This window comes from Barbatula barbatula, assembly GCF_947034865.1.
Source record: "Barbatula barbatula genome assembly, chromosome: 25".
In the NCBI taxonomy this organism is placed as follows: domain Eukaryota; kingdom Metazoa; phylum Chordata; class Actinopteri; order Cypriniformes; family Nemacheilidae; genus Barbatula; species Barbatula barbatula.
In genome coordinates, this window is record NC_136788.1 from 17,181,069 (window position 1) to 17,253,157 (window position 72,089).

Here is a 72,089-nt window from a genome sequence, read left to right on the forward strand (position 1 = left end):
TCCATTTTTCCTTTAGTTAAGTTTTCCCCATAATCTTTAGGTCAGTATTTGATTTGATTTCAATAGACAGAGACGTTTTAAAGTTTGCATTTGAGTAAAATACTAAAATAAGCTTGATGTGGATATGTTCGTCAGCCGCCACCGAAGACTGATCTTTATGTGTCCAAATGCATTTTCTAGGATCAAAATTATTTCACAGATTTCCATTTGAATAATCCTAAACCTCATGAGAATAAGAGCATAACTAATGGAAGAAATGTCATCTGCAGCTGTGTTTCATGTAAACAGCACTGACTCCATCTACTGGCTCTGTTGTGTTTTACATCATGTACGCCACATTAACATCCAAAAACGTACACTATATCAGTATATCATCCGAAGTACAGTAGTGTGTGATGTGTCTAAAACTACACAGATCATACACAGATAGCTACTGAATTATATTTTCCATCTTCTGAAGTCTCTGTGATTTCTGTGTAATAGCATCGATTATAATGAACGTAATTGAAGTTTACTGCTTTGCATTGAGGAATTCAGTAGCTCACAGAAGCCTACAGAGATTTATGATGGGATCCGAAGATATTCCCGTAAGCACGACGTCTGAATTGTATTTTGATGACGGGAAAGCGCTGGAGAGTCGGGCCGCTGCGGCCGTCTGGTCAACAGAACCGTCTCAGCCACAACCAGCTGAAAGATTCATATTGACCAGATGCAAATGATAAAATGGCCAAAATGTGAAATAAATGAACACAAGAGACGTGAACCGAATGATATCTGCATAACGTTCTGCTGAATGATGTTGATACAAATTCTTTGAGGTCTACTATTAAAGTTAGATTTGATCACATTACACTGAAAAACAACATTATTTTCAAGCCCGAGTGTTTAAATCCTTTTAATTGAGATTTATGCTTAAAATAATGAAAAAACACTATATGTAATATCTGATTTAACAGTGTAAGTTTGAAGCGTTTGACATTAAATCCATATAAGACACAATATCAAATATGAAATGGATTTCTGATTCAGACTACATAATGTAGTGATTCAGTGGGTCATCACGTCGTGGCTTAACACGTCGGTAGAAAGTTTTAATAATCGTGTATTTCTGCTTTTCCAGAAGGTCTTGAAGGCCAGAAAACCTCATCCGTCATTCATCGCTCTGAAAAGCATGTCTTCAGCAGCTGAATGTGGAATAATGCTTTATAATTCCTGCTTGACTTTAATTTGAGACTTGAGCTCATTGTGCGAATTTAAAAACCAACCTAACGTGGAAAATAAAACGCTAGCGTTTGAACAACAACACTTTATGAACAGGTCTGAGAATGTCATTGACAGTGACGATGAGGTCATGTTTACAGAGCGTCTGTCTGAAGATGAGCCCCAGAAGAACACACACACACACAGGTTTCTCTACATTGCGGGGACTTTCCATCGGTGTAATGATTTTTATATTTGTGTATTCTTACCCAACCTCAACACCAAACCATCACAGAAAACTTTCAGCATTTTTACATTTTTAAATAATCAAATAAAGAACTGCCGGCCACACGACTACACTTACAGTGTCAAACTTTAAAATCTAGTAGTGTATAAACCATAATAATCATGAAGAGAAAATCAACATCTGAAGGTCGACACCTGAGTAAACGTGTTCTACATTATGATACATTTCTAGGTTTGGTCCGGGAGTATATATACAACACTGCTCGTAATACTATAACACATTATAACCTCGTATCTCCATATTTGATGATTTCTCTGTTTTGTGTCACTGGGTTTTGCAAAGACCGAACTGATGAAAAGTCTTATTACACAGCTCGTTGGAATGCTTGATTCTGATTGGCCAGTCGCAACATTTGCAAGTTCGTTATTCCCAGATAACAACCTCTCAAAACTAATAACACACGGTAACCCGGACGCAGTAAAATCATTTTGACATCAAAATCAAATAAACATACGTCCCAAAGCTGATAACATACTCTACAACCGTCAACCCTGTTACCTTTCCAAATGCAATCATAACTACAAATCACATTTACATAATTTTTTATAAAGTTCTAAGTTAAACAGAGAGTCGTATACATACAAGCTGTAATTTAACATGCTGATTTCCACAGTTAAACACGTCTCTGGCTTTGCTTTTCAATGACAAACGGTTAGATAAACTGGTGTGAATAACACACTACACAGATGAAGAATTACGAGAGAGGTGATCAATCATTATTCTTTTCCACCAGCATCAGCTCTAATCTAAACTCGCCGTCAGATTTCATCCAGGTCTTTATTTCAAACCACGTCCCTGTAACGCCTGATTCAGTTTGCTAGTATTTGGCAGTCGCGTTGAGTTTGTGTGAATGTTGCATGTAAGAGTTTGTGTTTCATGTGCACAGAGAGGCGAATCATTCACATCATGAGAAGTGCGTGCGGTCCGTCCGTCAACAGAGCGAGTCTTATCAAGTCCAGTGTCTGAAACCCAACACGAGCACAGCTCTTATCTCCACTCTCTCCAGAACACGTCTGTTCGGACATTTTGGCTCCGATACAGCGCAGCGTTCCTGCAAAACCAACACATATCAGCACGGCGGTTCTGTCACCACCGTCGACCCAAAGGGTCTGCTCACCACACCCCCGTCTCCAGAGAAAAAACGACAATGTAGAGTTTAGGGTTGGGTCTCTTTTCCCTCACCCACCACAGAATTGTTTTTATCGAAACATCTGAGTGAGTTTTGGCGAGACGTTCGCTGTTCTGTCAGAGAGCTGTAAATTTGCACCGACAGGCCGAGGTCGACCCATCACAGAACGGTACAGTTGGCTTTGGCGAAGGGCCTTGATGCAAATTGAACCTTGTGTGGAAAAAACACAGCGAATTAGTTTCTCAAGCTTTTTACGCGAAGCTTTCGTTGACTTTTATCGAACCCTCATCCAGCCACTCAAAATGTGGCCTTGGCGAGCGCTAACCTCAAAACTCTGCTTTCCATTGAGAAGACATGTCCCTGCATTCTGAGTCGCAGTAATCGCACCGCAAACAGAAGCCGGACGGCAGATTCGGCTCTGTGGATCTACATACGTTCTGCCCCTCAAGTCCCAGATTAAAATCGGACATGAGGCGGCATTCATTATCCCGCTACCCACTTGTGTCCGACTGGAGGAAAGTTCTGAATTTATGTCCGTCCAGGGCCGTCGCCATTTATATGTTGTTTAAATCAGTGATTGTAGGGCCAAAGTTTGTCTAGATATTTCAATCGGAGGCCGTTTCCATTACACAACGCAACGAACTAACGTCAGCACCTTTTTTGGCAAAAAGAAAATGTCATGAAAAGATTCTTACATTTCCCAAAATGAGGCGAAAGTAAAACATGCTACGTTAAATTAAATCGACTGGATGTTTCTTTACTTGTTTATTCATTGTTTGAAGAACATTTATGTGCACCACAGTAATGAAGAATAGTTATTTTTCATATTGTTTCAAGTTTAAATCTCTCTACAAAAGCATAGGCTGCGAGCAACACCCTTTCTACGATTTACCCCGACCAATCAATTTCCTAAATGAAACAACACAATGTCACAAAGCTGTTTCATGGTTGTATTTCTATAACACACAAACATTCCTCGGGTTTGGCACGCTGGATAAATCCATATCCCGGCCCGGAAAGATGCTTCCAGCTGAACCCGCTCCCACACAAACACAAGCATGGCCACTGGCTTCCTTTATTCAGCCATCTCTCAAGAGCACTTCATAATATTTAAAGAGACAGGAAAACACTACGCCGCCAGATCCAGAAAACTTGGTTGTGTTTTGCAGCACAGTAGAAAATGATTGAAATGAAATTTAATATGAGAATAAACAATATTCATCTTTCTTTCAGAATTGAACCAATCGATGCAAGTGGTTTGGGAAGAAGAGACGCACACAAAGAAGATATTCGTATCAGTGGTTTTGTGTTCGTAATGAAAGTCAATGGGGTTCAGTGTTGTTTGGACATCAACATGCTTCAAAATATCTTCTTCTGTGTTGTGCAGAAGAAAGAAACTTATACAGGTTTGACAAGAGGGGGAATAAACAAGATAGAATTCTTATTTTTGGATGAACTGTCCCTTTACGCAACTGTTTAGCAACCAAATAGGAACGCCCTGGCAACCAAACATGCTAGCGTTGCGGCAGTGGGTTTAGCATGTACACACGTCACTGAAGATGTCTGATGTGCATAATATGATCCTAGAAATGTTGAAGATAAGGCTGTCATGATATCAGATGTTCACCGCACAGTTATCGTTGCCAAACAAATGCCTTGAGCATCCTCTTTTCTTGATCCTCTAATGAGAACTGTTGCTTAGAGCTTTCAGTTATAGTTTGAGATCACTCAAATGAACAAAAATAACTTTTATCAACTCAAATTATTGCCCCAGATGAACCTTGGCAAACGTAACATCTATTATTTTCAGTTATTTATGTTAGGCCTATCGTTTCATACAGTCATGTGACCACCGTTATATTGAGACATTTTGCTATGGAGATAACACGATATCGATTATATTGTGACACCCCTGGTTGAAAATATGGTTTATAATATGAATAAATGGTTCAATAAACCAGGGCATTGTGTTTCCATCAGCTGGGAGACAATCGACCTGCACGTCTCTTCGTCTTCACATGACATAAAGCTTTTCTCAAGTCCCTGGAAATGCATTTGACTGTCGTAAAGCACAAAAGCTGTCTGCGCACACACGTCACACGTGTTTAATGTGGCCTGAGGACACCAAAAGCACCGCTGTCCTGACAATTGGACTCCATAAACCAGTCGACTGCTACTTCTTTACCATTTCAATAAAGCCAAATTAAAAAATTACAGTCACGGTGACAAACAAAGACCGTCTTTTATGGGGACACTTCAAACACGGCCGTGCCGCCAGCGTCACCCGATGGACGTCTCTATATTGAGCTTCAATCCATCAAGCGGCCGTCTGGTGTAATAGTGAACTTGTTTTGAAATGAGCTCTTAAAATCTGATGTCTGGGAACAAAGCATTTCTGTGGTTTTGATGGTTTCTCTCTGTCAACAAAAATGAACCATCTGTACAGATGAGTGACACTGTGCTATTAACAGGAGGAATCATTACTTCATTTCAAGTGTGTGTGCCACGTCTACATTTGTGAAGGCCTCTGTTTATATCCCACACTGAAAATATCATCTCTGTAATTTCTCCTTTGTGTCTCATAGGCCCAACAATCTAAATTCTTTCATCATTTATTCCCCCTCATGTGTTTGAACACAAAAGAAGATATCTAGAGAAATGTCTCAGTGGTTTTGTGTTAACACAAGGGAAGTCAATAGGGTTCAGTGTTGTTTCATTTTCAACGTTCTTCAAAATATCTTCTGCTGTGTTTTACAGAAAAAACACTTGATAATGATGAAACCATTTTCATTGTCCCTTTAAGATCTATTTCCTAGAAATGATGACACACAGCAAACATCTTAAACAAGCTCACGTAGTGTAGAATATAGTATAGAAAAGTGGTGACAAATAAAGCGAGTATTCATTTTAATAACGTGGTATCACATATGCGTATAAAATCAATTTCACCACAAGGGGGTGTTTGCCACCATTGTACACATGCAAATGTCCCAAACTGAACCTGTTGACACAAATTGGACAAATGAAATGCAATTGCATCACGTTCTGCATTATGTGCATGTCATTTCACTCTGAACACAGTTGGAAACAGTGTTGAGAAACATGTCATATGTCTGTTTTGTGTTTTCAGAGAAACAATGTTGTACACAGATTTGATCTGCTCTCCCTGTGCTCTGAATGAGACCTTATTTCAGATGAGAGAGAACATCGTAATACCTGATGTGCAGCCTGAAAAGTTGCACCAATTTATTTGCAATGACATGCGATGAGACATCAGTTGCTGGTGAAAGCAGAAAGACTCTGTAAGAGTCTCTGTAAGAAATGGTGTCTCTCACGGCCCTCCCCCTGCAGCCAAACTGATGAAATATCAAGCATCAGTCGCACACATACAGAACCGTCACTTGGTTGGAGGATTATGCAATGGATCTAAAGCCATTTTCACCATGAAAAGGAAAGGGTTGGTCCCGCATGCCTCGCATTTGCAGTCGCTGCGACGAAAGCACGTGTTTCACGCCTGTAAAATGCTCTCATGTGCGAGTGTAAAGCCGAAGGGGCGTGGATAAGGGCTTGTGTTACCTGCCCTAGACTTTCACCTGCGGAGAAATGGAAAGAATTTAACACACCAGCAACAGCAGTCCATGAGCCCTGGAACATAAAACCGTCGGCATTCCAGCGGAGACGGAGAAGGAGAAGGAGGAGGAGGAGGAACTAGACGCTCACGACAGGTTCACCTCAAAACATTCCACTTGCTCCTCCTTCAAAAACAAAGAGCTTGCGACCCGCAATCTTCAAAGACTTTCGCCCTCGATCATCCTTCGGCGTGTACCTGAACCTCGACTATGGCTCTCAGGTTTCCGACTCCGCAGGGAATCAAAAAGACACGTCGGAGAAACAAAAGCAGCGTGTTTACCTGCGCAGGTGGAGCAGGGTGGCCCATGTGAGCTGGATTTCTGCACTGAATGGACACCATGATCGGACCCCCGCGACTGTGGATCTTTAATGTGCTCCTCTGTTTCGGCATCATTTATTCCAGACTCGGGTGAGTTCTTTCACGCCGCTGCTTCAGCAATCTGTTTGAGTTTTGATGTCCCATGGCCATTTTAAACAGCATTATTTCTACAAGCGTTCGCATGCATTATCTTTGATCCGCTCTTATTTAATAACGGAAAACATGTAAATATTATTCCAAATTCATGTCACGCTTTGAACGGGTGATGGAAGATGATGACGAACAGGTCACCGGTAACAGAAAACAAAGCACACACTTCATATTCACTCCAATCTAAAAGCCAAACGAGAAACGTTGTGCGTCTGTGTTTTTAAACAAAATGTGCAGTAATGTGCGAACATGCAGATGGTTTGCAGGTGCATTGTGTTCTGCACCTGTATCCAACCAACAACATGCATCATTTTACAACATTTACATGCACGCATTAACTCATCCTCGATCTGAACAACGGATAACAAAACGACAGCTTTTCTTTCATCCATCAACTTTTGATGGTTTCATGTGAGTCTGTTTGCTCTCACGCAGCGTGTGCTCAGTGTTTGCTCTTTGTAAACTAGTTTAAAGGGTGATCCACGCCGCCGTTTTCTCTCACCTCTCGGTAATAACAGCACAAGTTGTATTTCCACATTCCTTCACCCTGCAGTTTTGCAAGACCTCACCTGAATTCTTCAGGGATTTGTTTGTATTCCCAGAGAGGGTCACCTGTCATCTATCATGATTTATGCATAATGTTTAACTCGCTTCTTATGTTTTATATTTGACGTACTTTTGAGAAACATTGCTCTTCGTAACGCAACGACAGCACAGAATGTCAGGATGTGTACATACATGCATGAACCCTTCACAATTTAACGTGGAAATCTATTCATGTCTACACAAAAGAGGCGATTATTTACAGTTTGAAACCAGCACATAAATCCCGTTTTGGACTCTTGCGAGCGCATTCGTCATTATGTCAAAGCCCCGAGATCAATCACGCAATCTTCGGAGACACAAGATGGCTCACAAGACCTCGTATGACGGAAAGCATGCTGGCAGATCTTCAGATAATGTGGGGTCTCGTCAGGTCAAACCTGTTTTTTTCACCCCTGAGGCTTGATGTCTGTCACTATACCCCCTTTACACTCTTAACTATGATGAACTTACAGCACATGCAGGTACAAGCACCGCGCTTCACTCCGCACGCTCGGTCCAACTTAACGTTTATAAAAAAAAACATTGTCAACACGTACACTTTATGCTCAATAATGTCATTTTGTTAATAGTTGCTTTTAGAAGTGTTCATTTTAAACCAAGTGTCAGTTTCAATACACAGCAGGTGTAACATGCTCATGCTTGGTTTCCTTTATAGATCTAGGTAAAAACTGTGTGGTATTTCTCTTAGAAATGTAGGCATTTAAAAGGGTTTGAAAAAGTGGAGATGTGTACAGTTGCTATGGTAACCTCATCCGTCGAGCGAAAATACTCTTTGCCATCGAAGTGAAAATATGTGCTCTAAATTACTTTTAATCAGACTTTTGTTGTTAGTAAAACATCTAACAATGTTACAAAACCTTTTAGAAAAGAATAAATATAGCCGCATGTATTTTCATGGAAATGTAGGTCGCCTGAGGCGATAACCATAGCAACCGTACAGTCAGATCATTACCGGAACGAAATATGAATAACGTACTTTATTAAAGGTTAACCCATTAATACACCCATTAGTGTTTCCAAGTCATTTAGAGCTTTGACCTTTGACCCCTTCGGAAAATGAGTGAAAGTGTAGTATGTCTGTGATGCATTACAGATCATAACCAGTTTTACTAAAAACACTTCGGTTAAACTATTGCTGCTGAAACCGTGTTTAATGATCGTAAAAGAATAACCAAAAGACACGTGCGCGAGAGGAACCATTGCACTCCAACAATCTGATTAAAAACAGCGTATCCCTTCTTTCAAAGTCTCCGAATAACATTTAAACGTTCTTCGAATAGCAGCTCAAAATACTTCAACGTGATGACAATGGCGCATATGAAGCGAAACGGGTCCCCAGTCACCTCTCGTGCGGGCACTGGCGCGCGCGCTGTCTCCGTGGCCCCTAGCGGCCCCTTTATCCCAGCGCGCAGCAAAAGTGGGCGGATGGTGCCGTCCTCTGCCCAATGGCAGCCCGGAGTCTCCGGAGAGGAGAGAGCCACTTCTGTTTCCATCTCCAAAAAGCATCAACCCGCTCCGAGCGCCGAAACGACTGCGCGATGATACAGCGCGTCTCAAGCGTCCGGGAGTTACGCGCCGCGTAAGAACAAGGAGAAAGGAGCTCCGTTTGGGAACTAAACGCGTTTATTTGTGTCGGTGAGGTCCACATGTGTCACCATGATCCTGTTCTCCTCGCGCAGTGTGCTGCTGTCTGTGTATTACCCGCAGATCTTCCTCATCCTCACCAGCGGCAGTTACCTGTAAGTCTCCAAACGTACATCTGGACGCACGCGCATGTCTGTTTCTCTTTAAACGCACGAGTTTTGTAGGCGAACATGAATTCTTCCTTTACGCAAAAACAGATGTAAAGTCAGTGTTCTGTGTGCACTCCTTCAGTGCTGTTAAAAAGACATGATGTTGGGTCCATCTAGTAGAATTGATCAGAAATCGGAATTCTACCCAAACCTACTGAAACACCATTGTAATCAAATCCATCTGTATTGGATAAATCATTTTATTGTGCTAACGTAATGATGTTACTGAACAGAAATCTATAGACATTTCTTCCTGATGTTGTATCCCATTAGGAATCATGTAAGTAGATTTTGTAGCTCCAAACTATGATAGAAGGCTTTAGTGTTTTTGACTGTGTTCCTCATGGAAGCTGTAGTCTGGTCAACGGGTGGCCGCTTCAAAAGAGAGCTAAAAAACTGTCTAATACTTCCGTTATTGGATGACCTCATTGTTATTCCGGAATGTGAAAAGTCACAATAATAATGAATAAGTAGGTGTGTCTAAATGACTGCTCGTGTACACGCGTGAGTGGATGAAACAGTGTTATCAAAGCAAAGCCACGCATCTCTCCTCCAAATAATGAATGTGTTTACAAGAGTGATTTTCTGAATGAACTGTGACACGCGCTTGAATATTTGATTTAGATAAGATTAATGAACGATGCCATGCTGATGGTGTTCATGGGAAACATTCACTTGTTCCCACGCGTCCCGTTGTGTGGCTCTTGCCTGCATCCTCGATCTCACGTTAAATGGCATTATTTTCTATCCTAAAGATTGTTTTTGGTAGGAGCATACATCTAAAGTGTATCTATGATTTTATACGACTGCATCAAGCTCACTGTGTAAGGTTCCAGTAACAGAATTCATTTCGGGGGTCAGGAGCACATTGGTTTGCTGTAGATTAGTTTTTTTGTGGTAAATGTTCGGTGTTGGAGAGCTTCAGTTGGCCACTGAGTGGCAGAGAAGTTCAGACGATTGAATCTGAAAGTGTTTGTCGTGTTCCTCTGGTCTTAAACACGGACGATACTTCCGTCAGCTTTCACCTGTTCTCATGTCAGCTATTCGTTCGTGTTTGTGCACCTTACGTTACAATGATCCTGTCACACATCAAGCAAATCCATTACAATAGAATAATAACAACAAACTACACTTAGAAAATATGCTTTTTTCACATACGCTCTTATTTTACTTTTACACCATAAATAAGAAAGTATACGCGTAGTCTATTTCAAGTACTTCTCAGAGAAAAGCAGTTGTAAACTAGTTGTGTACTCAGAAGTGAACTAGTGTTAAACTTAATGTAATAAATAAACTTAAAAGTATTCCAGTACTAGTAATTTCTACATAAAATGCACACTTGTACTTTGTTTATGCGTTTTTAATCAAATGACTTGAAATACTTATTAACCGTGGATAGGTGAAACTGGGTTTAGATGTTACACGTTTTATTTGAATGACTTTTTTTCAAGTTCATAGGCCCATATGACATACACACAAATGTTAAATAATAAAGTGTATTGAACAAACACTGACCCCCGCGCAGTGAACGACTTTCTTTGTGTGACAACTAGCCCCGCTCCTCCTCTACACGCTTCACGGACATTAACGTTACTTCCATTATCTCCAAAGACGTCTGTAAGATTAAATATATTTTTTCTTTCTTTGTGTCTCTTTGCTGAAGGACCTCCAGACCGAGGTCTTCATTTTGGCAGCTTGATGTTTTAAATAGTCGTGGCTCGGTTTAAGCGTCCGGGTCTATGTATAGAGCCGGTTTGCCCATTGCAAACGACACCTTTGTTTGTTTTTGACGTTTGAAAGCGTCTTTATACGGCAGTCGAGCAAACTCGAGACATTCTGTGGAATTAGAGGCGTTTAATTTCAGCGCAGAAAGGAAGTTTGTGGTCTGTTCTTCAGTCCTGGCTAATATTTAAAGGCATGTTTCATGAAGTAATGAAGGTCGTGGTGGGTGTCGAGGCTTGAGGGATTCTCTCTCACACACTGAATCCACTTGCTTTTGAATCTAAATGTGTAGTAACAGTGAAATACACTTGCAAAAAAAGGTACATATCTAGAAGATTAGAGAGATTAAGAGGGACGTCATATTTACCAATATTTTAATTAATGTTCGAGTCATATGATTACATTTACATTATTATATCCTTAAATGTATTGCAAAACCAAGCTTTAAAGGAGTAGTTCTCTTCAAAATTTTGCCTCATTCACTTAGTAATGTTGAAGTGAACTACTCCTTTAAGGTCCCAAAAATTGGCCAAACTATATTAATATCCTCAAACCAGCCGCCATCATAGCTGAACAAAATAAATACCATATTATAAAATAGTACAAAATACACATTACAATGAAAGACGTTCTGTTAAGATCTAGTCAAAATAAATGAAGTTTAAAAATGTGTCTATTAAAATCATGGCTGTTCTTCTTCTGAAGGTTTGGATGCGTACAGACTGAGGTTTGTAGGTTTTCTTTAAGCACATGGTGCCAGTGTTGGTAGTTCTGAGTTTGTTTTAGCTGGATTTGTTTTAAGTAGAACGGACAGCGTGATGGCCGGAGCCAAGCGCCTCGAGAACATTTATTTTCTTGTGTTTAAAAGTAGAGTGCATTTACTCATCCTGCGGATTATTTGTTCGTCATTTCCCAGGAAATCCTGCTCGTGTTTGAAATCTTCCTCGCGGGACGGTGCTGATTTATTTTGTCATATTTTATACGGGCCACAATTAAACCTACATTCGGGGCTATTTAAGTGTTGCTTGGTGAAACTGTGGTATTTTTTACGTTGGAAAATGTTTTGAATTAGTTACGTGACGGAGGAAGGAACGTTCTGTTTTTACCTGCACAGACAGAAACCCCTCAGAGGACTAGTTAAGTAAGACACAGTTGGATTTATCATATGAGAACATGTTTAAGAGAATTGTAATTTGCTCAGCACCATTTTGTCTCATTATTGTCTGAGAGAAACAGCTGAAATACTCTTAACATGCACTTCACATCACTTGCTTTGAAAAATACACTCTATATATATTCAACATGTTTTAGACTTCACTTATAATTAAATCACAGATAAATCATGCATGTAGAAATAATCCAAACTTGCGCCAAGACAAGAGAAAGATGGCGTTGTCATGTAATCTCATCTGTAGCCATATTTTTATCACCGCTACATAAATCCAAATGTGTGCCACAGAACATGATCCGCTCTAGAAACAAATGAGACGTTCCACCCTTTCATATTTATTTGTCCTTCGTTTAAAACCTCTTATTATGGCTGTCCTGCTCATCCATAAAGTCATAAAGTACCAACTGACGCGGTTAAACAAGTGATGTCTCGGGTTAAACACGTTGAATGTAGACTGCATTATGATGTAAAGTGCACGTTAAATGTTTCTCATAAACAGAAACGAGACTCAAGCATTAGTTCAGTCATCCTTTATTCTCCCTCATGTCATTTCAAACCTGTTTGACTTTCTTTCTTCTGCAGAACACAGAAGAAGATATTAATATCAAACATCACTGAACTCCATTGACTTCCACTGTATGAACACAAAACCACAGAGACATTTCTCAAAATATCTTCTGCTGTGTTTCACTCAAGAAAGATTCTCATGCAGATTTTTAACATGATGAAGGTGAATGTTTCTGGATGGTTGCTAGGGTCGATTATTTGATATCGATGTCACAATATCATCTCAATAGCAAAATGTCTCAATATAACGGTGGTCACATGACTGTATGAAACGATAGGCCTAACATAAATAACTGAAAATAATAGATGTTACGTTTGCCAAGGTTCATCTGGGGCAATAATTTGAGTTGATAAAAGTTATTTTTGTTCTTTGGCGCGATCTCAAACTATAACTGAAAGCTCTAAGCAACAGTTCTCATTAGAGGAAGAAGACGCTTCTTTGGGGCAGTCATCCCATATGGCGGTGCAATAAAATACCGCACCGTGAGGTTTTGATACCGAAGTTTTACCGCGAGACAGCAAGATTTTGATATTGTTTCTGCCCCACAAGATACCGATATTGCGAAAAAACGTGATATTAAAACAAAAATTATTATAATTGTCTTGGCACGTTCCCAGGTCATCATTGGTCATTTTAAACAGAGCAATAAATAACCCACTGTGCATTTCATACCGAGGTATTACCGTACAGTGAGATTGTAACATCTCTAGAATACGTATGTTTATATATATATTCATACATTTTGAAAATGTGTAAGAAGAATGAGTTATCTCATCTTGGAACCAAACTCTTCATACGCTTTTGTACAATAATTCATAGGCCTATATGAACTTTGAAACACAAGCAAACATGTCCCACCAATCTCTTCTCACGCGGAAGCTATAAGTTGCAGTTATTCTCCCGTCCCGTCAACCCCTGCGTGCTGTTTCTGCTGACACACACATCGCTTGTTGCAACTCGCCCGGCTTGCGGTAAAGTCCTCTGCGGTCAGCGACGTCATTCTTCAAAGCTGGCATCCGTCTCCCCGCGAGTTTACGGCCCCTGTCTCTGACATGTTTGAAAGGCACACATCTGAACGGCTTCGGCGCTCGTAAACACAGAAGCCCACTTGTTTAGTAGTGCGGGTTTAAACAAACACAGCGTGTTGAAAACACTCAAGAGACTCATATCAACACGCAACGTCACATGATGAGAGAGATGTGTGCTCCTGAAATATGACAGCGTGTGTGGTCACATTTCCAAACCGATTCAGATGTTTATAATCACCAACACATTATTCTAGTCAAGTCTACGGTTATATGTTGATCTTTGCTGTTTTATTTTAGTCATAAGCAGCCAGTCGCAATAAAACCACTTATTATATTCATATCTAAAGATAAATACTCTTACAAATGAATAAACGGTTTAATCGAGACAATAAAGAGATGTGTGTCTTTACTGGTGTTTGTCTCTGTTCTGTCTCACAGGGCTCTCTCCTCTGTGGTGGCGCTCGGCGCGAACATCATCTGCAATAAGATCCCCGGTCTCGCCCCTCGCCAGCGTGCCATCTGCCAGAGCCGGCCCGACGCCATCATCGTGATCGGAGAGGGGGCGCAGCTGGGCATCAACGAATGCCAGTATCAGTTCAGATACGGCCGCTGGAACTGCTCGGCGCTGGGCGAACGGACCGTCTTCGGTCAAGAGCTGCGAGTAGGTCAGTGGCCGTCAACGGTCTCTGTCATTAGTCATTGACATTAGATCTGAGTTTGTATCATTTGTCGGTTCGTATGATCTGCTTTAACGCCACTGATGTCAGGTTTAGGAGCTTTTTCACGTTAAGATTTTTGTACCATTTGCTTCATGTGAATTTATACAAATCATTCACTTCGTAAAACAGTTCTGAATTCACCTGTGACAAGGATGGAGAGTCACATTTACAAACTGAGTTGTGCTGGAGGAGAGAAATGTTAGTTTTGACAAATGGACTGAACTGTGACGGAGTACATGTGGTGATATGAGAGACGGTTCTCTCTGTGTTGTGGACAAACGCAAATTAGACCCTGGTTACACACAACACGCCGCACGCATCTCACAGACGCATGCTTCACCCTAAACTGCATGTTTGCACCGCTGCAGATATGATTGATGCACTGTAATTCATATTGCAGGGATTTCTTTAACATATTTTTTACATTCACATTTACATTTATGCATTTGGCAGATGCTTTTATCTAAAGCGACTTACATTGCATTATAATACACATTTGTATGTGAGTATGTGCAATCCCCTGGGATCAAACCCATGACCTTGGTGTTGCTAGCGCCGCTCTAACCACTGAGACACATGAAAGCCTGTTGCCTCTTTTAATGGAAAGCAGCTTATGGTTTCATAATGGGAACACATTACTTACTGTGCAACGTACTTGCAAGGTAACATCAAAAATATTGATAATTCCCTAACGTATAGTTATAGTTTTGCTTTTATTTCAAAGTGCGGTCGTAGCGAGACTCTTTAAATCCCTCTCCTAAAAACACATTACAGCCTGTTTGAAATCAGACAACAAAATCAGAATTTTCCACATTAAAAACTGACATCTATTGGATTTTACGCTGCATCTAATGGTGTCATTTAGTTATGCGTGTAAGGACATGTTAAATGATACTCACAGAGACCACAGACATTTCTTGCTTTTGAAATGAACAGATTTTTGCTCGGCAAGCTCTGAAAAGGTCAAAAACAAAGTGTTATGAAAGTATTTCATGGGACTTTAGCAGGTCTACTGAACACATGAAAGAGCCACTATTGACTTCTGAACGTCTGGACACTTTCATGGTTCTTGGGTGTATTTCTGGTGTCCATAAGGAACAGAACGGAACTGGATTCACAGAAACAACAGCGCACACGTTCTAAGCGTCATGAGCTTCGTTTTCATTTCTACGCTGAATCTTTGTGTTTGTGATATTTTTCTGATAATAAGTATTAAATTGTTTATTTTGTGCGGTCTGTTGGCAAATCCCATTGAAACTGAAGATTAAGTCTGAGGATAAAGTCTCTTCCAGGAATACCCCGATCCATTCATAATAGACTGTATGAAACGCTTTCTGCCCCTCTCATGCCTGGAGACTCCAGGATTTTTTTCTAAATGTAAATCCTCCAAATTGCGACCACTAAATTGTTCCTGCTCGTAAGGAGCCGGTCTACAAGCGTCGAAGCGGCCAGTAGATTCCATTGTTTTCAAAGAGATGATGATCAACAGACCACAGAGTTATTTCTCTCTCTCTCTCTCTCTCTCTCTCTCTCTCTCTCTGTGTCTCTCTCTCTCTCTCTCTGTCTCTCTGTCCTTGTCTCTCTCTCTCTCTCTGTCTCTCTCTCTCTGTGTCTCTGTCCTTGTCTCTCTCTCTCTCTCTGTCTCTCTCTCTCTCTCTCTCTCTCTGTGTCTCTCTCTCTCTCTTTATCTCTCTCTCTGTCTCTCTGTCCTTGTCTCTCTCTCTCTCTCTGTCTCTCTCTGTCTCTCTCTCTGTGTCTCTCTCTCTCTCTCTGTGTCTCTCTCTCTCTCTCTCTCTCTCTCTCTCTCTCTCTCTCTGTGTCTCTCTCTCTCTCTCTCTCTGTCTCTCTCTCTCTCTGTGTCACTCTCTCTCTCTCTCTGTGTCTCTCTCTCTCTCTCTCTCTGTGTCACTCTCTCTCTCTCTCTGTGTCACTCTCTCTCTCTCTCTGTCTCTCTCTCTCTCTCTCTCTCTCTCTCTCTCTCTGTCTCTCTCTCTCTGTGTCTCTCTCTCTCTCTTTATCTCTCTCTCTGTCTCTCTGTCCTTGTCTCTCTCTCTCTCTCTGTCTCTCTCTGTCTCTCTCTCTGTGTCTCTCTCTCTCTCTCTGTGTCTCTCTCTCTCTCTCTCTCTCTCTCTCTCTCTCTCTGTGTCTCTCTCTCTCTCTCTCTCTGTCTCTCTCTCTCTCTGTGTCACTCTCTCTCTCTCTCTGTGTCTCTCTCTCTCTCTCTCTCTGTGTCACTCTCTCTCTCTCTCTGTGTCACTCTCTCTCTCTCTCTGTCTCTCTCTCTCATCTCTCTCTCTCTCTCTCTCTGTCTCTCTCTCTGTGTCACTCTCTCTCTCTCTCTCTCTCTCTCTCTCTCTCTCTCTCTCTCTCTCTCTGTCTCTCTGTCTCTCTGTCTCTCTGTCTCTCTGTCTCTCTGTCTCTCTGTCTCTCTCTCTCGTCTCTCTCTCTCTGTGTCTCTCTCGCTCTCTCTCTCTCTCTGTCATAGGACTTTGGCTGTTCTCTGCGGTGCACATTAATAGCCGGGTTATTGAGTATTTCTGAGCCCCTGAAGAATGGAGTCGAGGAAGGATTTTGTTTCAGTCTAAAAAATGGGTCTGTCAATAAATACCCACAGAAAGGGTTTTGCCTCAAATGTAGGCAGAGATGACAGAAATGAGCTCTGTTTCAACATCTAGTGAGCTTCACATCAATACAACATTCTGAGGCACTGCCCAGTGCAGTAACGGTACGGCCTATTTAAGGTTTGTCATCTGTCTGTCTCCTGGTTGCAATGACTGGCTGGTGTGAAAACCTTAAAGGCATTCTTCTCAGTTTCAGTGTTTGTGTAGTGACTGCACTTTGCCTTTGTAGGGAAGTATATAACATTAGATGTCAACTTCTTGTTCTCAATGAGAATGTTGTACTCATTGAATACACTCAAAAGGTGCTTCACAATGCCACATCAGAACCGTTTTCGTTCCATAAAGAACCTTTAACACCTGAACAACCCTTCTGTTTGGTTCTTTGTGAGGTCCTTAGTGTTGTATATTGAAAAGTAAATTTGATCATTGATGTGAAGATGCACATAAGCATCTTAAGTAAATAATGGATGATATGCTTACACAGTATCCACGTTCAAACCTTTGCTAAATGCAAGAATAAGTAATAAAATGAATTAAAAAAAAGAACAATAAAATGCTAATGCACACACACATACACAGTGTTTCTCTTATTTGATTCATTGTGAAGGGATTTAGTTGTCAGTTTGAGAGAAATATTAGCAGAGTTCAACATCTCCTGCCCTCCTAGTGTCTTCTTTAGACACTTTCCTCTCGGGCAGGTGAGACTCTGAAGCACATGAAGAATTCCCCGTCCACACTAAAAGCCCAGAAGAAGATATATGTGACCGCTGGATTCCAGAGGAACTCCCTCAGTTTAGTGCCAATAGAAGAAGTTTGGTTTCTTCCTTCACATCTCTGCACTTTTGTACGGGGTCTGGCAAAGTGATCTTACAGTGTACAGTATATTGTGCCACTGTTTTATTTCTATTTACGTATCGCAAAGTAGATACATTTCAGTTCAGTAAAGGTAAAATCATCTGGATTTGAGTAAATGTGATGAGAAATGTTTGAGTTGATATTGAGACGAATCTGACGTCTCTTCTCAAACTCTCATGACAGACACATTTGAATATCTTGTCTGTGGTCTTATGAGAAGGTAATACAGCAGGATATGTTCCCAATTATATAATCACCAGTTATTATAAAAATGAATTTAGACCAAACACGTGTAGTCCAATGTTTCATGTATGACTTTCAGTCGCAGTATTTCTCAGTTCAGCAGAAACAGAAATTGATGGCTCGTTCTATCCTCAGACTTCTGCTTTTACTTTAACTTTAATTATTTGTTCATTAAAGTCTTGTCTTAGCAGAAATGTTGGGCAGCATTCTTTTAGTATTATGCTTGTATTTGGGTATTGAATTTCAAACCACAACAGCTGAAACTGAGCTCGGGCGGTCTGTCTCGCAATGATGGGTTCTAGATTCCACAGGAACCTCAGACTCATACCTGAGAAGCTTGAAAAATGAGGCTGTGAATGGCTTGTTCAGAATCTAAAGTCCTTTTTTTGGATGTTTAGCATCACTGTCCAGAGCAGAGGACTCTTCATTTGTGGTGAAATTACATCCGCATGGAACATTTGCAGAATTAAATAAAATCAGAAAGTAATTGCAAACGACTAACCCTAACCCCCCCAAAATATTAAAATCAAACCATGATTTGTACGGGATGCCATCAACCCAATGGAACAATTTGAACTTCTTTCACAAATGTAAAGACTAAGCAAGGATGATTTGACGGGATTCACATTCTGCCAAACATCAGCGCATGTGCTATCCTGAAGAAGAACATGAGAACGGTGTATTTGGCGTTGTTATGTCGCAGCTATCACAAGGAAATCTCAATGGCATTAAGGCATGAAATCCAACTGTCAGATGAATCTGACATGAAATGTTGTCTACTTAGTTTGAGATGCTGCCAAGCGTTGCTTGTGTTTTCTGGCTTGTAATGATAGTGAGACGGATGTTTCGGCAGGTGTGTTTGATAGTCATTCAGCTGTCAGATACAAATGGAGATCTTGTCTATTCCCACAGGGAAAGATAGACATCCTCTCTGGACGTGTTCCTGATGAATCTGGATTTGAGAGGGATGTTCAGTATATCACTTTTGAAATGTGTAAATGTGTCAATGAGTTGAAACAGGACAGAACGTGAATCATAAACTGTATGTTGAATAAAAGTTTAGTTTTGTCAGGGATGTGGTAGAGAAGAACCCAATTGCAGGCAGACGCAGGGATGAAGGAGTTAACAGATAATTTATTATATAATAAAACAGAAAACAAAAACCCACGAGGGGTAAGACTAGACGACTAGACTAGACTAGACTAGACTAGACTAGACACGACGCAAGGACTTGAGACACGACGCAAGGACTTGAGCACGACGCAAGGACTTGAGCACGACGCAAGGACTTGAGCACGACGCAAGGACTTGAGACACGACGCAAGGACTTGAGACACGACGCAAGGACTTGAGACACGACGCAAGGACTTGAGACACGACGCAAGGACTTGAGACACGACGCAAGGACTTGAGACACGACGCAAGGACTTGAGACACGACGCAAGGACTTGAGACACGACGCAAGGACTTGAGACACGACGCAAGGACTTGAGACACGACGCAAGGACTTGAGACACGACGCAAGAATTATCCAACACATACAACGTACAGCATACAAAATACAATGAACGAGCACAGGACAATGAACACGAGGATGTTTTAAAGGGAGACAGACAAAGGATAATTAACAAGGGTCAGGTGCGGGTGATGAAACACTAATGGGAAGGTTAACGAGACAAAAGGGCGGGAAACACTGACGAGACACGAGAAAGCACATGGCAAGTCAGAATAAAAAAAAAAGCCATGTCTTTCTCACACAAAACCTAAGGCTATGCCATGACTCCACTGCAAGACCAAGAATAAACATGACATGATAGCGGAATCATGACAATTTTGTCCCACTGCTCTGACAATAATTCACTCTTATTGCTCGTTTATATTTAAAAAAACAGTCTTAATATCTTAAACATTGTTAATTAGTAAATGTATGCTTTTTATTAATTTCTTACATTTGACTATTTAGTAGTACATCTAATAGCTTTAGTTTCACTGCTATCGAGAATTATAACATTTTTCAAGTGTTGGGAAATACCCATGCTAGCAAATGGGATGTAAAGACATCTGATAATATCGTACAATCTCTCACAATCGTTGTATCTGATTGGATGCAGGGCTGAACTGTGCTTGGCTGCTATTGGTCAGTTAAGGGAAGCTTTAAGCTCTTATCGTAGATGCTTTAAATAGAAATAGCTGTACATTATCATATGTGCTGAATGAAGTTGATCTGTCATGGTTGTCTGATAACTCTGATCTAAAAGAGCAATCAAATGAGAGCAGGTTTCAACAATCCAGTGAGAATACGGCTTTATGAGCGCTTATCTGGATTCAGTTTCACATAGAAAGAGTTTGGTTCCAAAATGAGACGATACAAAAATCATGTTTTTTATTGTGCATTCAAAAATGTATATCAATCAAACTATATACAGATGCTTCATTCACTGTTGGTTTGTTTTGATTTGATCCATAATAACTCAAAAAATACAGCTAACTCAATAAAACATAATTTTTCATTTGAAAAGTCAAAACATCTCATTTTGGAACCAAACTCTTCATATATACAAATATGTTTCACATGCTACGAGAAAATCTGTCTGTGCGAAGAATATATTTGCAAGTGTGGCACGCGCGATACAGTTTTGCATGTGTTTTAGACAGAGCCGCTTGTTTGTGTGTGATTTAAATCAATGGTGCGCCAATCTAGTTGTTTTTGCATTTACAACTTGTTTTTGCTGCACCAAAATCCATATTTAGAGCCCTTTGATTTTGATAAACTCCACATAAATATTTTTTATCTATATATACTTTTTTGTACCTGTGTTACAACTGTTTGGCCTGTGCTATAAAACTGTAAACCTCTGTAGCACCAGTGCTACGTGCAAAAGAAGTTAAGGTACATCCCTGGATGCTGACATGTGATCGGTGGTGGTTCAGACCGTGGTGATATGACCATTAGACATGGGCAGGTGCACGCATGTGCTTTTGTCGTCTTTAAGACTTCTCATGCTTCTATTGTTAATAGTATTTATAAAGCTTTTTATATTTACCCGGAGTAAAATTGTATGTGTTGCTCATATTACTCGGTAGACCTTGTTAGTGTTGATAATCCTGAATTTACCTAAGGAGCAATAAAAGGAGACATCTGTTGACATAAAGAGTATATGAGAATGGTTCAGATCATTTAGTTTGACTTCACACTTGAAGTGTCTCAGATGTAAGCGCAGTGAATGAAGCATCTGGACCGGACCGAGACATCCCAGAGTTCAACAGGATTGTTTGTTCTCTCTGAGGTTGTAAATCTCTTCAGCCGTGTCAAACGTGATTTGTTTAGTGGTTCGCTTTTCTCCATCCGAGCCAAAGCGGTCAGCATGACGGAAAACTCTTCCGCCCACCTTTACTTCATGAGGTGTGGTCAGGTCCTGGTATCTCTCTCTCTCTCTCTTCTATATATATATATATATACTGTATATGTATATAAAGTGAGAATAAACAGAGACATTGAATCACAATTCCACAGCGATGTTGGATTCTGTCGCAGACACTTGCCACTAAACTCTATTAGACATCTGTTTTAATCATCCTCTGTTCTGCCCGGCACAACTTTCCAACTTCTTTGAGGGTTTTTTGGTCAGTCCAGTTTTCCGTTGGCAGGGTATGAGGCTATCCCAGGGTTCTTCCTGTTGGAATCCAGTCAGGACTTTGGGTCTGGCCTTCACTGACTCTCTTCATTCACTTCAGCATCTCAGAGTATTGACACTCGTACCATTAAACCAAAGGGAAGCTTTTGAGTTTTTGTTTGTTCTCTCTTTTAGGTTTGAGGTTTACTCTTAAGGACATCATCTTTGGAATTGCTTCTTTTATACTTGTGAAAAAGTAACCCATTTAACTTCCATCAGGTGACCCATTTGTAAATGAAATAGAACATCTAACAAAAGGAAAATATTGAGACTGATTATATTCTTTAGGAATGAAGTGGATTGTGAATGGCTGATGTTGAATAGCAGAACTCAAAAAGCTCAACAGAAAATGTTCTAGTGACTGGTACCGTGTCAAATTCATACATTTATCATCTGCGTCTTTTCATCAGCACGGGTACGTCTGAGATGTCTGCTAAAGATCTGGAGAACTGAAAAACATCTGATCTTAGAAAAACAAATCAGTTTAACAGACATCTTTTAGATGTATATACAGAGACGTATTTCAGATGGGATGTGTGCGCCATCAGGGAGGCAATTGTAAAATTGAGAGAACTTTAACTGAGCCAATTGAAAAATTGAAAAACAAAGTAAATTGAAAATTAAGAACTTCTTTTTTTACATTGAATATTACATATCAGTATTATGTATAATATTAAGATTATATGAAGAGTTTGGTTACAAAATTAGATAACTCCGTTTTAATTTCTTTTCCCAAATCATGTTTTTTTGTCAAAGTCAATGAAACTGCAGTTGGTTTGTTTTGATTTAAGCAATATCCACAACACGCATCCTCACCAAACTTGACACAACGTTGTGACATGATAAAAGGATCTTTTACATGTTAATCAGAGGTTTTGTCCTAACCAGCTGCGTCGGCTTAAATTTGCTTAGCGCAGGAATTTCATCGAGTGTGACACAATAAAACCCTTTAACAAAATAAAAAAAGTTTTTTTTATTTGAAAAACAGAGTTATCTCATTTTGGAACCAAATTCTTCAAAATTATATTACTTACATCTAAATCGTTTAAACTGCATCTAAAAATGAATAGAAGCCAGTTCTCACAGAGGCATTGGTGAGGAATTGTTGTCAGACTTGATTTGATACTTATTCAATAACTTAATTATTTACAGGTTAAAGACAATTTTGCTAATTTCTAACACAAGATTCTAAGATTTCACAATTTTATACAATGTTGTTCCGTGGGAATCACAGAAAATTATCATTTAAACCTCTTCATTAGATCGGATTTTCATCCTCTGTGACCTGCTCATACATTCATAAGCATCTCTGATGTATTTGCTGTATGTGGACTGATCTGTCCGTCTCCGTAGCGGAGGTCCAGATAGACCCTCCTGTGTTTCTTGTGGTTGGTTTGTAAGGTGCACAGTCAGGAGAATTCAGCACGTTGGACAGCACCTTGACTTTTCTTTCACACACACGAACACGCCGAGAGCTCAACATCTGTGTTCAACAGCTGCAGGTTTTTTTCTGAAAAAACTCAAAAACTGAATCTTTTACTTTTCTGTCTTTTGGTAACCTGAACTCAACGAATTTTGTGAATTTACACACAAAAAACGCTGGGTTTGTTTTGACCCATGGTTGATTCGAACAAGTCAAACCAACAGTTGGGTTTGTTCTTTAGATTGTGATCTTATCTTCTTATTGCTAAGGGTTTCTGGGTGGTTTTCTTTGTGGTTGCTTTTAGGTTTTGGATGGTTTCTAGTTGGTTAAAAAGGCCAATCATCTGGGCTGCGCTTCCCAAAAGCATCGTAACTGTAAAGTTGATCTTGGAGCTACGATCATCGTAGGCTTACGATGCTTTTGGGAAGCGCAGCCGTGGTCAATAGATCGGGTGTTGTGTAGTTTGAGACGTGTCGCGCAGATGTCACAGTCTGTTCTCTCTTCCCCCCAGGCAGCAGGGAGGCGGCATTCACCTACGCCATCACAGCCGCTGGAGTCGCCCACGCCATCACGGCCGCATGCAGCCAGGGCAACATGAGCCACTGCGGGTGTGACCGGGAGAAACAGGGCTACTACAACCAGGAGGAGGGCTGGAAATGGGGCGGATGCTCGGCAGACATCAAGTATGGCATCGAGTTCTCCCGGAAGTTCGTGGACGCCCGTGAGATTAAAAAAAATGCCCGTCGATTGATGAATCTTCACAATAATGAAGCCGGGAGAAAAGTAAGGACAACATTGAACATGAGGATCGTTGGTCATGCTGTAATCCTCCACACATTCATGCCTCATTCATGACACACAAGCAGAACAAATCATCGTTTGTAAAACCACGATTAAGTAAATTGTGGAATTCGATTCGGTGTGAAAAATTATGTAAGGATGTATATTGTACAGGGAAATTTGTTCTGCTTGTGTTTCATCAATGGGATCTTAATCTACGTTGGAAGCTTTTAAATCTTTAGAAACGTTCTTATCCATCATTTGGAGCATTTTAATTTCGACGTGTTACCTACATTGGTCTTGGTAGTTCGCAGAAAATAATCTTGCAACATTTTGTCTGACTGCACAGTTGGCACATTTCTGCAAGAAATTAATCGGTTTTAGAAGTTAAAAGCCTTAAAACTTTAAAGCTGGAGAGTTTTGTGGCCAACGGTTGCTTAAAGCAACAAAAAACAAGTTATCCTTAAAGTTCTCATGTGTTCATTAGGCTTTTCTCAGGAGCATTTTAACTCAGCATTTTGCCAACACTGGTCTTGGTTTTCCTGCAGAAAGGTTTTGTTTGACTGCACGGTGAGAGAAATTCTCCAGACAGTGTTTTAGATGCTGGAAGCTTTAGAACTTTAAAGCTTGGAAGCGTTCTTGGCCAACGTTTACTTATTGAAACAAATAACAAAATCTTTGGAAAAGTTCATCTCCATCTTTTGGCTTTTCTCAAGAGCATTTTAATTTGACATTTTACCAGCATTGGTCATGGTCGTCTTGCAGAAACAATCATGCAACATTTTGTTTAACTGCATGGTTGGGAATGTCCTCCAGACAATCTGTTTAAGACGTTCAAAGTTTGAAGCGTTCTTGGCCAGGGTTTGCCTCAAATAACATTTCTAGGAGAGGTTTCTATCCATTAATTCATGTTGAAAAGACAAATGCGTTCAGTCGTTTTCTTCTGTCTAAAGAGTAGAAACGTTTTAGTGTTTGGCTTGATGAACTCATGCGGTGTGGCTCATCTTTACGACTCCAGACCCGTTGGCTTGCATGTGGGTGGCGTAGTTTGTTCTTCTCATGTAAAACAGGTGTATCAGGTGCCACGCTCGGGATTCACCCACGAACAGAGCCGGGCGGTGCTCCATTGATCTTCAGACGTCTCTGGCCAATAACAGCTTTCATGGTTTCGCGGCGGCGTAGTTTTGATCCCAGTTCAAGCTGGGTTTGGCCGCGTGCCGCTCTGGCCATGTTTGTTTGTTTGATAGTCGTTAGTCATCCAAGAACACAAAACAACATGCAGCAAAACAGCAGAACCGCATGCACTCCACTGACAAATGGATCTAATTAATAACACAGGGCTTTATAGTGTGAGCGAGGTCGAGCCGAGCCGGGATCGAGCACCCATGCCGCGGTTGCCAGTTGGAGGCCGGCCAATCCCATCGCGGGCCGCTGCATGGAATCATCAAGTCTGAAGTCTGTAACAGGATATTATTGCGAGTCTTTCTGCAGCCCCTCGCTCCATTGAATCCGCGTTTTTTCCCCTCTTTTATAGAGGACCCACAATGGCAATGCTGGAGCCATAGCATCCGAACCTAAACTTGGACGTGCCATGTGACTCGATACGGGGAAGATGTAAGCTGCCACTCTGGAATTTCAATTGCTATCATACGTGTATGTGGTTGCAGCGGGCTCGGAAAGATCGGGCCAAAACTGCTCCGCATTAGCACTGTGGATAAACGCGTATCCAGGCAAACGTAAACAGCGTGGCAAGCCTGCATACGGCTTGTGAAGTAACACATCGTTCGTTTTCAAATGCCTTTTCTGGCTGGATGTGTGGCGTATCAAACGTTGTTTCTCTGCAGAACCAACGCTGATGTTTTGACATCAGGTGAAAGTCATTTCAAAGGCGTTCCAGATCGTCAATGTTTCATGAGGAAATCATTTGTTAATTGGTTAAGCAATAGCTGGAAATTCTGTTTACATTTCATGAAATTGAAAGGACTCTTGGCAGAATTAATGCGTTTCAAATACTACAGGGCTGAATGCATGAACTCTTAACAATTCACCTCCAAATGAAAATTCTGTCATCACTTATTCTCTCTTATGTGGCTGTATAGGACTCTTTCTTCTTGCACCACAAAAGAAGATGTTTTGAGAAATGTCTCAGTTGCTTTATGTTTATACAATGGAAGTCAATGGGTTTCTGTGTTGTTTGATCATCAACGTTCTTCAAAATATCTTCTTTTAGTGTTCTGCAGAAGTAAGAAAGTCATACAGGTTTGACATGACATGAGGGGTGGAATACATGATGAAAATAATTGTGTATTGTTCGTGCGATGATGCATTTGAATCAAGTCATCTCAAAAGGCAGCATAAATCTGAACGGTCCTCATATTGAGTTTATGATGTCTGAAAATGCTGCGTGTGAGGTTTTGGAACAGAGCTAACATCTACATTTGGAACATCTCTGTTCATATTGCAATAATATATTTAGCATAATTCAATCAGTGGCCAATTAGGAATCATTTCTGATTTAAGATGGAAAGCTGGCAGGCTTCGTACGAGTCAATGTGCCGCTACTGAGAGAGCAGTTAATTATAACTTTAAACTAGAAACTGCTTGTCCACTTCTTGAAACGCTGTGCCAAAAACAATTCTTCAGGCCTCTTTTGTTATTGCACAGGCGCTGTTGAGACGGAGAGCTTTACATTGACTGTCAGTGGCCTTGCGTGGGTCACGATGCTTTCGTTGGATTAATCAATTAGTTTGCACGTGTTTTCCAGAGGCACGAGAATCGCTTCTGGTGGAGAGTCGTGCCAGAGAATGAGAAATATGAGACTGGAAAAAGTGCTTTGCCAAAGAAACGAAACATTTTATGCAACATTACACAACGACAGTCACCCACATTAACTGGAAATCTATACAAAAATTGTGCGTCTTCCTTTTGATGGTGCCACCTTTGCGGGCGTGGAAATCATTTGAGCAATTAGTAAAATAATAGTTCTACTGTAGATAATACAGATACGAATCAGTTGTTGTCCATTAGTCAGATCTGTGAGACATTAAATAACTCTGCAGTATCATGGTGTTGTTTCTATGAGTTTAGAGATGTAGTGTTTCTAGAGAGCAGAACCGGTTTTGCTGGTCATGTTGTTTTCAGCTGGTTCTCCATGTGCTGTGATTCATCTGAAGTCTCTGGCAGTAATGATGTAGCACATTAGATCTCCGCTATGCCAACACATGGTTTTTCCACTGCATGTACATTACATGTGTTCCCAACTATAAAACGGCTGGTTTCCGAAAGCCATTAGCATGTGCAGGGTTTTTGTGCAGTGTTTTTGTCGTTTGCGAAACCATTGACATGGCCAGTGAAATGGACAATCTGCTGATGTTATTGTCGCTAAGACTTAAGTTGCGTTTAGAATACTATACAAGCTGTTCCTTTGGTATATATTTTGTATACTTTGCCCCGAGCACACATCTGCACAGAAACGATCCCAGAATGCAATGCGCTGACTTGACCTGTGATTTACAGCGTAATACAAAAATAACTTCAGCCGCCTTCAACATCTGCTCAATGTTAGGAGATTTTTACGCTTAAATGAATTAAAAATGAAAATCAACAAATGTATTTTTGAGATAATTACACTTGCTGAATTTAACATGCAGTGTGTTGTTGTTTTTATAGGGATATACACCATAAGCTAGTATTTTATTGAAAATGTCACAAAGGAAATTACCCTATAACATGCTACATTTGAGCTTTATCTGGAGATGTTTTCCTTGAAAAGTGATTTTCAGAAATACCACTGTTGTCTTTGCAATCATGAGAGTTATTACTTTTATATGACCAGAAAATGATGCCGACCATGGCCGTTTTGGGATAAAAAAAGAGCCAGAATCTGCTTATAAATGTTTAGCATTGTAAAAACAGAATAGCTCTCTTATTACTGGAGAATGAACAGGCCGCGAACATTTCTTGCCCGTTTTTGAGCTATTCTGAATTATTGGACATGATGTGCAGTACATAAATCAAAATATCATAGTAAAAAGAGAAAAAGTCGAAAATAATGCAAATATTATTGTATTCTATTGGATTTTTAACCACCTCTTATTTTGTTGCCGGCAGGTTTTGGAGGACAGGATGAAGTTGGAATGTAAATGCCACGGCGTTTCGGGCTCCTGCACCACCAAAACGTGTTGGACCACGTTACCGAAGTTCCGCGAGATCGGCTACGTCCTGAAGGACAAGTACCACAAAGCGGTTCACGTGGAGGTAGTCCGAGCCGACCGTCTACGGCAGCCCACCTTCCTGAAGGTGAAGAAAACGAACGGTTATCAAAAGCCCTTAGAAACGGACTTGGTCTTCATCGAGCGATCGCCGAACTATTGCGAAGAGGACGCCAAAACCGGCAGCGTGGGGACGCAGGGGCGACTGTGCAACCGAACATCGCCGCACACGGACGGTTGTGACCTCATGTGCTGTGGGCGGGGCTACAACACACACCAGTACACCAAAGTGTGGCAATGTAACTGTAAATTCCAATGGTGCTGTTTCGTGAAGTGCAACACTTGTAGCGAGCGGACGGAGGTTTTTACTTGCAAATGAGCGAATGTTTGTTTTAGCGAAGCGGACCGAACGCCGGTCCACACGGTCAGGTGGGGAGCGGAAGTGATGCGGAATACGCTGGGTGGTAAAACCCACGGAAGGAAATCGAGTTTTCACGTTCGCCAGCTCTTGATGGCGTTGTTTTGCACAGCAGAATGTATATTTGCTTTAACCCAGAGTTCAATACTAAAGTCTATCAGTAGGTACAAGCCCAGCATTCCACTAGAGACACTGATGTATCCACACCGACTCGAGCTAAAGGACTGCAGGAGACCGGCCATGCCCCGGTGCATTCTGGGATTTCTAGATTTTCTTTTCCATAGGAAGCTCATCAAAGGACTTAGCGGAGGCTTTTGGGATTTGGATCTTGACGGAACTCTTTGGAAAAGCCAGTGAAACCACAAGACTTTGTCTCATCTCAGCATGCTGCGTTGAAGGGCAAAAAGGAGCTCGAAATGTTGAGTTATGTTTAAGAAGGAGCTCTGTAAACCATGCAGACTGCAAATCAAGGATTTTTTATAAATAGCCTTTTAACTGCCAACTGGAACCTGGTAGAGTTTTGTTAGTCATCCAGTCACACTGGAACTGTCTGTTCGAACACTGAAAATAAATTATTATATATTATATGCTATAGTCTCCTGAGGAACCGAAGCGCTAACGGGTAGAAATGTCTTATTTTGTACTAAATAAGAAATGAAAACAAAGACTTTGTAGAAACTTGTGACTGAAGATGTCTTTTAGAGGAAAAGAAGGCCCCAGATGTTTTTCTAGTTTTACGATGTGTCGACTTACGAAACCACTGTCAGTTGTTGGTCACGCTAACGTTGGTTCACCTTTGCTGTAATCTAGCCGTAGTTCTCCATAGAAGTGCAATAGAAATTCGGGTCACTTCTTTTTCCAGCTAGCTCTTTACGACTCAAAGGTTCTCATTTGGATCGTGATATTTGTGGCGAGTATATTTCTGGATATGTTACAGAATGCTGCACTGATACTTTTTCTATTCAGATACGATGCAATTAAAGCGAAATAAATATCAATTCGACTCACATTCGCACGTTATTGCAGCAAAACACAATGTTTAGGCCATTGTGTACTGCGTCACATACACATACATTAAACTTCTTCAAATCTAACATTAGAATGTATTAAACATACAGCTTGATATGATAATATGAATAAATAAATTCAAATATACTGTATATATATTTTTCTGTTTTAGACTCAAAATCTCACCATGTTTGTCCAATCATTGCATTTGGTCCGAAAGTACATTTCATTAAATACCCTTCACGTGACTTTCCTCTTGATGTCTAATATGAATTCCTCTGGTGGCTTTCCGCTCGCTTTACTGCTCGTGTCAGGGACGGCTTTCCACTTCCATGTCTTTAAACTATATTTGGGAACGGTGCCTTAAAGCAGGCAGTCATATTCATCGTGCGGCATATTTGAAGGCCGGAAATTGTCCCCTGTTCCAAACTTGCAGTCACTCTTAATCTTAATTGGCCATGAGAAGACATACACCATTAGATATCGTACTTACATCAATCCAGCAGCCTGTGGATGTGGCTTTTCCTTACGTTACGGGAGAATCAAACACATGTTTATAATATCTTGCGGTTTGTTTCCTTGATTATGGCATGTGTACAGTTATCTGTGGAATTAAAAGGAAAGAAGAAAAGAAAGCTGAAGTTGACTCAGAAGAACAGCAGCAGACGTTCAGATCGTATTCAGCATTCATTTGTTGTCTTAGTAAAGAGCGCCACATTTGAAGGGTTTTTTATGTATATTGCTCAGGACTATCAACTTTCTTCATATCATTTTAGGATCATTTTATTTTATATTTAAGGAAAAATCTTTATTAAAAGCATAACTGACCAACAAACATCAAGTTCAGACATCATTTATTCGCTGTCATGTAGTTACAAATCTGTTTGTGAGTCTTTCTCCAGTGGATCACAACGGAAGATATTTTGAGAAATGTCTCACACATTGGCAGTCAGTGTTGTTTGATTATTAACATTTTTCAAAATGTCCTCTTTTGTGTTCTGAAGCAAAAAGAAACTCATTCAGGTTTGTCATGACATTGGGGAGAGTAAACGAGAACCTAGAACTTAGACTTTAACGCAATTGGACACTATGTTGGAAGGGTATTAAAACTTTCTGATGTAAAAATATATTTTCATGTTTTATTCTTCACACTGCGTGTAGTTTCGAGGGTGGTCAGGGGTTGTGATAATGCGAGGAAATCTCCCGGTCACCAGGCGCATTACAGACAGGCAGCAAAGCAGAAGTAAGATGTGTTTTGTTAGTCGTCTGAAGCCCTGGGGCCCGGAAGCATCTAAGCTCCATCACTATACACCGGATCGCCCAAAATAAATCCACCTGTTTCTGGCAAACATTTTGTCATTAAAAAATATGAGCTGCGTGTGCGCTCTTCTCTAAAGCGCCTTTTGTTTAGGTGTCCAAATTGTTTGTTCAATACGAGTTCCGCTGCGGCACGCAATGCCAGCGCTCTTATTCAGCCAGAAACATGGAGAGGCGCGCCGGACAGCCAGCGTTCAGGAACTTATGCCGTACACAGAACGCCCTGCGGCACCACATGTTTTAAAGATAATTTTAATCTCTTGAAGATGTGCGACTGGATTTCTTTCTCTAGACGCTCAAATTAAACCGGCCAAATATTGGTTTGTTTTTTAATCGTGTTTTCAAAGTGAATGCATTAAATCGACATTTTGGAAAATTGTTACTGTAACAGTTATCGCTGCAGCCAAAATATATTCCAAGAACGTTTCGCTAAAGTTTTCATTAACTTCATATGGATGTTTTAAACACTCCACTGTGCAGGAAGTTTTTCACATGTTTGAGAATCTTTAAAAATGTCAGAGAACTTGTTGAAATGTAAACCTTACGGTAAAGTGTTGTACAGCGAAAATATCCACCCGGTGTGTTCATGTGCAAAGCATGCTGGGGGATTCCATGAGACCAACCTGGTAGAAAAGCGAATTTCCCGGCGGCAATTTGTTAGCACGGGATGAGACTATAGATAGATAGCGTGCAGCTGTGAGGGGGAGAGAAATGACAGTCGTAAAGAATAAATTACCTCTCAAGAAAAAAGGGATGTTGAGAGAGCGGGGGTTAGTGTCAAGACCAAACCGTTACACGCCGCTTTCAACTGACGGCTGAGATTTTCCAGAAACATGCGGTGAAGATGCACACACAGACCATAAGTTAGGATGTTCCTCAGAAAGCAACGGAGAGGAGAAACATTACTCAATATGTTAACATGTTTGCTGTTAATGGTGCTTCACGGGCGATAAGAGAACGCCTGCGCTCCTGAATCTCACCATCATACTGACGTGTCTTCAGGACGATAATAAATGTTTTACGTTGTCTATTTACTGTTGAGTGAAAGATTTGGGACCACCCCACCCTGCCGAAAACCACCCGTGTTGGACAGCAGAGATGAGTAACATCACACGCATTGACACCAGATTCGCTCCCTACACACTACGCCACAGAAGTTTACTAAATACTGTACATCAATGATCCTACTTTTTATATATACTGCATATGCATTAGTGTGTATTTCTATAAATATAATATAAATAGTAGGGATGCACCGATAGGACTACCGATTTTAAGATCTTCCAATCCCGATATTGGTCATTGCATAGTACTTTACAATACTAGCTAGTTTTTCTGCATTAAATACATTTTACTGAACATCAATTGGATCCATTTAACATTTCAAGTTAAGATAAAAATACAATAAGACAACATGATAATCTTTATTGTCACAGCAACATTTTTTCTATCCAATATTTATTTTATTAAAAACATTAACTCATATTTGACTTAACAATGAACATTTCTTTTCTTTAATAAACTACAATAAAGTCTGTGCTGTTGCTTTTTAATTCTTTTGCTCAGAGAAAAAAGTTGGATTTATTCAGACATGCAACTCTTAATAAAGAAACCATCAGTATCGGCCTTTTTCATGCTATTGCCGATGGTGTTAAATGAATCCATCATCGTCCGATTAATGTCGGTGGCCGATACATCAGCGCATCCCTCATAAATAGTCATATGTAATTTCATTAATAATTAGTATGTTTTCTTCAGTGCAATGTAATCAACAGACACTGTTAATATTACTTGTTTACGAGATGGCTTACGATCTCATTCATACTTTCGAGTAACATTTGTAAGGTTTAGGGGTGGACCTTCATTTTTGTCTTTTAATGTTTTGCACGAATTCATTTAAATTGCATAAAAACACTCTATAAAGGTTAACTGGACAGACGTCCAAACAGCACATTGATTTTTCACCAGCGATCTTCACATCACAATGATTCATGTTTTTGTTTAGCGAGATATTAACAACAGCGGTCGGGGAAACGGTCTTTCATATTTGTTTCGCTGCATAATGTTCACGTCACAGCGCATTAGCGCCGTATTGAAAGATTTTGTGAACATTGTTCTGAAACAATAAGAGCTTAATCTATCTTTCAGTCCTCCATCATTAGAAAACAGACATTCAATCTCTTTCCTTTTGGTTTACACAGCCGTGACAGCGTTTTTGGTCACAAGTGTCTCGACTTTACGAAGTTCATACGAAATTCGGTAACTCGGCCACCCGTTCTAAACTGCCGCAGACTTTCAGTTCAGATCCTCCAGAGACGAATGTGGCGCTTTGTCTGGGGAATAACAGAGTTCATCATTTCCTTTCTGTTATTTTGACTACTTGTCTCATTGAGAGACAATCACGGCGAAGTTGGATGTCATCTGGTTGATATTAGTGGTGAAGAACACATGGATTCAAAGGAACAGACCACGCTGAGCTCATCTACTGCTTCAAGCTTTGGTTGAGCACTGAAGAGCCGTAAGAGGAGAAACCCGTGATCTGTCCTGCTATGAGTCTTAAAGACACAACAACACAATGATGAATGTTAACCCCCAGAAGAGAGAGAGACACTTTTTACAGCTCAACGAAGAGCTACAGAATCAGTGCATCTATCCTTTTGTTAGTCTGTATTTATGTTTTGTTTATTGTCAATCGTTATTCTGTTACACTGTTTAAACTAAAAGAAAATCATTTCATATGTTTATTTTTTATAAGCTACAAGAAAAATGTATGATTAAGAGGTCTTTAGTCCCAAATCATGTCTTTATTTTGATTACCGTAAATAATCTTGAATTTAGTGACTAATGAAAATGTAAACCTTAATTTCGAGATTCTTTTTCTTACCTCGTTGGCAGATTGTTTTTGTTTGTTTTAAGCACAAATTCACTGTAATTTCATAGTTTTTGTCAAAAACAAGAAGGGTCATTTTGCTCATCAAGAAAATGCATCTGATTCAAGACTTTTTAGCCATTTGTACTGGAAAACAAGACAAAAATACTAAGTAAGAATGTCGCTTGGTTTGGCATATTGTGTCATTTATTATGCTATGTGTATACTGAATTGTGTTCCCAGTAATGTAGTGGGTCATCGAGGTATCCGTGAGTACAGAAAACTTACAGAAGTATACCCGTTACGAACCGCAAAAATAGCACTTTTATTATTATAACAGTAGTATGCTATTTTAAACGTATCCTCCATACTTTTAAACCTTCAAAAACACACAGTCGATGAAGGCCACGAAAACAGATCATCGCATAAAAAAACCTTAATCCAAATCATCTTTACTGCAACGCATTTAGAAGACGCTCAATAATTCTTATGAAACCCAGATAACATCTTCCCTGTCTCTTTTTGGAGGGGAACATTTTTGCGCAAACAACTCGACGAGATAAACGTACCCATCCATTAAGGTCAGACAGACTCGAGGTCCGGCGCTGGGAAACGCTAGATTTACTGCAGATCGTCCCCCTGCGAGAATGTTTAATAACTGCGCTTTAATAAGTTTCTGTTCGGGAGAATAACCGTTAACCGTAAATAACGTCAGATGAGCAGATAGGGCCATGGATGTACGCTCTGGGGGGAGGAGGGATGAGACCGAGGAGCACTAAATAATGACCCTGCGCTTGGCCGGCGTGAGTATTTACGTTGGCGTGGATGAGGCCACGGCGCTCGTAAAACTCAAGTAGGGTTAATGGGTGAACGGCACCGCCCTCCAACCTCACACGGCGACGACATCAGCAGTCTGAGGAGGCGCCGGTACACACGTATCAGCTACTCTCAATTGACCACCTAGACAGCATCACAGGTGCAAACGTGGTGAAAAGGATGACGCTAAAGGTGAGGACAATCCCAGAATGCATTGCAACTCGTCATATTCATGAGTACGTTTTTGTTTTTTTATTGTCCACACAAACACATCTTTGAAGACAAATCTGTTTTAAGTGTGACTTCTGGCTGCTGATTTGTAGTGTTTGTGAAGTTGTTTGCTCACAAATAGTTAGCGTGGCTTTACGAAGTCGGCGCAAAACTTCACTGTTTTTTGACTAAAGGCGTTTTGTTTGTTCAAACAACAGGGCGTCATTATAAGCAAACTTCAAACACGGCAAGTTTTGCCCAAACATTTTCTCATTAAAGCTGGAAACACGCAGGGGCGTTCTGTGCGTCCTACTTCATTCAGCCTCCAAATGGCGAGTACAAATGCCATTGATAAAACATCAATGTGCGGCGCAGCTGTGACCGCAAAATTTGATCCTTCATAGAGAAAAATCCCCAGACATTTGGAAAATATTTGCATTTTCAACATCTTGGTTAGCTCACACAGCATGCAGGCTGTTGTCAAAAAAAAGAGAGAACAAAACAGAGAAAAAACTGTTTGGCAAATAGGAAGGAACGTAATTTTAAAGAATTTAAATTTGTGGATTTGTTACAGATGGTGACACGCGGGTTGGTAAGAAGTTCTTTCGATGTGGAATAAGCGTGTCTGTTTTTATTCAGGTGCCTGATGCGATGATGTTCTGTGACACTGTGTTTCTTCTTTACCGTCTTGGATTTTACAGACACGCATTTGCACTTTCTGTCTAAATTGATTGAAATAAAGTGTTGTGAGATGAGTTAGGGTCACATTTCTTTTATTGATCCTTTACTTTATCAAACACTACAATTAAATGATATTAATAATCCAGATCTAAACGCTCTGAAGTACAATCGTTCATTCTTTCACAAAGAATCCAAAACAGCGGTGAATGAGCGGAGTTTATCCAGCTAATGAAGGTCAAATACTCACATCAAACCAACGTGGTTTGAAGCTTAAAAACAGCCAGTGTCTAGTTATTATTTCTAATGATCTCAAAACAAATTTATACTCCGTTGGAACTGATTTCAGATCAGTGTTCTGGGACCTCATTTATCAACAGTGAACGCACAAATGTGTGTGTGAGAACAGTTTCACACAAAATCTGGGATCGACCGACTTGTATACGTAGAACCTCGGAGCATGCTTGCGCAGAATATACGAATAATCTAAAATATGATTAAACATATGAAATCATTTTTATAAAATAGTTTATACTGTATATAAAATAAACAAATAATGATACTTCAAAAAGAAAGTGCCAGCGTGTGTTTGTTGTTCATTTGTATAATTGGTGTGAGAAATGGGAAATCATTTGAAATGTAGTTGTGGTGTCATGGCCGACTCACTTTGCTGGATGGTTTGGCCGACCTTTTATTGAAATCACAACGTAAAAGACACACTTAACAGAACAATAGATTAAAAAATATATATGTATATTCGAACAAACTGAAAAAGAACATGAAGAGGTTTGCAACAAGACACACGGATTCCACAAATCTGACCAGATGCCAAAATAGCAGCGAGACGACTCCACTCGTGTGTAGAGCCAAACCACAGCCGTGAGTTGGGTTTGTAAATTGTATAAGTGGTGAGCGTCTCCATAGAAACCAATTTGTGTTTCTGGTCAGAAACAAGTACGGCAATATCTCCAGAAGCTCTGATATGTGGAGCAATTACATTTTTATGTCCTGGAATATTAGAAAGGTTGTACAACACCGGGGTGGTGAGTGACATAAATCCTCAAGATTACAGGCCTCGCCGCATCAGAAAAGCACAGCGGGTCACGCTAACATGATTTTCAACATATCAAACGCCCCACAAACTTCTGCCCGGACCGCCTCAACACCAGCTTCAATCCTGTGATATCTGAGATACAGTTATATTTGGAAAATTTGGTTTTTATTACTCAAGTGATTCAAGAGGCTCCGTAGGCCCTCACAAGTTAGTTTTCTTTTCTAAATTTGGTTCATGTTTCGGCACAAACTCACAGTTGGTAATGGGTTTATTTATTTGGTTGGTCGTTTGCAGCGTTTTGTTCATAACACGTGCACAATGAAAACTAAAGTTTTGTGTCATCCAGAATCAACTGAACGTTTGGAGTAAAACCAGAAGTGAATGAGATCCATTAAACCGAAGCGAAGCCGATGGACGTGTGGAGCTCTGAGCGATGACTCCGTTCCAGATGTAAAGGGAACGTCTCGTGTATATCTGTCAGAGAAACTCAAAATCAATAGGAACGTCACAGCAACCCAATCTTTGAGTACTTCCCTCCGGATGACCGCCGATGAGAGACATAAATCTAACTGCTCGGTCTTAAACTCTGTCATTGATCGTTTTCATGGTCATTTTGTCCTGTATCTTTTCATATTATAACATGATTGACTGTGACAGATTTCCAGTTTGTTGCTGGGTTTCATTTGGTGCATGAATAAACTCAAGACTGCCAAATCAGAGAATCCCGTCAGCGTATATTTTGGTTTGTTTTGAAGTGGTCTTGCGATTTTTGACTCCAGTAAACATCTAATAGTTGTCATTTGGTGTAATTTGGATTAAGAATGTGCACTGCTGATCAAACGAGTGTAATTTGGATAACATCTGCTTTTCTGACCGACGTTGGATTTTGTTTAGCTACAAAAAAGAACTGTATTGATCGAAGGTCTTGATAAGCTCAATGCATAAAAATGGGTTACATGTTAATCAGACATCAACTTTTGTCTGGTGATTTGTTACAATTAACAAAAGCCAAATGATGTTTAATATAAAAAAATCTGATCTTGACATGATTGATAACATAATTTTTTTTCTTAAGGCAATCACTGGGACATAAAATGAACACATCAACTCAAAACTATTGTGTAACTCAAGCTTCTAGTAAAATTCAGTCTACATCTAGCATCTACAACGACCATGCCAGTATATTCAGTGTAGTCAAGTTAATGTAACTGTCCTAAAATCACCTACTTCCATACTATAGAGTAGGAGAAAATGAGTATGAGTCATGAATAGTATGTTCAAAACCTCAGTATGCAAAAAACAGTAGGCGAGAATTACCCAGATGGTCTACTTCTTCCGCCTAGATTTGTGAGTGTGGATTGGATGGACACTTTTCTATCCCATGATGCCACGGGAGCTGAGCAACGGTCACATTTCAAAAGTAAATCAAATAAATATAGCAGAAAACAATTATGTGACAATAATTTTTTTAACGCTCACGTGTAGGTTGTTGTTAATACATCATAGGTCAAAGAGCATATGGGTCACATGACCATAAAAGATGGCGGACGCAGTATGTCTGAAATGTAGACATACTACTCCCACTCATACTATATAGAACGTACTGTTAATTTGTAGTTAATTGTTTGTTAATAGCGAGAGTTGCCCTCGATCCTGAAGTGTGACCGAATGTATTACCTGTAATTACAATGATCCACAATGCTACTTTTATAAAGCGTTATACATACATGCTTTAATAACGTTGTAAATAAATGAACAGATGGTAGGTGGAGTTATTTATTGGTCTTGTTTGGCAGAATGCTTTCACTAGTTTTTGGACACCCTCACTTTCCCATAAGGCCAGGAGGGTTTCTCCAGCTTGGACAGTGACGGCTATTCTCCATCGCGGTCTCCATGGACCAGTAACTAATGGTGGAGAATGTTTCCTCGGGCCAACACAGATTGCCAATCTGACTCAATGGTCTAGCGGAGGAATGTCGTCCTGAGCATTCCAATGATTCTCACCCCTGAGGTTACGGTTTCGGGGAAGTGACCTGTCGAACAATGCCGCACAGGTCAATGAATCCCACAGCGTGAATGAATGCTAAGCCGTCGCTGTGTGGTCACGCTCCCCCATTTTCTCTCCAAAGCGCTTGTGATTTGAATCGAGAGGGTCCATCCATCTCGCCAACAATCAGCTCTGGTTAGAGGTAACCAATCTTGACACTCTGATGCCCGTGAGAAGCATCTCTGACTTGGTCGACAAAAGGCCCTATGTCACCCGGCGAAACCCCCACCATCCAGACCCTCAGTGCTCCTTAAAGGAACCTCCAGACTCTCGGCCAACTCTCATTACTTACCTTTGTCAACCAAGACGCGAAGACCTCGCCTTCGACGAGTCTATCAACCGCTTTGAATTCACTCCATTTGCCTTTCTCACTGCTGTGAAGGCTTTCTTTCAGCGCTTACAGAAAGACCGAGACAGAGAAAGTGAATAACCACAATCGTGAAGAAGAAGCTGCTAATGGAAAAACAGACATCATTATGACGTGGCGCTTTTATTTTCAATGTTTACTTTCATCGCAACCTTTGGTTTAGGCTCTGCTGTAACAGACGTGTCACACAGTGTTCTTCTGTAAAGCCAGCAGTCACCTCCTGTACCCTCTCTAGTGTCATGGAAATGAAAAATCTGTTTTTTTTCTAATCCCAATATGTTTCAGATAAATACATGCCATGTTGGAAAAACATTCGGACCGCAGTGTTGGTTTGCGGTTGACGATTTCACCGGGTTTGGTATTTCACTTATGAGGCGATTCAGTCACATTTATACCAACAGAAGCCACAGAAACACACACACACGCATACTGGAGGGAGACAAATTAATACAGTTCCGATTCTTACAGACTTAATTATCTATGAGATTTTTCTATTTATTTTATGTCTGTTTGGGTGAAAACTTGCAGGTGAACACACAAGACAGAACTCGTGGTTATACCGGCCCACCCATCAATTGAACACCAACTTGCCATTCAGTCTGCTAGGAGGGTCAGCTGTGGCCTAGTGGTTAGAGAGTTGGGCTTGTGATCAGAAGGTTGCTGGTTCTAATCTCAGTGCCAGCAGGTCATGGCTGAAGGGCCCTTGAGCAAGGCACCTTACCCCTGATTGCTCTGCAGTAATAAGTCGCTTTGGATAAAAGCGTCTTCCAAATGAATAAATGTAAATGTAATGCTAGGAACCTGGAGATGATGTTCGACGACCAGCTGAATTCACAGGTGTGAACTCTACAACATCAGGAAAATCAGGCCGTTCTTGTCAGAGCCTCTCAGCTGCAAGTCCAAACTCTGGTCATATCAAGACTGGACTACTGCAATTCTCTACTGGCCTGGCTTCCAACCAATGCAGTCAAGCCCTTGCAAATGATCCAGAATACAGCAGCGCATCTAGTTTTCAATCAGCCTAAAATAACCCATGTAACACCGCTCCTGATTTCACTTCACTTGGCTGCCAGTCGCTGCCAGCAACAAGTTGAAAGGGCTGAACGATAACGGCAAATTCACCCATTTACCTTAACTCACCGCTCCAGGTCTACATCCTCTCCCGTCATCTTTTGTTCTGAAATTGTGCAACGACTTGTTCCATCACAGCGAGGCACCAAATCGCATGCGAAAACTCATTCGACCCTCCACCTGCAGCATCCTTCACAACTTTCAAAAAACAGCTCGAAACATACCTGTTAGGGTTTCTTTAGGTAATTTCATACAATGTTAAATTAGGAATGGACTACATAAACATAACAAAATTGGGTAACACTTCAGTATGGGGGCAATTCTTACTAATTAATGGATGTTATTAGCATGTTGGCATATTGGCTGTTTATTAGTACTTATAAAGCACAAATTCCGCATAACCATACATTCCTAATCCTACCCAATACCTAAACCCAACAACTACCTTACTAACTATTAATAACCTACAAATTAAGAGTTTATTGGGGGAAATTCGTAGTTAATAGTTTGTTAATAGCAAGAATTGCCCCCTATACTGAAGTGTGACCAAAAACTGGTTTTTAAATCAACACGAAAAAAAAAGATATAACAACTAAGAAAGTAACAACACAGAAAGAGTTAATTTTTGACGCCGGATGCGAGAAGGCATGTCTTGACGGCACAAATGTGGGTTTGGATCGACGTGAGGTTGAATAAAACGTTTCATTTTGGGTGAACTTACTTTAAACCATTACGCAACCACAACTAACTATCTGGTTTGCATGAAATGCGCTCCGTAACAGATCTGCAGTCTTTGACTTAATCTCCTGATGTTGAGTTTCCACTTACTGTTGGTTTAGGATTAGCGTGTGTTTTGGAAAACTCAGCTCGAGGTTTAACTGCACTGGCCGAGCAGAAACTGATGAATGAATCAAGTCTGAAATGTTGTAAGATCATGTGATGTGTTCTAATGTTCAGTAGCACATCTCAGCACACGCGTGTAGAAAAACAACATACAAACAAATGTTGTAGACAGCATAGGTACACACCCAAAACACCATAAACGTATGACGCAAAATACGACAAGATAAAAAAATCAGTGCATACGTTACAAAAAAGCTAAAAAGATCAAGTTGTGAAATGAGTGAAGGTGCCAGCATGCACATCTGCGTTGGGCCGCGTCCAGACTGCTGTAAGGAACACCATCTTTTCAACGGTCGGCATTCGTTCGTTCAATGACAATCGTACGCCTCTGTCTGTAGAATAACATTTCATTTAAAGGCCGCGTACGGCCGCTCTCGTTGGGTGGAGGCAAACTGAATCTTGAATGTATTACTGTATTTACTTTCTTTGGCTGAACCCGGATCGGGCCGGGGAGGCAGTGGTGGCTTTTGCGGACGGGTGTTAATTGTTTAGGAATTGTTGTTTTGGGGTCCTAATTAATGCTATGTTAATGACCTCCATCAATTACACCAGCGCGCAATGATCAGATGTCATGCGACGCAAGGGCGAAACCGAGGGTCCGTCAGGCCCGCCAAAGCGGTTGCTCCGGGGAAAAGTGATTAGAAGGAAACAAACCAGATTTTGTCAGTTTGGGTCTTCTCGCTCGTGACGCATGCGGGCGCAATCCGTTCCAGATCCTTCGCTTGTACCCATCAGCTCTGATTTATCACGGTGCTACAGAATATGTACAGAAATGATCTCTACATTCACCCTCTCAATGAAACCATTACGGACCCCTGTGGTTTTGTCAGCAGAGCGTGGCGATTCCCTTCTGGAGACATTGACTCACACGGCCGTGCCTCGTGTTTTTTTGGTGGAACAGCTCGGTTGGCAGACCCTGAAATACGCCGCTTAAGTCGTAAAAGCTTCTTATTTTTGAACTTGGGGTCAGGAAATCCCTTCAGGGGCCTTCCGCCGGGTCTGAGGGACCACCGGCCACCCTGGCACGAGTAATCTGTGTGGTATAACCGGCCTGTACGCCACACAAGGGTGCTACTGCTGAATCTACATCTCTGCGGTTTCAGTAATTCAGTTTTTAAAATGTTCCCTTTTTCTTTTCTGCGCGGCACCAAAATATGACACAAAACACATCTGAAGCTGGAATCAAGATAAGCTTCTCTGTTTCCACACATTGACGTCTATAGACGGTTTGTCATCTTATAGTTAGTGATGTTAAAAAATATAAACTGTGTCCTGTGATAGAGGAAAACTGCTCACATGTGGCCACACTGCAGATATAAAGAATTTGCTGTTTTACTTTTAATATGAGGAAGGAAAAGGCACAAAACGACTCGACTGCTGAAATGTCTTTACATTACAAGTATCAAATAAACATGGATAGTACAGCTCAGATTTAGTAATTTTCTCAATTGAAGAATCAAATGCAGATCGTGGCAAATCTGAGCACAGTTTGAGATCATTGAGATCCATAGACACGTGAGATTACTGACGTGTTCAGGTCAACAAATAAAAACATATTTTTATAATTACATCTTATTCTCCCACACTCTAGAAAATGCTGTTTGAGTAAAATGTTTAAAAAAACTAACCATTGGGTTATAAACGTAACTATGATGGGTTGATTTCACTTAAAATGCCGGGTTCTTTCAACGAGGTGAATTTATAACCTCACGATTGGTTTTCTTAATATTTTACCAGACTATGGTTTATAACAACCCATCATTTTTTTAGATATGCTTGTATTTATTTTTAATTTTTAAAAGAGTGGAAAAACGGCTGACCTACAGCATGTAGATGCATTAGTGTGTTTGTGGCTCTCTCACCCCAGACTGGGCAGGGGCCTTGGGGTCAAAAACAGCCGGTCTGATGTAGGAAGTGGTTCATGACCAGCCTGGAAACTATTAAACAGAGCAGTTCTCAATGTCAATGCACTGCCACCACCGCCACACAATCTCTTGATTTATTTAATAAACAAGCACACCCGGGTGGTAACGTATACAACTTTATCAATGACAGACGTTCAGTAGTCAATATCAATAACTAGTGATTTCATGACTCTTGATCCTAATTTCAATACCAAAGAAAAGCGATCCCAGATGCAGTGCTTATTAAATATAACTATAAACATATATTCAATTAAACTGAAACATTGCACATTTAGAAATATCTCCTGTGGCTCAATGGTTAGAGCATGACACCAGCAACGCCAAGGTCGTGGGATCGATCCCCGTCGATTTCACATATTCAGAAACAAATGAAAGTCGTTTGGGATAAAAGTGTCTGCCAAATGTGTTAATGTAAATATGACTTCATGTAAACCGTAATACAGAACAAATAAATAATATAAGTATGAAGGTTTGACATCTCTAACGGTTACGATTCCTTGTGTTTTGCATTAACATTCCTTGTTGTGGTGATTTGTAAAAGACTTTTGTTTGTTTATTTGATCGTTTCACATTTGCTGCTAATATTAACAACTGTCCTTTAGTCTCTATAACTTGATTGTTTTTGTTGTATCGTAAAGTTCACCACATCACCCTAAACATGGGGAAGTTTTTCCTCTCTCTCTCTAAACTCTATTTTAACCCCTTGCCCACACAGTAACGGTTTTTCCTGAGATGTGCGCGGCAAGCGTGCGTAAGACCTGACCTTCTTTCTCCGTTTTTTTGGAAACGCTCTGCAGTATGTCACCAGCAACATGAAGGGAAAAAGTGAACAGTATTGCCTTATACAAAGCAGTATTTTTAGAGTCATACACGATGATGCCACCTATGACAAAATGAAGGAGCCAATGTTTATTTTTCATTTCTCATGATTGTGAGAGTACAGTAGCCTAGTGATGATAAAAAAAACACCTTTAAATAAATTCATTTAACCGCGATGAATAAACACTGTGACATATTTGTCAAAAATTATGAAAATAAAAAGACTTACGTTAGTAATGTCACATGCCTTGTGTTTCAAAAGACATCTCAACAGCGCCTTAAACTGCTTAAATTTACATTTATATATTTGGCAGAAGCTTTTATCCAAAGCGATTTACATTTGATTATACTTAACATTTGTTTGCAAGTATGTGCAAACCCTGGGGTCGAACCCATGACCTTGGCGTTGCTAGCACCATGCCAATGAGCCACAGGAAAACTAAGTTTTATACTTTAAGAGGTTGTTTGCAAAAACAGATCAGATATATTTATTGTGTTTGTTAGTAGTGTTGTTTTCGTTATTATTCCTCAAAACAACTAAACTGTTTGATGATGATTTATAAAAAATAAACGCGGAATTATCAGTTTTTGCAAATCAAATCTTCATGCATTTCTCATCAAATCCTTACAACGCCATATTATTTGAGCTGTTATCTACATCATTTAGTAATGTTTGACATGTACAGTATCACTAGGTCAGTCCTGAATCTGATGGTTGGGAAAAACCAACAAAGAGAAACCTTAAACTTCACACGAAACATTTTATGACTTTAGATATTTTATCTGCAGCATGTGTTATGTGACCGTAAGAAAACAGACCTTTCCACTTGGTAGATGGGTAAGAAAAACCTACAGATGTACAAGGGCATATCTCAAATCTCTTCTGACTTGGGCCTGAAAAAAACACCAAACTATGAGACCCCAAACATCTGGCCGATGCATTTGACACATCTAGTTTTGTAGGTCTACACTCTTACCGTATGTGGTTTTTCATTTGAGCCCGTCATGTCAGAAAGTTTGCAGAGAAAGCTTGATGCTGCGGCTGACCGGTTCTCTTTTCTCTCGGCTTTTGTGTCGTCTGAGTGGAGCTCTCCATTCACATGTAACAGTGGGATAATAGCCTTCTCATTCTCTCCCCCCGTACACGGCCTCCACCCGGCCAATTCCCCACTCTAATTGCGTTCCCTTGGAGCACAAAAAGAGAAGGAGGAGAACAACGACTGCAGAGAATGAAGAAAAAAAGATGTGTAGCTCGGAGAGACTCGGCATTCATGCAACCCCTGCGCATTGTTTCCATATAACAAACTGTGAACCCCGCATTCAGCCGCAAGAAAGAGGCGCAACGGTCAAAAGCGCTCAAGAGCCAGACCGAGGGTCCGAGACTCCTTAACGGCTGATGAGGTGGAGTTTTAATCCCCGCCGCCAGTTAATGGAGGTCTTCTCGAGGCCTCGCTCTTCAGCGGTGAGAGACAGCGGAGCCGTTGTGTTCCCGCATTAGGTCCTCGCGTGGGAATCAAAAGCCACTCGACAATAACGCAACCGCCGTGTTTTCACTGTGAAAAAGCTCCATTTTAGAAAACACAGAAGGTTACCCCCCCCATCCGAGTCCCCACAAAACCCTTTCAGATAACCTGTTTTTACGAGTCGGATTATTTCGCTGTGTTTTGTGTCCCCTGCTGTGTTAAAGACGGAGATGAGATCTGAATGTGAGGAGAGGGACACCCACGGTTTGAAGCCATCGTGGATGTACGGTTACATGGTGGTCTACACCCGGATTTAGCACGTTAACCTTCAGATTTGTTTATTTCATCGCAATGAAATGGTAATTTTTGTAGTATTTGGCGGCGTTGGCGAGTGTGAACACAAACTAAACTGATGGCCAATTTATATTGAAAAATATTAATTATTTATAAAAACCAAAGTACTTGAAAATTTTCATAATTTTCTCTTAAATTTTGAACTTTGCAAACTGAAAACATAAGATAAGAATGTGTTACATATTAACGTCAATCCAAAAACTGCTTGTCTTTATGTAACACTGGAGTTCAAACCTCAAAACAGTCAATAAAATCGATTGTTTTGGCTCCAAATTCTGATTGGATGAGCAACAGATGTTTGTCGATTCGTTGTTTCTTTGACTTTGCACTTCCTAAATCCCAGCGTCTGGATTTATCAGACTCACATGTGCAAATAAACATCTGCCAACCTGAACGTTAACACGTCTACTCGACTGTTTTGAAGCGTGTCACCTTCTTACAGATGAGTGTAGACGGTGGATGCTTTCAATTAGGTAATTTGACACAAGGTTTTGCCAGCAATTTTCCTCAAGAGTGCCGATGTTTTCAATAAGAGATGACGGGCTGTCAACTTCGCTGTTGAAACATCGCTCATGTACAGATTCGTCTTCAAACGTTTAGCCTTTAAAATATAAACTAACGTAATCAACCAAGATCTGCTTTTTGGAGCGGACAATAAAACCAAAAGCATTTTGTAAATTGGAGGTTGGGGTGATTTGGATCACAGGCAGGCGTCCAGACACAAGGCCCAGACCAATCCAACGTTTGTCTCCATGTTATCAGTTCATCCACAGACTTATTGTTTAGAATCCTGAAGACTGCGCTCCACATGTAACCTGTAACCTGCAATTCAAAACAAATTTGTTTCATTGCCGTCTAATAGAAATAAGACATCAGGGTGGAACGTTTTAAAACCGCAAACAAAATAAAATAATCCTAAATCAATTACAAAGTAATAATATTCTTTTGAGGCTCAGTGCCAAGAAAATTCAACAAAGTAATGAAATGTATAAACGTTAAGTAATGGGGGGAGATAAAGCATGTTTACAAAAACTATCCCTTGAACATTTTGTTCCTCTTTAATACATCACAGATACATCCAAGTTTATCAGTCAATGAGTTTTCTGTCCGGATTACATTCACCTGTTCTTTCATCATGGCTCAACAATACAATTCAAGCATATTACATAATAAATACACTGGCTTCTCAAAACAGTGTGTTAAACATTTCAATTATTTTTTTTTTGTTGCTGAACATCACAACTCAACTTATTCGGTATATACAAGTTTTGAAAATGGCTCATCCAATCAGAAACAGTCAGAGTTTCCCACTTCAAAATTCACTTCCTGTCACCTCGATCATAAAGACATTCTGTGCATACTGTCCACCGTATTCAATACTTTGTTAAAATAGCCAATGTCAATGTCCGACATTTGTCTTTACATGAACATCCATTCATTCATCATCTATCAATGTTCAACTCATCACCTCATTAAGTCTGTTCTCGACTGTTAAAGAAACATCCCACTGTTTTTAATATCATCATATCTGGAACATCAGTTTTCAACATATGTCCACAGAAACCGTTCAATATTTCATCACTTCGTCTCTAAATCTTCATCTGCAATGTCCACAACAAACACATTTGTGACTTACTTTTTTACAGTTTCAAAACACTTTCTCACTCTCATGTCTATGTCTCATTGACAGCAACTTGCATCTTTACACGATTTCTCTTAAATTCTATGGCATGATTTCAGAAGGTCTGGGGCCTCATGTAAAGTGGTGCCATCCCAGAATGGCCAATAAATCACGCTCACGGACCTTCTCTGATCTGCTTGATGCTACAAGATCAGCAGATTCTGTTGACATCTTGAAGAATCGTCTGAAAACACGTCTCTTACGTCAACACCTGACTGATCAGTTCAGACTTTTCTCTTTTCTACCCTTTCAAAAACAATAACTTCAAACGCATCTCTGCGAGACCAGTTTCTAATTGCACTTATGCTTTTTGTTGTTCCAATTGCTTCCATGGTTTACCTTATCTGTAAGTCGCTTTGGATAAAAGCATCTGCTAAATGACTAAAATGTCATTCTTAAAGTGTGCATACGAACAGTCAGTAGGGTTTGATAATTGATTGATTTTTCATAAATCCCAATACTGGGTGTGTATATATATATATATATATATATATATATATATCAATGTTCATTTTGTGCATTTAAAAAAAAATCAAACCCCACAAAGTGTATATGGAAGAATTCTGATTAATGGGGTCAAAAATTGACTGTTTTGGCACTTGACTGTTCTATTGAAATAATCTGCATAACTACTTTTTTCTGGAGAATATTTAACATAAAACTAAATGCAAAGCAAAAAACGATGGTCTGATCTTATCCAGCGGTTGGGAATACTTGCGGTTTTTATTCGGTTACGAAAATCTCCAGAAGCAAAATGTGTGTGCGCACATTCAGCCAAAAGATATTTGTCAAAGAGCACAAAACGTTCACCAAACACTACCACCACCCTAATGGATTCTACAGCTAGTTAAATATTAGCCACTTCAGAGCCGCGGCTTCACCCTGCATACATGAGCGGAACAAAATGAACTTCTTCTACACCGACGAAACCGAACAGAGCGGAAAACAATAGAATCATTATACTTTCTGAAGACATATTCTTACAGACAAAGACAGATGTCCTGACAATGATCTTACAAATGCCGACTGAACTTCAACACAAGCGATCATCTTTGCAGCGTTGCGATCACTTAATACGGCCTCCATGCGTCGACTAAAGCTTCTTCATTTATATTAACAGCAGCAGAATATTTTTGAAGCAAACTTCTTTTTTTAATTAAATGTTGGCCGAAACTAAAGTTACTGAACTTCTCAGCCTATGAAGTAAAAGAAAACAGATGCACGCTGCCATGTGACCCAAACCGCGACAAAGGATTCTCATGTCTGTACGCATGACGGACTGCAGTAAACCCACCGAAACCACAGGCCGCGGACGCAGGAACAAAACTACAGCAATCGCAGGAAAGAGATGACCTCAGCGGGCTAGCCAGGACACTTTTCTCACGGCACGGTACACAGGGTCAGAGGTCACTGTCACACGGGCAACAAATGCTTTCGGGTGATCCGGGTTCACTTCGAATATTAAAACAGAACAAGAGTTTACACCAGATTTACAGAGAAAGACATGAATTTCGCAATTCTTGATTTAGTAGCGCTTTCTCAGGGTCACAAAAAGCAATAAGAGCTCTGTCGCATAGTAGATCAATATTCCATATTTGCTTTTCTTTTGAGATTAAAACGTGAGGTCATCAAGAGCACAAGCATCTTTTTTTTACGAAAAAATATTGCGATTCAGAAGGCTCAGCCAAGAAAACAACATCGGCTTAATTGCTAATTATACGTTTGAAACAGACAGCCTTTAAGAAAAAAATATTATGGGACAGACCACAAACGTTAGAACGAAATTATGATTTCCTAAACATCATAAAACATACATGGCAAAAGGCCTCAGAACAACAAACAGATCTGAAACGTGTCGTGTGAGTTTGGCGAGGAGTGGAAGCGGCGTGGCGTGGAAACAAACGCGAAGAAAAAACATCCTCCGATCCTGCCAGTACAAACACAAGTTCAATCTCTTATTATTTGTGTTGTGTCAGACCAAACATGCATCAACAAATTCAACAGACTGCACTCAAATTAAGAGAATAAGGCGTGCAAGTCACAAAAAATTAAATGCTAACTCTAAAGGTCTCGTAGATCCTACTGAGGAACCCAATGAACGTCTCCATGGCATACTTACAGGTGCAGGTTCTTTGGCTAAAGGAAGCCATTTGTCTGGACAATGGGTTGAGCAAACGTCCCAGCACACATTTAAACAGGAGACCGTAGCGTACACAATCTGTCTAAAACCTTTTAAACGCTGCCATTCGTCACCGTTCCGTCATCGTTGGGTCGGGCGGGGAGAAGAAATCAACACAGTTAGGTCATGAACGTTCTGTAACAGATGAAGTTATTGTTCACGTGAAGTTGGATGGCATCTTCCATCTCAGCCTACTAAAGATCTTCAGGCATTAGGCGGAAAGACCTGACATGAATAAGCGCAGTTAGATCACAGAAGATAATCCTAGATCCATCGTCTGAAGAAAAGCAAACAAATCAAGCAGTATCCGCCCACGATCTTACCTTTACGCTTTAATACAATGTCATCCATATGAGGAAACACAGACAGACCCTTCTTAGTGCACTTCTTTTCATCAACGTCTTTCTTAGATTCATATAATATCTTATAAAATGTTTGCAAAATACACATTGAAATATCTTCTGTTATGGATCTAATGCAAAACAATTTGGTCAAATGAAGGTATCTAATACGGGCAAGAATTTTTTCCTACTCTAAAATTTAAGCATAATTATGTTATTTACATTATGAAATAGCCTTCACAACCTAAAACACATTCAATTCGAAATGCATGAATAACCTTACAATGTGGGCTTCAGGAGCGTCCGTCCATCATTACCCAGCATGCATTGGGGCTTGTCCTCAGCTCACTGGACTGTTCACGTAAGCGTGTCAAAACTGAATCGTACAAATAACTGAAACAGAACCTGCTGATACCAGATCTGGAATCAACAACCGGTTCATAAACAACGAATTACACATTTGTTAACGGGCGGGAATACTTTCTTTGCCATCAGCAATGCAAAAACAAACCTGGCCTTACATTTTAAAAGAACCAAAACAAACATTCTTGAACAAATCCAGAATCTCCCGTCTATTTCACCTGCTGCATGTGGGAAACCTCCTGCGGTACGTTCAGTTAGCACACAGTTTGACTGAACGAGCACGTTTGCCAACTAAAGCCGTGAGTCATGAGAGCAGAACGGAGAACTGGGATGTTAAACACACCGGCCGTTTCCTGCAGTGTCACAGCACACGTTTACTCAATACATCAAAATGAACTGAAGAGCAGCCGAGTGGATAAATCACAAGGAGCAAAAGTAAATACAAATACATTATTAAAAACAATTAGGGCTGCGCGATTCATCGCATTTTAATCGTGATAATGATTTATGCTTCCCACAATTGAGCATAATCGTTGTGATAATAATGTTGTATGACTCAATAAGGTCAGAAAATCATGGCAAAGGTTGTATCTTTAAAACTGCCACTTTACAGGAAATACAAAATATTAATATTAGCGAGATACTTTTTGGAAAACACACAGACAAACATGAAGGGAAACCAATAGTAATGAAGTAGCAAAGTTTCATGCCGAAGGTCACAAAATGTAGATTTTTCGTGGTGGAGTGATTGATTGTGTGATTTAAAAAACTGTTGAAGAAGTTCAGATTATAACATATTCATTGGCTGTAAGCATAGGCCTAACAGAAATGCTGAAGTGACATTAAAAAGAAAAGTTTCGAACTGATTAAATAAACGTGTTTATTAATTGTGGTTAATTTGCGCTTAACAATAGTGATGATAATTTTACCCATCTTCGTGCAGCCCCACGAAAAACACTTGACTTTCTTCTTTAGAACACAACAAAAGATTGCCAGTGTTAAAAAAAGTCAAGTTAACACTCACAGTGTATATATAATCCACACTTTGAATGTTAATTTGACTTTTGTTAAAGCAAAAATGTTTGGTCATTTTATGAGATTAAATATGCGTAGTTACTTAAAAACTAAATATTATCAGTTCGAAAACGTTAAATCAAATGTGCAAGCTCCTCATGTGCTTTTTAAACATCAGTCCAGCAGTTTCCATTTATTGCCCCAGTTCTAACGTATCATAGCAACCGTCAACCCGGTACATTCACAGGGTCGACTCCAGCTGTCGGGTCCGGTGGCGTGGAGCATCCTCAAATACAACAAGATTTTCACTCCACAAGACAAACATCTCTTGAACAGAGCAAACAGAGGGAGAGCGAGACAGAAAGAGATGTACAGATATGAATTCACCCTATATACTCAATACATGTTCCAATTTATAGGTGCACTTTAATAAAAAAAACAAATGTTTGGTTATCAGGTTGTTGTTTTTAAGCTTTAATCCCATAGCAACCACCAAGAGCACTTTATTTTCTACATGAACAGGCTTTAAAAATCTTCAGAAAAAAACTTTACGTATATTTTTCAAGGATCAAGAATCAAACTTTGAAACTGTTGTTACAGGGCTTTGAAACTGAAGCGTGTTTTGTTGGAGGGTCAGCATTGGCATGCACAGGTGCACACCTTTATTAAACAAGTGGCCTCGCTCAGGTTAGATATTTGCCCATATCAAATAGTCCTTTTAAAATGTTTGGATTAAATATGCTAAATTCATTGATCTCATAGATTAAAGACAGGAAGTTAGAATGGACGTTTTTAAAGCCGCGCCAAATAGTGGGCCACTCCAGAGTCCAGCTCGCCTTGCTTGGAAACAAACTCAATATGTCCCGTCTGAAGACGCTTTAGGAGAATACAGTGCCTGACCAGGGTCATTGGGTCAAAATGAACTTAACTGGCGGTCAAACACTTCTCCTGCAAACAACTTCTTGCTTGAAGAAATGTGGGAGTGTCTTTTAAAGAGCAAGTATCAACAGAAAGGCAAAGTTCTACTAAATTCACAATATACAATGATGACAGAATATTCAGGCATGTCTCTTTATTTAAATGTTAATTTTAATCCATCTGCTGGACAATATTGTAAAATTAGAAGGCAGCTTTACACAGTGAAAAGCATTTAGACATATTAAAGAATATTATTTTGTATTACTATTAGAATACGTTACAATATCACATAGTTAGCTAAGCAGCATGTCTTATGCAGTTTTGTAGCTCCAGAATAACAATGTGTTTTTTTGGACATTAACCACTTTGAAAAGCACATTTCTATAAAGTGGTAAGCGCAGGCACCGTGTGTTGTGTTCAGGTACTCGCTGGGGTCTGTATGCAAATATAACATATAAATGCTATTTTGAACATTTGAAAAGTGCTGCAGGAAATATGAAGCTCTCTAATGTATCATGGACCACTGCTTCACTAAAGCAGAAAAAAAATCTAAAGTGTTTTCCATCTTTTGCATCATATCATGGAAACCCACAGATTACAGGTCACTGTTCACATAATTGCTATTCCACAAACCAGAGCGTAATCACCATTTCCTGCGTGACGAGGCGCTGCCGCTACACCCAGAAACGTCTTTATAGAGTCAGGGGGACCTTATAACAACACGCTCTCTAAAAACACTTGTTTAGATCCTAGCTAATAGACCACAGGTGTCGTGGAACAAGTTTCACTAAAATCATTTGATATACGCAAATGTGTAGATATTAAGACTAGAAAGAAATGCTAACACAGACGCTTATTAAACGCGCTGTAAACACGCATGCGTTCTTGCTATACTCTGGAAGTGAAAGGGTTTACCAAACTTTTGTTTACAGAAAGGAAACAATTGACCAACACCAAAAATATGCAGCGTGTTTGAACAATATCTGAAATGACTTGCATCTTGTGTTGTTGTTTGCGTTTATGCTATTAATTTTTTACCTTCTTCCGAGATCCAAACAGATCGAAATGCATCCCATCAGATGAGAATCACTTGAGCGATGTGTTCATATGGTTGATAGGGTTTGGGTGGGAAGGACACAGGGATGATCAAGAGATCTTTAGTGGTTTAATGTTTAAAGACACAAGGAGGAAACAAATGTGTACATGTAAACTTACAAGGAAACGTGCATGTTAGCAGCCCACCAAGCGTCAAACATTTCTGTAAAACATACAAGGAAAATCATTAAATGATGTCAGAAATACTGTTTTGTGTACAATGACAGCGGACGGTGAAACAGTCCATTCAACTTGCACACTATTTACCATGACTCATGACATAGTTTTGTAGGCCAAAACCTGGAAATGAGTTAGCATTTTAGCACAGAGTTGATGGTTTTTATTTTTGGGGGCTTTTAGTTACCACATGCTCAAGATATTTATACATTTTATTTTACCACATAAAAACACAGTAACACCTCACTCCAAAAGGATTTTAAACATGTCTTTAATAGGGTGGTGGCGACATTGGACAAAACATGTTGTCATAGGATTACATGTGGTGTTCGATTACATTATTTGCAAAAATCTGTTATGTTTGGCATTGATGACAAACTTGTCAAAACATCTTGACGAAGTTCCACCAAATGATTAGAATTTAAATGAAAACAAAACCTGGAAGACACCGTATTTTAAGGCTTGGCTTCCACAATACCACAGAGGTCCGTGACTGAATGCCCCTAAACTTTGTGTGTATTTGTGTAAAACACAGAGCGTGGAAGGTCAAGCCAATAATATTGTCCAGTCCTGCCAGAGATTAGATTCCTGGCATTCTGTAGGAACCTCCTACGCTGTGATCAATCTTTCAAACAGACACAAACTATATCTCTCCATCCATTAAACACAAAATGTCCCCCCTTCAATGAGACATTATAAACACAAAAAATACATTCATCCATCAGAAATTACAAATGACTGGAAATATGGTGTACTGTAGTAAACATACAACGTGGTGACCTTAAGATCATAGGTATGAACCTTGACCTTAAAATAGCAAGAAAGTGTGAACAGCAAACCCAAACCTAGTCAGTAATGACAATGTTTTATTTATTTAGATTAGACGCTCTCTTCATTATCTAATCGGTAACAACCTTGTGTAAATCATCATCGCTCACTGAAAGTATGGATTCTGAAGGTTTTATCAAAATATTCATTTTTAGAGAACAGAGCTGAGGTGTAAATGAGCTTTTTGAAGGTGAGACTCAACACTGACATCTAGTGTTTTTGGCCTCATTAACACCTGTTGTTCAAACTTCTTATTAACCCTGAACTTGATTTATTACGTCAATCAATTTCACATTTACTTTCCATCATTCAATTATTGCTCATGTTGTGTCTAGTTTATAAACATCAGGTTTGTGATTCAAACAAACTTCTCGGTCTGGTCATGTGACCATTTGTGATACAGACACGAGACACTTAAACCAAAAAAAAGCAAACACACTCGAAACACTCAAGCAACTAAAGGAAATGTTTTACCTCCTTAACGCCTTGGCAACAGCATAGCAACGCCATATTGACCACCCGAATGCCCTACTGCCATGACCAATGCCATTATCACTCATAACGCCTCAGCAACCCTTATAGCAACGCGCAAACGACCAATTAAAACGTCACAGCAACACGTAACCAATCAAAACACCTCAGCAACCGCATAGCAGCGCATTACAACGATGTGTACAAACGCACAATGGAGCAGAAACTGACAGTTTTCTCCACATTATTAAAGGCGTGAAAAACCGCCACAGCACACGAACAACACAAAATGGACAGTGAGAAACATACTCGTGAGTGAATGAATCGTCGTCAGGCTTGAGAAGATCGCGGTTTTGCGTCAATCCTTCGATGTTCGAGCGAACAGGTGAATGACAGGTGAGATCATCCTGCCACTTAATAAGCGCAATGGAGACGAAGCACGTGACGATGCTTACAAAGTCCGAGACTAAATATTATTATTCCTTTTTTTCAAATAATAATCAATATAAAAAGTAACTTAACGTTTGTGGATTTGTGTAAAAAAGTGCCTCATACATTGTTGTTTATGTATAACACATTTTAAATCATTTGAGAATTAATTGTAGGATTCATCTTGCTTTTACAATTATTTAGATATCTATCACCCTGAATAAAATTATTATAGCTTAGACATAATGGAGATCTCAATTTTGTATATAGACAATTGAAATAATTGTTGACACACAGTAAGAATATATATCAAATGAATTCCTATAAAATAATCTTGACATATGTTGGAATCACCTATCTTAAAGCCACAGTCTTGTCCTGCATGATCTCTTTTACAATTTACCCTTAAAATATTAAAGGTGATCATTTTTATAGCATTAGGTGATTTTTCACATTTCCAAGATGTTTCCATAAATGGTTTCTAGACAACCAAGCCTGGGCCAAAGACAGCTGGTCAAAATGAAAACCTGCCCCTATCCCGAATGAGGAACCAAGACTGCGGCGGGCGATTTATTCCGCTCAAATAATGTGAGCCTGGGCAGATGAGAAATAACTTAAGGCTCCTTTTTTAGTACGTGTATGTGCGTGGAGCAGTGCCCGTGGTCAGGTCTGGTTTGGTCTGTAGAGGGGTAAGATCTGCAGCTATTGGGAGAGGGTGCAGAAGTCATGTGCCTATGAAGGACAGATCCATACAGAAGAGATCCATGCGAGTAGCCATGAGTCACTCTTTCTGTTTACCAAGAGGCTGCCTTGCAGTCGTCCCTCCGATTCCTGCCACCATGGCAACCTTCCGGCCACCACGGCAACTGTCTTTCCTCTTTGTGGGCTGCCACACTCCACTCAAGGAATTCCATAATGTTGGCAAAAGAAGAACACCTTCCCATGTGGTTTCCGTCTTGATGTCGTTCCCTCATTATGTCACATTGCGTAACCTTGGCTGACTGAGGCAAACAGGTGGATGTGCTTTCAGAGTCCCAGCAGAAGTTCTTCTGAATAATCCTGAAACAGGGTGACAAAACTTGTTTAGAACATGTCTGTGGTTTTAATTCAGCTTAAAATTAACAGAAAAAGTTATTCATGTTACGACCATATACATGACAAACACAATGTCCACCTTAATTCTTACTGTTATGAAAATATTTAGAAGTATAGACTCTGGCCCTTCCATGACCAGTCCTGGATTATCCAATGGGCTTTATGGGCACAGGCCCAGGGGCCCATGCATGCTTGGGGCCCAGGCAAGGGGAGGAACATTTAAAATAACAGCGTTTCCACTATATTCATTCTGCTGTGCACATCTCTGACCCGCACACATAAAACAGTGTTTCTAACTTCGGAAGTCTGTCTCTTGATTAAGTCCCTTTTACGAGCCCTCTAGTGGTGCATAGCGACAAATCTAGCGACTTCTTGGATAAACCTTTCAGTGGGAAAATGTCTTTCCTGGCGCAGGAATCCCTTCTCTCTGCATCACTCCGTACAGTGAGCGGCAGGAAGAAGCAACACTCTACGACAGGTGACTCCTGAATAAAATGAGTACAAAACAGCATTTCTGTTTGGATATATGAACAATGTTCATAAGTAAATATGCACATGGTTACCAGAAAGAGGCTGTATGGAAGAATATAGCCAAAATCACCGTGGTGAGTTGTTATGATGTCGAGTCATTAGTCTGAACTGACAACAGAAACTGAAAATATGTCAACGAGAACGGCTTTATTTATTGTAAATATAATCTATGAGTTGAAATATCCTTGCAGTTGTCTTCTATCTTAAAAGGTAAGAGGTTTTTTTACATTTATTTGGTGGTGTTTCCTTGCAAATTATGAATATGATGATGTCGTAATATATACAGTAGGCTAAAGAAGTATAATAGAAAACTTGTTAATGCCGTTAACTGTAACACATTACACGCTTACATAAGAACGAGTCACAAGGTGCTTGTTAGATAAAGAATAACAAATGGAAAATTTACTCTTATAATTTAATCATTGCCAGTGAGTTACAGTGTGCAGGGAAATGTCTTAATATTGTGTATGGGGGGATCCATAAGACACTTGTGCCCAGGAGCCTCTGAATTCTTAATCCGGGCATGTCCATGACCCTGCAAAGGTGGTGGGTTTTGAAAAGAGAGTAATGCTGTAATGCCTTTTACACATACAGTATAAAAATGCATATACAGCCAATATAACCTTGTATTTGATATAACATTTGATAAGAAAAAGTCTCACAGCAGCATTTGTTTGACCTAGCTTATTCTCTCCAAAATGGATTCAGGCACCTAAATCTATTTGCAGTGGTTTCTGAGGGCTATCCTGTTATATCCTGGCAGCCGTCAGATGCTTTCTCATCAGAAAGATCCCCACCATGCCAGTATGCACAGTAGTAGCGAGGGTCCAAGAAAAGCGAGTGCAGATAGCCACAAATCTAAATGCAGCCGCTCTAACCCCACGAGCACAGCAGAACCACAAGGCTCATCGCCCGACCGTGACCGCCAAGAGCATCGAACACCTTTGGGTGATGGTCCGACCGCAGGAGGCTAAGATGTCTGGAAATCCACGTTACAGCTGCGACTGGATACCCAAGCAAAACTGACCACACGTAGAAACTCACGATACACGCCGTTCCCCCAACAGCTCAGCAGGGAGTTCAAAATTGTTTAGATCACCCAGGAAAGTGCATGCTAGTGGATGTGTACCAGGCCAGGGGATTGCACAATAGATCTGTGACTGGGCTCACTTTCAACTTCAACAAGGCACCGAATTGCCCCTTGCCTCACGCAGAGGGAAACATTATATTATTAAGGGTTTTCCTGCCAAGCACTGGGGGCATGTGAGTAAATGAAAGCCACATAGGACTGTGGCGGTATATCAACCCCGTGAAGAAGGTCATCACATTACTCATGTGAGATCTCAACTTAAAACTTCAAACTGCATATGTGGAAAGACTTTGTGACACCTTTGTAAACAGGAACAGAAACTTCCTGACTCGGTTCCAGTTCTATGGATCACGGTGTTACCTCACACAAGAAACCATCATTTGTGGCTTATCACCTCCATTTTCACTTCTACATGCACTCAGCAAGTTACAAAACGCATTTGGATCTTTCTGCGGCTCACAATGTCCTCTTCACTGTCTAAACTTTAATCTTTGGCCCAAGGAGGCAGAGGACAATTTCACAACATCTTGGCCGCTCTGAATAGCACTGATTGGCTTATAATACGAATATTGTGACGCTGTCTACATTTCCACTGATGATTGGTTGGATTGCTTGCGTTTAGATTTGAGGCATTGATAATAATCGACATCTCATAATATTACTTTTGAGGTCAAATGAACCATAAAACCAGTTAGTTCCTGGGCAATATAATAAAATAAAACATAAACAATCCAATTGAATAGTTTGGTTCCAAAATGAAATAACTAAAAAAAATTCAAAAATCATGTGTTTTATTACGTTAACATACGTGTTAACATTGATTGTGTTTTATTTTGCTAGTTAGCTGTATATCTTGAGTTATTATGGCTCAAATCAAAACAAACCAACTGCAGTTTGATTGATATGAATTGGACTGCCCAATTAAAAAACAGGAGTTATCTCATTTTAGAACCAAACTCTTCACTTGTTTTTTATGCTAATGGGAAAAAACAAGCCACAGAACTACCATAATACAATAAAAATACCAAAATTCATCATGTGTCAAATATTTAAACAAATGAATCTACAATGGGATTTTCATAAATAACCTGTGAACAGGGCTGGATTAGTGATTTGCATTCTGGGCATTTTCCTGGTGGGTCGATGGGCGGTGGGCTAGAAAGGGAGTTTCCAGACCCACTTTTGGTCCGAGTCCAGCCCTGCATGTGAAACATTTAAAAAGGGTTTTAAACCAATGTTTTTTACAGGTGAATATGTCAAGAAATTATTTATATTTTTCTCAGGGTTAATGCAACCTTCAAAGTCTGTATGAAGCATTTGGTAATTGTGGTGTTTTTTGATGAAGCGAGTGATAATATTATATCATAATTTGATCAAATAAAGATGATATCACATGAAATGGTACATTTGTGTTCTAGTAATTATCTCAGATTAGTTTCAACCTGGAAATGTTGCTAGAACCACAGATTCCTCTCAAATATTGCTCATGTTCTAAGGCATTGCGTGTTGGTGGATAACAAAGATGTTTTTCAGTTTTTCTGCAATGAATGTATGAAATATCTGTGGTGAGAGTGTTGTAGGAACGGAACAAACACAAATCATCTGTCTACATGTGGCTCAGCGTTGCCTCCTTTTCACTCAAACAGAAAATATTTCTGGTTTCATCCACAGATAACCCACTTGGCATTGAATGCATCCACATACAGAGCAGCACAATCCCAGATGTTAGATCATTTAAAGCACTGTTGGAAAGGTCAAAATATGCTTCAGTATTTGTTTATTTCATTATAAGAACTGAAAGAAATAAACCCAGAGAGTTAATTGAGTGTTTTAGATTAGGCCACTAATTTCAAATACAAATATTAAATTTTCCACCAACATAATGTTCACATTTTACCTGAAAATAACCAAATCAAGTAATAGTGTAAACAGATTTAAAAATATATATGTGCTAAACTTAGTCCGTAGAGCACATGACTAAAATCCGTCAGTCATCAACATGCAAACAGAACATTAGTGTATAAAGAAAAGTCTCTAATTTAAGTCCCCGTGAACTGGGAGTTGCGATCGTTTTTACTTCCGTATTCTGACATATTTCCGAGTGAAAAGGAATTTCAAAGGAGAAAATTAGTGGGAGTGGCTAGCGTTTTTCACTGCAAATTGATTGGACGAGTAAAAACAGCTGTTGAATTAATTTTGAAATGAAACTGTCAGTAGACTGACAGTTGAAGGGGAGGAGTTAACGGAACCTCCGGCCGTCTAATTTACGTCATTTGAAATGGATTGTTGTTTTTGGATTTTACTAAATGCTGCTATACGCTGCAATATTTCATAAAAAAAAAGAATTTTTATTTCAATGGGACTTTAAATTAATTTACATAGAACGACAGCATGCTTATGTTCTTGAATCTTTAAAACATTCAAACTAGGGAAATATAGCAACATATTATTTTTTAAATACATAGTAACAGAGTAAAAGTCTTTACACACTGAACATGAAAAAGCTACGTTTGTCTCGATAATGCGCTAGAACAAAAACAATAGATTCCTATGAAGTTATTCATGCTGCGCCCGATTATTCTCAACGCGAATAGGTGAAGATTTCCTTCGTCCGCTGCATGCTGATTCTATTGTGGAAAAGCTCACAGTTAGGAGTTTGTCAGGTGAGTGTGGACAGGTGTGAACAGGTGTGTCTTCAGTTGTTTCTTAAATGTTTGTTCATTGAAAGTTAATCAAACACTTCTCTCTAGAGCGATGTGTAATGTGAAGGTTGACCTGGAAAAGAACTTCCTGGCAATTCCTTGCTAATGTTTAGCTGACCATGGAGACATGTTTACCACCGGAACAAACCCATTTTAACTTTAATGCTGTAATGGATCATTGTGAATCATCATTTGTGTTGTGCATGTGCAAACGTTGTCTAGCATCTGATAGAAGATTGTGTCTTCATATGTATTTCAAATAGTATGGTGAATGTGAAACTGACTGAACATTATCCTGCTGCGTCTCCAAAGAACAAAGGAAAACCGACTTTCCATGCACAGAGTTCAGAGATGAATGGACAAAAAAACAATAGTACTACGGCTTTTAAACAAGAATGAATCAGTCATGTGCTGTCACTCCTTCCCTAACGTTTACCGCATCATCTTGATCTGTCTTTGTGGTTTTCTTCTTTTCCCAGTGAATGCACATTTCATAATTCATGTTTCAGACGGGCTACTATACGAGAGCGCTGTTCAGCGGTTTCATTCGTCCTGCACACTTCCTTTAAAAACAGCTAGCGCACTGGGGAACTCGATGTTGTGACGCTGAGGTTGGCCTTCACTAATGTACATGTATATAAGAGAGGTGCTCTTGAAGAATTCAAAGCATGTCTTGAAAACGCAAACCAAGAAAGTGTCTCTCACACACTGCTGTAAACAGGAAACTCTGGAACTTTAGGTGGCCACATACATTCTGATGGTTTGGTTACAGGCCAGAGAGTTTTTTCTGGAGGTGACAGACACAGCCATGAAAAACTTCAATATACAATCAATGTGTGAGAAATGGTTTTGGTGTTTTTTGTTTTCATGGGACAGTCCAAAAGTATGAAACCAAATGCCCATGTTTTCCCATTACAAATTATTTGCATTACAATTTCTGATGTTGACATAAACAACTCAACATGACTTTCTCGTTCCTTAGTTTTGGGAGAAATTCCATGAAAACACAAAAAATGCCTAATAATACATGTTATCGTATAATTTGACAATGAGCTACAGAGTATATTATGCAATAAATTGAAAACAAAGAATGGTGGACAATGGGCAAAGAGTCATGGTCTACTTCACAAATGTACTTGTTTCTCACTGTAGTGACCTGAAAAAGGTCACAATACTTTAGGATTTTACATCATAACATTTCTTTGACTTAAAACTAAACCTTCCTGTTGATGTCTAGCCCTATTCACAACCATATTCCACAGTTAACCAATTAAAAATGAAAAACAGTCCAGACTAAATTAGACAAAACATCATAAAGTGAGAGTCATCTGGGAGGAGATTTGCTGCCAGTGACATTATGGAATGCTTCTGTTCAGCAGTCAGACTTTCAATGTGAGAATGGACGCCTTCCAGCATTTGGTTCACTTCATTATATCTGCTTTGTGTTCCTGCGTTGACCGGGTGAATAACCACCTCTTTTCCATTAAAATAAAACCCTCATGTAATGCTACAATGCCACGGTTGCCAGTCAGTGCCAGCCTGTGGTATTCACCTCCTGTGAATCCGTGGAACGCCAAATGCCGGAATTTTAATTGTTGCGCAGGAATCAATTGTCCACCAGGCTGGCGGTAAATTTGGCTCACAGATTAATCCCCTTAAAGTGCAGCTTTAGGAAACAAAGCTAATTTAGCTAGACTTAGAAGAAAGAGACGCTTCCCCACAGGGAATGGGAATGGGAACACATTTGTTAGTTATTCGGATGAGCACAAAGATCATTAAAACGGTGAGGATTTATCAGGTCAACACCTGCTTAGGCATATCTCTGCCCTCTCTGGGATTGGCCTTTAACTTCTGACCTGGTAATCTTTGGTAGTGGAAGAGCTTAACGGGCGTCAGGAAGCCATGGGAAAACAAGGAGATTTAATTGGACCATCTCCAGTAATCCATTCCCAGTCCTTTAAAGAAAAGAGAACAAGGAGGACTTAAAAAAAGAGAACTTCCACGGTCAGGGGACAGTGCCAAGAACCCAAACCTTCATCAGATGCTCTTGTGAATCCACAGATTACATTTAAGAGGATGTTTTCCGGAAGTTACACACACCAGCCCAGAGAGAGAAGGGGTGTATTTCAAGCCTGTGCCAGGGCATAGAGGCCTCCAGTTCTGGGGACCATGGGCCAAACCAGCAGGGGCTGGTGGGTTGGTGGTGCTGTGATGGGGAAAAGGGTATCAGCAAAGCTCAAACACAAAGCTGAATCCAGAACATTCCGATGGTCACCACCGCTTTCCCTGCCCACCAGAGCAGAAAATAGGGCTGGTGTTTGACCTCTCCACTAAGGTTGTGTGTCTTGGACAATACCAACATCCCTTGTGGTTTCAATAAAGTAGACATTCTGTGATATTTATATGCTTTAGAGAACTTCTGCTGGCCGAAATTAATTAATCAGGAAAATATTGTTCTGTTCTGAGAGTGACAGGAAGAAACCACAGACAGGGTCAACGACGTTTGAGTTGGAGGGAACGCAGCTAAAGACACAAAAATCTTTAACAAGGTGTCACATGTGCATGGTGAGAAACAGAGACCCTTGCCAAAAAACGTCAACAAAACCAGATCTTTGACTCGTGTGGTGAACCCGCGTTTATTCTTTTTTATTTCATTGTGGGTTGATATGTTTCACTGTACCAAGTTTAAAAACTTTCCACTTTTGTTAATAATCTCTAGTGTATCTAACTACTTTATCAAAGAGTTGACTGTAGTTGTACAAAGTTGCTTCCGAAACACTGTTTACCAACTCATTACCCACCACAGTCATGGAAACCACATGGAGCTGCGCTTCTACACTAGGAAACTCTATAATTGTTTTCATCTCATCTATTATGATCTTTATGGAGGGCCCCATACGACATGTGGAAGAAAAACAGGAACTCTAAAGCACTTTGCATTTTTGGTTGGGTCACCCTTTCTGGTTCAATCTTGCATCTTCTGATTGGAGGACTCGCAGGAGAGCACCTGAAACAGATAAAAAACACAAAACCAAAAATAAACAAACAGAGAAAACACTAGTAAGCCAGGTCGACCAAACACATCTCTGGTGTTTTCTTCACATTCCAAAACACTAACTTGTTTTGTAGTAGTTATTCAGCTCCTGTGTTTTAAGACTGTTGAAAGCCGCAAGTGCACTCACTTGGTCGAAAAGAAATATTCCTATAGCATTCCATTCAACCTAGCTAAGTCTGTAGTAGCAAAAGGATCCTGCTGTGTTAAAGATCAACTTTGGCTAATGCACAAAGCTTAGCAAACAGAATGAACATATAATACAACATTCACAGGCTCCATTTGTATTGATTTATGTAATGCTTAATAGCACTTTGTTTGGATACGTTTGCCAACTACATCAAAATGAGAGCCCCATTCGTTTTTGTCAGCCATTAGAATATAATTGATTTGTAATAAACTTCATCAAACTCCAAGCTGATAGCCCCAATGTAGACATTTGTCTGCGCAAGCCAAGCGCAATATAAGTGGCTTAAAACACCAATGCATCAAGTCAATGGGACTCACTCGGATATGCACGGTTTGATCAGGAAGACATCTGTCTGTCTTTTCTTTCTGACCCTGTACAGACACAACTATAATTGAGACCCTCGTACAAGAAGCCCAGGCTAATATATGCCGTGCAACAGAAAACTGACAGATATAATAACGCACCATTAGCCTTACCCGAGTAAATACATTTGGTTTAACAAATGCACAAACCCTGCATTCAGTGAGTTGGATCACATATCAGAGTCACTGTTTTCAACTCGTTCACGACGGATGCTGGCAGGAACCGCTGGGAATCCGCTCAGCACAAATGAACTCTGCTCTCCGAGAGCCGAGTTCTGGACAGATTATTGTCCGTCAGATTGTCCATCACAACAGAAATAGCCACAAACTTCCAGAAGTCACAGTTACAGGGGTTTGTTGGAGCCGAGAGCCAGTGTGTTACGGGAACAGCACGAGAGTCTGGGAAAACATAGACAGATCTAAGATCAGTGGTTTGGGGTGGATGTTCTCATTCCAATGAGTGTTGGGATTCTGTGCAAACTCATGCGCATTATCAACTTCCAATGGTCCCGGAGTAACACGGTGGACAGAATGAAAACGTCAGGATTTCTATAAACCTATTTTTAATCATCCAGTAAATACTTCACAAAAATATTTAAACTATATAACGGGTTCTTTTCTCATTTTTAAAGGGCCAAACAGGTTTTGCTTGATAGGTCTATAGTCTTTTTTCAACAGTCATCTTATTTGTGTCTACATTTACTCGTCCTTTGCACAAAAACATCTGAGAAAAAGTTGAAATATAATTGAAACAACCAGAAACTCTCAAGAGCTTTAAAAGAGCAAACCTCTGAGCAATGACATTTTCCTCCGGCATTGAAGACAAAGACGTGGTAGGATGGCACTGCTGAAGATTTCCCACAATTCCTGTGTGCACACAGCAGAACATAACACATTACATAGTGGGCATAAAAAATCATACTCAGACCGAAGTTAAAAGACAAATGTTACCATTGCAACAACAATGACATGATTTTAGTCCAATATGCCAAGCCATTTTTGTTTAGGTTATTATTTTGAAATGTTTAGTTTCATTTATTTCATTTCCTTCCCACTTGATTTTGGAATTGTTGGATGCCCCGGGAAAGGTTTTTCTCAGATGTATTAAATTTGTGACATTAGGGAGTTTCTTTTGAGTGAATATTTCATGTTAATCATCAGTTGTTGGAAGAGACTAGAGACCTCTTTCATCCTTCATAAACCAGATTATGGAGGAAAATCTGAAGAAGCTTCAGCACGCCATAATTACCCATCGTTGTTAACATGGTCCCATCGGGGGCGGTCCTCGTGGTTGACTTTTCTAGCATGTTCTACAATCCGTGGTTTGAACTAGGAACCCATGCTAAAGGAAACCTGCAGTGTATTAGCATTCTGATAATACGTTACAAATCCTCACGAGACGAATTCTGCTTATCGATTCCCAGTGTAGATTCCACAGTGGAAGTAAATCATTAACATTAGATATCAACCCAATCATTTAACTCATAGTCATATATTTATGAGCACCATTTTGTTTGTACATACACATAGCAATATGTTCTTCATTTGTTGGATTTATTACAATTTGTATTACCAAAACTCTTTACTGCAAATACTACAGTTAAACTATGCTTACTATAGTAAAACTATGGTTCATTTTCATAAGGGCTTTTATTGAGATATCTGCAGATCACAAATTAACACATGCACATTTCTGAAAATATGCACACAGGAACTGATAAGAGGAATTTCGATTTTAATTTCAAGTATCCGATTCCCAACCTTTCGATTCCCAACCCATCTCACGAGTGAACTATCTTGACGGCGTTTATTGTACAGTACATTTGTGTCTATTGGTGACAGTCATACAGGTATGATTCAACCTGAATCTGAATAATAGATGAACGTACATTTACCGTCCAGAGTCCATTTCTTCTTCTCCGTTGACCTTTCCGAGGCTTCTCTCTTCTTCAAAAGCACAATTATGGCTCTGGTTTGGCTGGGTGGGAGAGAAGAGGAGTGACCCTGGCATGTGGTTCTCTTGAGCCCAATCGGGGCGAGGGGAAGCCAGGCGAGGAGAAAAGAGAAATCTCCATGAATTTACCGCGTGTATGACCGCAGCTCATTTAAATGTGTCACTAACAGGACTGGAAGATCTAAACTTGTACTGGCTGCCACGCCGGAAAAAAGTCACATATTCCAAAAGACATCCCTTGTTTACCCTCTTTTGTTGAGAGATTCAGGGAGTTGTGAAGAGGAGGTCTCTAACCCCTCGTGTAAGCGTTGCACTTAGCACCTCATAAATCCTGCCGTCGAGAGTAAGGAGAAATGGTTTCCTAATGACATTTCTCTGCACTTCCATCAAAGAGAAAGCACCACAGGATGACACATGTGTAGATTTGGACTTTGTCGGAATGTCACAGTAAACAACATTTACATGTATTTATATATCAACTTACAACTGAGCATTTAACATGTTGTCAATGAGCTAATAGACTTCTTCAGGACTAAAATCAGGTTTGCAAGTTTGCACACTTTTATGCACTTTTCATACCTTTTTTTTCTCCCACCTTCAATTGTATTATTGTTTTAGTTGATTTTGTTTGAAGTTGATCTTATTTGGTATTTTTGGTCTTGCTTTGTTTTCTCTGTTTCAAAGTCTTAAAACTCAAAAAGAAAGCAGAGAAAATCATGTTCGCTTCATGAAATAGATTTCATAAAATGTTTCATCTTAGTTACAAATGTAAAACTTTCTTAAAGCTTTTAGCATTTGTAATAAAAGTTATTAAACCCTTTAGGGCCGTTCTGTGAGACTAATGAAGGAAACATTCAAAACCTATGTCCTGTCATGTGTGTCACATTATAAATGTCGCATTTGTAGTTAAAAAAGGTTTTAAAAACATTTCTTGAAAACACAATTGTCACAAAATTTCATTGAATTATCTTTTTCAGAATGTTTTTACATAATTAAAATCACTGTGTGTTTTGAGAACCTGCAATATTTCACGGACGTAAGTCGTTTTAGATGTTGCAACATTTGGGAATCGCTTGAAAATGCTAGTGTTGACAAAAAGCGTTTTTATGTACTGTAGATTCATGTAAAGTAAAATTGACAAAAACTTCATTTCTAGCTGAACTGTTCCTTTAAATGAACTGTGGTCATTGCTGTTGGTGGAGCCTAGGGAAGATATTCTGGTGTCCAGTGAGCTTTCAGCTCTCATCACTGTTCTCCACACTGGTCTGAGGTCAGAGGACTCACGCCAGGATGAGTGATGTGTGTGGTCCCCACTGGCTCAAGGTCAGTAGAGGCTCGTGGCCAAAGCTTCTGCGTCGCTCCAAAGCCATGACATTTTCTCAGGTTTAGAAATTGTAATTTTGGGGCGGCCATGTTAAATACATCAACATTTTTCGTGCTGAGTTTATGAAAAGATGAGATGTTAGCCTACAATTATTCCGTCAGTGTTTACACCTCAACCTTCCCTGCCCTGAGACATGCAAAGCAAAAGTGTCGTTCTGAAATACACTTTTCACTGGTGAGAAAAAAACTGAATAATCCTGGCTGGGGGGGTGGTGGTGGTCTTAAACCTGGTTTAGTTGGTAAAACTCCTCTAAAAGGGATTGCACACCCAAAAATCTTAATTTGTCTATCATTTATCATCATGTTACTCCAAACCATGTATACAGAAGATATTTTCAAGAATGTTGATAATCAGACAACACAGAACCCCATTGACTTCCATTATCTAAAGACAACAACACAAAGACATTTCTCAAAATATCTTCTTTTGTGCTTCACTGAAGAAAGATTCACATACAGATTTACAACCAAAATGATGACAGAATTTAGATTTTTATCAACCTGACTAAACCATTTGTCTTTTTTACCATCTATCCGTTTATTATTATGTACTGGTATGCTCTTAAACGAATTTCAAGACTTTGACACAAGAACATCCGTCAGACGAAACATTTAGTCACAGTCACTGTCTGAAACAGCCTCCATCATGACAGACAAGAAAACCTGCAAGATATCCAGCCGTCATGTTTTTCATTTGACAGAGAGACGAAAATAAACAGAGCCTAACGCTTGAGTCACTGTCCCGGAATCTGAGAAATACCAAAAACCTCTGTGTCCCCTTTAAACAATGATTAAACTAATACAAACAATACTTTAATACTGACACAACAGATGGTTCTACTTCATCAATGGATATGGGGAAATCTTACAGAATCGTAAAATAGTCACCAACTGAAGTCTGTTTTTTAAAATGTACTGAAATCCAGCTTTTTTACCTTTATAATCTATATTTAACAAAGACAATCTCATTTGATTCCCTTATAATTCTCCTGAACACAATTAACAGAAACATGTGAGAAAGGAAACACGACTCAATCAAATCTGGAAACAAATGTCATAAAACATTTAAGAAGTGAATCATATTAGCTTGAGATGGGCTCCGGGTGGTCTCGCATCAGTGTCATATTGATTTTGATTGTGTCTATTTGACCCTTCGTAAAGCCCACCCCTTTGCTTTATCCGACATCAGCCAAAGCGCTCCATAATAAAGAATATTTATCGTGAAATAATCATTTCTGTGGAAAAAATTAAGTGTACGTACTTTCAGCTAAAAGCACTAAGAAAGTCTGCAATGTGCATTTGAAGTGTATATTCAGGATGTGAAACTGACGCGGAATAAAGTAAACAAAATAGCAATAGAAACTCTAGCCTAACGTACTGTGCTTATGGCAAGCCGAATTAGCTTTTAGTTTTTTTTAAAATTTTTAATTCTTGATTCGGCTTGCCATATGTGCTTGCTGTAACAACATAACGTCTGGATAGCGGCATTGGTTTCTGACACATTTCGTGAAAAACTGGTGAAATTGTGATTATGACCATAGAGATCAAATTTGACCTCTGATTAAAGTCTGACAGTGTTGATGAGATGCAGCAAAACATGTAAAGACATCTGTGAACTGTAACACACACCCACCCAGCTCAGGGTCACCAGGGTCAGAGGTCACATGGGCGACATCCTTAACGGGTGCTTTTGTTCCTTTTGTCTGGTGTGATGCAGGAATGCGGTTACACTGAAGAATCAAGGAGTTTTTGGAAGTGTCGCAATTCCCCTTTCATGCTGTAAAGCACTACCTTAACTAAACCGACTCTGGTACGAAAATACAAACATATTGATGGATATCATTCCACCATGACCCAACATAAGAAGCCTGGGATGGCTTTGTAAAAGAGAAGTGCGTGTATTAATAATTATCGGGCATGACACGTCATCGCTTTGTTTTTGTAGGGCAATTATTCATGGCTGTTCTCTGGCTTCAAAGACAGGAACGCTGGATAGACAGCCCTCGCTGTGCCGCATCTTGATGATGTTCCTGCGACTTACGACATGGAGAGACAACCAAAGAAGAGCAAGACAAACAAACAAAGAGAGAGAGAGAAAGAATGTGATGGGCGAGGGAACATTGTGTGATGAACACAGATGCCAAACGTCTTGATTCACATCGGTCACACTCTATAGGCTTCAGCATCACATGAACATGTACCTCAATGATAACGTTTGACGGCTGTGAATCTTTGATTTACCACCACTGAGTTAGAATCAGATATAAAGAAGCGTCGGGTAAATTCAACCCAGGGGTCTTACGTGTAAAAAAAAGTATCTTCCTTTTTTGGCTTATTGAATATTATCATAAAGACTGAGTTACATCACAAACTGAAACATTTGGGAAGGTTAATGGTTGCTGAATATCTATTAAAATAAAGACAAATTAAAAAATTTCTTGAATGGTTAAAGGTTTCATATTTTAGGGGGAAACAGGTAATTATTTTGTTCTTATTTTCTCACATTATAATTTTCATTAACACTATCAGGCTACAGTTTAGACCACATTATCGTATTCCAAGTGCTAAAATAATACGCTGACTTCCTCACAGAAAATGCTTCACGTGTTTTAAAGAACAAACACATTGACATTGGATGAACAAACGCAGTACACATCTTATTGTTAAAACATACAATGTGTCAAAATTGTAAGTAAGAAAACAAGAAATAAAACTATCTGCTCTATACTGAATACAAGTGAATGCCACAGATTTTTGTCATTGCTCTCCTCCTCAAAGCTCTTTTGAGTAAAACTGTACATGTGAGATGTTGACCATTTTATGTTGGACCCCTCTTTGCACTGTATAAAAATCTGTAAAAAACAGACATTTTCTGAAAGTTGGAGAAACAGAAATTTATCGTAAAAAAAATTCTTATATATATATATATATATATATATATATATATATATATATATATATATATAAGGATGTATATTAAACAATTTTCACCGCTTTCCTTGTAAATTTGTTGTCTTATTTCTACAGTATTTTCTCTTAAATACATAAAAAATACAAATGTGTACAAAAAACAGCTTTTACATTTTAAGTGGAAAATCTGTTAAAAAAACTGAACAATTCTGTAAAATGACAGTGTGGCTGAAAGCATTTTATGAACTTTTACTCTCTACATCTATTGATGATGTTTGTTTCTGTAATAGGCGCACCATCAAACTTGACTGTCGTTCGAATACAAACTGAAAGTATAACTTCATGTCACTCTAAGAACGTTCTCCTAATAAAACCGATGGTGTAAAATCTCCACACGTCTGCCTACAATGAAAAACAAAAGACGAAACGTTGGGTTGTTAGTCAGTTACAGACAGTCACAATCTCTCTCGACTTTGAAGTAGAATTTCCTATTTACCAACCTTGCAGCCAATGTGTCGTTTGATGTGTGGGGATTTTCTTTAATGAACAATGTGCTTTTTATTTCTTCTGAAGAGAACATTTGTTTTAAAATGTCACTGTCGGCCATAAAAGGCCAATAATGATGTGCCGGTCATAAATAAAGTTACTGTTAAAACCATCCGTCAAATGAAAAGCAACTTTTACAATCTGATGTCATGCTTTATTTTGGGACTCTTATGGATGCAGGAGCGTGTTGGCCTCACAGACGTCATCGAGCGTTGGGCAACGCAAGACCCGCCATCACAGCCTTTCTTCTTGACAGTAGCGCTAACAGAATGCCTTTCGCTTGTGAAGTTTGAATTTTCATGAGTGTGGCTGAAGTCCCAATAGCCCTCAGGTCCATACGCTGTCTGTGTCTCGTGTGTATTCTGGCTGGGGTTTGGAGCGTGGTTCTGGTTATAGGCGGTTTGGGCCGGCGCTGTAAGTTATGGGGAGTCACTCATCTCAATCGAGTGCTTTGGTTTTGGGTTGAGGTTGCGCCCCTGATGGCTCGCTAGCGTGTTCAAAACCTATATGATACTCATTGATCGTCTGAGAAGAAAGAATGCATCATTACGGCTCTGTATCTGTGTGTGCTAGCCAATAGAAAGACACCGTAGTGTTGTGTAGGTCTGCCACCTGTTGGTCTACAGTAAAACATCCATTCATGATGGTTCAGGATGAAACTTTTCAGATCTGCTGGTGTTTCGGCTGTAACTGTAGATCTCTGAGAAATGGGCTTTAATTGACAGACAACCATTTTGAGTTATGAATGGCAAGAATGTGTGGGAAACAAAGGTTTGACTGTTCGGTTGCAGACATTCTGCTGATACGAGATCAGTTCACCTGGTAACTCAAAGGGACATCTCATGGTTGTTTTAAAATCCACATCAATCCTATTAATTGTCTTCCTGCTCTTGTTGTGCATGATTCACGCATGAAGTGCACGTAGAACAAAGTTGTTGCCATCTTTTAAATTGAAAGATGTAAAAAATCCTCCTGCTCCAGCTTGCTTTTCTCAAATGACATCACGAAGTTGAAGCCCTTTCATTTTAAATGCATGTACCAAGCACATTCTTGCAAATGTTAAATTTTTGTCTTCAAAAAACAAATGGTTAAAATTTGAATAAAATAAACTTTACTTGCGTTGCAGCTATTTTGTTGGCCGACGTCATGATGGATAAAATCAAGTCCCACTCTTTATCACTGGAACTGAAACTCTAATGTTTTGCAATCCCTTGACTAACCAACAAACTTCAAATGCAAGCAATGCAAGCAAAAATAACAATTCTGTAACTGGTTTTAAGGGATTTAAACTCAAAGATTTGAGCATTTAG

At 39.8% G+C, this 72,089-nt stretch overlaps 1 protein-coding gene across 2 annotated transcripts; it reads left to right on the forward strand.

Moving 5' to 3' along the window:
* Positions 1-6,233: 6,233 nt before the first annotated feature.
* On the forward strand, positions 6,234-30,404 carry wnt7bb (wingless-type MMTV integration site family, member 7Bb). Of its 2 annotated transcripts, none has more exons than XM_079449751.1 (4): positions 6,234-6,675; positions 14,062-14,288; positions 23,670-23,941; positions 28,049-30,404. In XM_079449751.1, the coding sequence occupies exons 1-4, from the start codon at positions 6,596-6,598 to the stop codon at positions 28,526-28,528; spliced, it is 1,059 nt and encodes a 352-aa protein (XP_079305877.1). In that variant the 5' UTR covers positions 6,234-6,595; the 3' UTR covers positions 28,529-30,404. The 2 variants fall into 2 exon arrangements, with proteins under 2 accessions (XP_079305877.1, XP_079305876.1); XM_079449750.1 differs by lacking the exon at positions 6,234-6,675 and adding an exon at positions 8,821-9,080 and having other exon boundaries at positions 28,049-29,573.
* The last annotated feature ends 41,685 nt before the right edge of the window (positions 30,405-72,089 follow it).

Bases quoted from the DNA above. Each gene is read 5' to 3' on its own strand.
- wnt7bb (XM_079449750.1), top strand. From the start codon at position 8,998: ATGATCCTGTTCTCCTCGCGCAGTGTGCTGCTGTCTGTGTATTACCCG. The intron at 9,081-14,061 runs GTAAGTCTCCAA...TCTGTCTCACAG, and splicing joins CTCACCAGCGGCAGTTACCT to GGCTCTCTCCTCTGTGGTGG. The intron at 14,289-23,669 runs GTCAGTGGCCGT...TCTTCCCCCCAG, and splicing joins CGGTCAAGAGCTGCGAGTAG to GCAGCAGGGAGGCGGCATTC.